Here is a 72,089-nt window from a genome sequence, read left to right as displayed (position 1 = left end):
TCTGACTTACCAAAAAGAGAATTTAGCTCTTCTAGATGGCCAAAAGGTGACTCAGACTTTTTGCTACTTGCTGGAATAGAACTGTAATAGTAACATGAAATGTCCTCAGGACACTCGACTAATGACCTGGCATAACATAAATTTTCTGTTTTCTTTGATAGACCAAAGTTCCACTTTGTGATTTAGACAAAGAAGGATGACTAGATGAGTGAGGTATCCCAGAAGAGATAATAAATAGTAGCTGGGTGGGCTGAATTTTAAAATCTCTCAAAAAGAAATTTTCTCTCTTAATACCCTCTAAGACAAATTTTATAAACAACACATAACTGATTTTGTGCCAAATGATTGTTTATACAAATATGGTTTACACACACTCACACACACACACACACAAATGCGTGTATATGTGTGTGATTGTGTATAGCTCATTATCAAATATAATTGCCTTTGTGATAGTAAGAAAAATAGTCCCATATATCTGAAGCATAATAAGAGTGAAATAAAATTAATGAGTGTTTTGAGGTATAGGTCTGGATCACTTGATAAATACAAATGCAAACCTGAGTTTCTAGTAGACTTTAGAATACATGCTCTGTGAAATTCCATAAAAGACCAGCTTACAGATATAAGATCTCCAATATTAGAATTTCTATATAAATATTTCCGGTAAATTAACAGCTCTGTCATGGTAATATTTTCTAGGGCATCATGGACTACAGCCTGTAGTTTTGCATTTAACTAAACCTCTCCCACGAATCATACAACAGGTTCCCAGCAACATGTTTTTAAATGTGTCTCCTAAGATACAGTGGAAAATGTGACTTTTATTTACAACTTAATAAATAACTCAATGATGTGAAGTGTTTTAAGTACAGCAATGTGCTACTTTAAACAAAGTAGTGAAAATATATAACTGAATGTGTCTCGTTGTTTTCACTTCTTTTAAGGTTTAGATTTCCTTTGCCCGCCTGTCTGAATTAACTTAAAAAAAAAATTATGGAAAGTGGGAACCTTGGCTACTTCAAAGTTAACCAAGATCAAAGTCAAATGAGGTCCACGGAATAAGGAATAAGCCTGCCTGCAAAATGTGTCACGTTGATATTGGCTTGAAGTCTCTTAGTTTATGGCTTGTACCAAAGACCTGTCCTTGGATTTGTCAGGTATGTAAGCGCTGGGAGTTCTTATGGAAAAGAATGGTTTGCTTAGTTTTTCCGGGAGACCGATTCAGACACCAATTCATCTGCGTGACCAGGTAACTCATTTCTCTCTTGGTAATTGAAACACTGAAAATATGGGAGTCTTCTCACCGATTGCATCCTTGTCTACCATATACAACTCCTGACAAGCATATACCTTCCACATGCTGCATCTTGTTTAATTACAGAAACCTCATCTTTTAATACGAATTCTGCCTTCCTCAAATGGAAGCGTGCTGAGAACATTAAAATTGGTTTGTACATCTTCCTTTCTCTGCTCAGTGAAGCCTTCGGAGTGAGACAGTTTCCTTGAGTGTTTGCAGGATTCCAATGTAGTTTTTGAACCTTCCCTGCCTCTCTGTAATTTTAGGGTCTGGGGATTTGGGTTTAGGTTGAATTCAAAAAATGCAGGATCATTACCATGTGAAAAGGTAGTGTGGTCTGTTATTCAAAAGATGCCATGGGTGTTCTTGAATGTTCTGCTTCATTGAAGCCCTCCTACACCACACATGTTACCAGTAAAGGCGCAACGTTTTTTCCTTGAAATGGTCCATGGTGTTTCATCTGAAACGGTGTATGCCTGCTACTGGGCGTTCTGTGGTTCTGTCTCAACAACGTGGCTCAGAACTCACATTCAGCAGGTTATCAGCCAAGAGGCCCTTTCGTATCAGAGGAGGAAATAAATCACATTCTCTAGAAACACCCATCTGTTTTGAATAGTCCCATAGATAGATGGCTGTCTGTTTCAGGGAATATTTAATGTTAGAAAAAAACTAGTCCAAACAGTTTACTCTCCTTAAGTCTAAGTAGCAAGAGGTCTTCCAGTAAATGCTTCAAAACTGCCTAACAGGAGAGGCCAGAAACATCCCTCTGCGACTCAAAATGAAAACGGAAAAAAAAAAAAAAAAAAAAGACTACTAATCTTTATGACTTTGGTGACCTCTAGTGATCAAAACAGAGAACAAATTTACCAGTTTTATTTTCCTTTTAGAAAAGAGGGATCTTCCAAAGTCAGGAAATGTATATTTGTTTTGCAACTTTTCTACTCATTCTTTAAGTAAAATAACTGATTTTTAGTAGCAAACAGCAATGTATTCTCACGGTAGACTATTTAATAAGCAAAAGGAGGGGGAAAATCTCTTTACTTGAGGGTATATTCTTTTCAGTTTTGTTTCTATACATTTACAAACAGGCTCCCAGCAACACACAAAAGTAGGTAATTTTCCACAAAGTGTTCACACAGGACAATTATTTGCAATTTGTATTTTTTACAACATACTAATCTGGTAATATACTATTTCACAACTCATATTTTTTAACAGTATATTGTGAATATCTTTCCATGTCTGTAAATATCCCTCTACACATGATTTTTACTGATCACAATATTTCATTATATTTTGTTTAAGCATTTCCCTATTACTGGCTATTTAGGTTGTTTTCAATTTTTTTTCTATTATCCCTGGAGCTAATTCTCTGATCTCTTCCAGCATTAAGATAAAGTCTTAGACATGAAATTTCTGGTTTACAAATGTTCAAAACAGAATGGTTTTCAATACTTAGTATCCAATTACCAGACAATTCTAAGAAATGGTCACGTAAACACTACAGTAGTGCTGTCCAAGGGAGCATGTGGTGAGCTGGGAACTCCTTGGCAGGAGGTCTGTGTATAGACCAGCCACCCAGGCATTCTTTGAAGGGCCTTCCGCCAAAGAAGGAACCAAGAATAACCCAAAACGCTATGTGTGAGCTAATAGCGCATGTCCACTGGTGCAAGGTTATGCCACTTGGAAAAAAGGAATAAGTAGAGAGTTATCAGGTTCTGAGGAGCTCTGTTTGGTAAACACATATAAACATATGGTTCCCACATCAGCAAAAACCTCAACTTTTACACAAGGTATCTGTTCACCAGTTATCAGCTGAAGGTCATATTTGGAAAGTGTTTGCTGAGGGCTTAATTTGTTTTAATGGTTTTTGCATTCCCAGGGTAAATACAAAGTTCTCTTTTTCTTCTCTGTATAAGATAAATAAGGTTGGGTAGATTTTGTAGAAGAAAGGTAAGTGGGGAGAACAGAATTTCTGAACATCTTTTTTGCAATGATCAGAGTAAGGGGAGCACCTTGTGAAATACTTTCTAAATGTATAAATTACATTTCCTGGCTATACTGCTTGAGTTTACACTGTCAAAGACCTGTACTATATTCATACCCTCTCTCTCCTAGGAGAATGTATTAGGCTATCAGGGGGCTGTGTCGTTTTTAATAAAATATATTCATGTGCCCTTTGTTTCTTAATACGAATTACAGAAAGTAAAAATCAATCAGTCTTCTGGGTTGATTAAAACTAAGAAAAGAGGGACTTCCTTGGTGGCGCAGTTGTTAAGAATCCGCCTGCCAATGCTGGGAACACGGGTTGGAGCCCTGGTCCGGGAAGATCCCACATGCCACAGAGCAACTAAGCCCATGTGTCACAACTACTGAGCCTGTGCTCTAGAGCCCGTGAGCCACAACTACTGAGACCGTGTGCCACAACTACTGAAGCCCACGCGCTAGAGCCTGTGCTCCACAACAAGAGAAGCCACCGCAATGAGAAGCCTGCGCACTGCAACAAAGGGTAGTCCCTGCTCGCTGCAACTAGAGAAAGCCCGCACACAGCAACGAAGACCCAATGCAGCCATAAATAAATAAATAAATAAATATTTTTAAAAACTGAGAAACGATGGAAGGGATGGGTAGCATGAGCTAAAAAAATCGAGAGGCATTTCTTCAGAGCAATGTATGTGTACCAGGTCCTTGCAGTAGAAGCATCACTTGGTGAAGTTGAAGGATGTGTTACAAGGTCCAGCCAATTTGCTCTTGCTCTCAAGCCACGCTCTCCAGGCACTGCTGGCCTCCCACTACCTACAAATAGCCACTCTGGCTTTTCCCCAAGATTAAGTAACAACAGCTGAAGCCCAACATCCACAGAGAGAGGGGCTTCTCAGGCTGGGTCCTTGGCCTTCTCCCAGCATGAAGATACAGATGCCACGAAGCTACTGATGCCTCGATTAGAAGATCCAGGCTGAATCTGTGCATCCTGGGTCCCAGGTGTGGCATTGCCTCAGATTCCGAATTTCAGGCTACTTCTCTCTGATGGTGTGTGCCTTCTTCTATTCTGTTAGAGTTATATGATTTCAAGCAAAATAAATCAATGCTGGCTAATGTATCATTCAGTAAAGAAAAATGTAAAAAACAAAAATGAAAAAAATAAAAACAAAAGGAGTAGCTCTGTAGATCCAGAAAAAAGGTACTAAATATAGTCTCTTCTGAGCCTGGCTAGAAAGAACCAGCTTAAAACACGTTCTGTGTTTGAGTCTCTCTACTCAAAATACCATGAGGGATATACCCTAGGTATCTTAACCCTGCTCACCCAAGGCAAAGACTCTATATAGAGCCAGTTATTTTTCTTTACTGAATGATACATATTATCAAAATGAGACATTTATTTTGTACTTTAACGTCTCCCCATACAAGTAATGGTGTCAATTAGGTGTCTCATTGGTAGGCTTGTGTCTTTTTTTTGTTGTTGACATATAGTTGATTTACAATGTTTCAGGTGTACAGCAAAGTGATTCAGTTATACATACATACATATATATATATATATATATATATATATATACACACACATATATATAAATGTATTCTTTTTCAGTTTCTTTTCCATTATAGGTTATTACAAGATATTGAATATAGTTTCCTGTGCTATACAGTAGGTCCTTGTTGTTTATCTCTTTTATATATAGTAATGTGTATCTGTTAATCCCAAATTCCTAATTTATCCCTCCCCCACCCCCTTTCCCGTTTAGTAACCGTAAGTTTGTTATCTATGTCTGTGAGTCTAATTCTGTTCTGTAAATAAGTTCATTTGTATCATTTTTTTAAAAGTCTCATGTCTTTTTAAGGAACACGTTTTAGGTTATTTCTGGGTTCTAATTTTTTACTAGCTATGGCATTTTGCAGAATTATTATAATCTACCAGATCTAAACAGCTAAATCCCTAAATCGCTATTGAAGCTATTGAAGTATTACACGACTGAAACCTTGTTTTCTTTCTTACAACATAACATTTTCTTGTACGTTCTTTTAAACTCCATTAGTGCCAGTTACAGTTTTCATATTGAAGGCAGTGCATAAGAAGTATTCCCATATGACTCATTGGTTAAATCATACACACTGATAAGACATGAGGCTAGTAACAGAAATTAACAGAGTATTTTTTAGTCTATAATAATTTTATTTATATTATAAATAGAAATATGAAACTTAACAGAGTATTTAAAAATGGCTTCTTCCCTCAGTTTTTATTCTGAGGGGTTTTTTTGGTCCTGTAAAGATAGACATCAAAATTTTCCAGTAATTTCTTCTTTTTCCCTACTCTGTCCAGGATCTGAGTAGAAAACCCAAATAGAAAAAGATGTTGGCCTTCTGTACGGCCACATTCTATGAGGGAAAAAAAAAAAACCAACCCTGGCGATTTGGCTGTACCACATAAATGAGAAACAGATCTGTGCAATACAAGCTTGCTCCAAGCCACAGAAGGCCAATGCCATCCTTTGGCATATTTTTAAGACTAAAGGGTAACTGAATCCCTTCTGCACTAGACAGATAGTAAAAAAAAAAATAAAAATAAAAAGTCAGCAGAGTTTGTCTGGAATCTGGAAGAGACAGTGCAGGCTCACATCTCACTTATGGGAGTGTCATGGCAGGACTAAGGGGCATATTTGGATTGTGCTAAACATCCCCACATGATCAGCCATGCACAAAAGGGCCCTTTAGTCCTCTGCAGCCCAGCAATCTGTAAGACCTTCCAGGAGTGCGATCACTGCTGTCTTCCCACCCATCATGGAGACTTGCAAAGCTGCCTGTCTTGGTCCCCGGCCAGCTCAGCTCAGCATCAGCCTTTGCTTTATTCTGTTAATGATTCCCTAATTAGACACATCAAGGCCTGTCCTAATTAAGACTCTTGGTTACAAGTATCCCAAACCCGCTTCAAAATAGCTTCATAGAATGAGAGAATTTCTTGGAAGAATTTTGGGCTACCTCACAGACTCCAGACATCACAAAGGGTGGGAACACATGCGGTTCAGTGGAGCTCAGGAAATTCTGGTCGCTATTCACCCGAGAATTCCATCGCTAATAGAGCTTAATTTCTAACTTCCAGTCTTCTGTGTTTTTCAAGAAAATATTCTCCGGTGGGGAATCAGATGGGCTCAAGTGGTATCACTTGTCCCTGTATGAGCTCATCAGCCATGGTCAAAATTAATCATCACATAATAAAATATATGTCTACTGTGAGCCCACCTCTGAATTCTGGTCTAATGGTATCTTTTATAAGGCTCCAGCTGGATGCTACAGGAACACAGAACTTAGTTGAGACAATATGGCCAAGATCCCATCCATGTCTCTAGTTACCAAGGCGAGGCTTAGAGACGTTCTGGGAACTGTCCATCCAGCCTGAAGACATTATAAACTTTCCCTTGTCTTCTGTCCATCATTACCTCCATTCTCCCTGTTTACAAGCTGACAATAGAGGCACCTCTATCTCCAGTCCAGATTCCTCTTCCGAGTGCCAGATTCAGTCATCCATCTTCCTACTTGACCTCTCCACTAAGATCTTCCAGAGAAATCTCAGATTCAGTATTCCCAAATGAAACTCATGATCTTCCCTCATGAACCTGGTTTGCCTCCAGCATTTCCCATCCCCGTAAATAGGACCATGCTTTACCCAATCATGTAAGCTGAAAAGGTTGGAAGCAACCTTTAGCCTGCCTCTCTCATCCCCCTTATCCAATTCAACACAAGACCGTTCAACCTGAAGTTCTAAACAGTTGTTGAATCAGTTCAACTTACTCCATAACAGCTACCTTATTCAATCATTTGGCTTTACTCTCACATCATTGCCTGCTAAGTCCTTCTTCCTGTTCTCCTTGACAGCAGTATTACCTCCCAAAGATCTGTTCTCCATCCTGTGGACAGTATGGCATCACACTGCTGCACAGCTTTCAATGGTTTACCAGTTGTCCACAGGATAAAACCCCAAACCCTAACATAGTTTATGGTCTCACCAACCACAGTCTTTAGCCATATCTCTTGCCACCATCCTCACTGCTCACACTCTACTCCCCAGCCGTAATGAGTCAAGTTTACTCCTCTGAACAGTATGCACCTGTCTCAGAGCACAGAGTGGTCTCTACACAAAGGCTCTTCACCTACTCCTGTGTGCAACTAAGAAACGATGTCCTTATCTTAGTGTTTGCCCTGTCCCTGCCCCTCCAGACTGTGCTAACTGATTTTCACTATGTGATCAGGCATAGCAGGATGGAGTGTAGTATTGAATATAAACCTGGGACCTGGTGAGAGACTGCCTGGATTCAAATCCTGGCTCCACCACATGCTAGGGGAACGGTACTTACTGCACAGAATCATGATGAGGGTTAATACATTACCCACAAGAAGTAATTAGTACAGTAATTAGCCTGATAATTGGTTAGTATTCAATAACTTTTCATTAATATCATGGACTGGTCAGAAGCAAGAATAACAGAGCCAATGGAGTAACAATGTAGTAGGCATCCCATGGTATTATAACCTGAAAATATATCTATTGTTTTGGGTTCAGCTGGCTCTCAGGGCCTAGAGAAGCTCACCTATATTTGCTGCTACAGCAAACCACTCAGTTTCTGTCCTCTGACCCTAAGAGTGAGGCCAAGAAAGGGAAAATGGAAGAGATATTGGGATCTATAATCCCAGAATTTTATAAAATACCACCTGTTTCTGGGTTAGTTTTTAAGAAATCGGAAGTCTGTCACTAAAAGTGATCCTTCAAGTGTCAATGAGCTATTTGCTCATTGACACTTGAAACAACTACTCCTTCAAATTTGGCATATTGGGGAAAATGTGGGAATATCATCAGGAAGATTCTGTTAGAGGTATAATCAGGTGCAGATATGAGAGGTAATAAGAGGTCACATCATCACATAGAAGGAATCTTTTTTTCACTGAGGGAATTTACCTATTTGTTGATTTCTTCCACGGGGACATTAGGCTGTGGAAGGGGGAGAAAAAACTATCAGAGCATTTGGCAGTTAATCAGGTTGGTGTAACAGACTAAGAGCAAGAGGAGCCCCACTACAAGGCTTGTTTTCTCCCACAGGACACTTGCTGAGTTCTAGAATGGCACAGGAGTCTGGGGAGCTAAATTGGAAAAACAGAACAAAATCCTACCAGAGGGAAGGGGCTTGCAACAAACCATGATGAATCTCTTCCTCGAGACATCTCCATGGAAGCTGCATGGATGGGAAGCTTAAAAGTTAAGGTCAATGTCCTGCCCAAAAGAATAAAAATTATTAGGCATGAAAAGAGACAGGAAAATGTGGCAAATAATATTTAGAAAATAAGAGCTGATGATTGTAACAATGTGAATGCACCTACTTATGCCATTCAAATGTAGACTTAAAAATTACTAAAGTGATAACTTTTATGTTATGCATATTTTATCATAATGAAAATAAATAAATAAAATAAAAGTTGAACTACAGATGTCCAGATACTGCAGTCAACAAACAAGGACATTAGAATAACTATGATTATTATGTTCAAGGACTCAGAGAAAAAGGTACACAGAACAAATGAAAATAAGTAGAATTTCAACCATGAATTGGAACCTATAAAAAAGAATTGTGTGCATTCTGAATTTAAAATGTGAAAATAGCATCAAAGAACTCATGATATAGGACTATATCTAGGACTAAATTTAACAGCAGACTAGACATCGTAGATGAAGGATTTTTAAAGGTCATTAGATAGCATTCAAACTGAAGCACAGTAAGAAAAGAAGGTATGCGTTTAAAAAACCCCATATGTGTGAGTATTAGCTAATAAAAGTCTAATGTATGCATGATCAAAATCTCAGAAGGAAGAGAGAGCCAATATTTGAAAGGTAATGGTCAAGATTTTCCAAAACTGCTAAAAATACCAACTCATACATTTAAGAAGCTCAGATCCCAAAGAAAATTACACACAGACATTTCATAATCAAACTCCTGAAAATCTAAGACAAAGAGAAAACCTTAAAAGCAGTCAGAGGACAAATACACATACCACCCTCGATGAAGAAACCATACCTTGGGAAGAGATGGTCTTTTCAATAGACTGAATCAGTTGGACAACCACCGTACTATAAATGAAAGATCTACTTTTCCATGCAAAATCAACCTGAGTGAATCTCTCAGACTTTATGTTAAAGAGGGAAGAATCCAGACACAAAAGAGTTCTAACGTGTCATTCAATTTTTACGAAGTTCAGGAACAGATAAAACCAATCAACAGTGTTAGAAGACAGGGTCGTGGTTACCTCAATGCAGGATAGGTATTGACCGGAATGAACAAGAAAGAAAATAATGGGAGTGTTGAAAATGTTCTATATCTTGATCTGACTGGTGGTTACACACACACACACACACTCACCCTCACACTCACACACATGTGTGTATGTATGTATATGTGTGTGTGCATGTGTATCTATCACATTGCACCCTTAAAATTTGTGTGTTACATCTCAATAAAATATACATACAAGAAATTACTATAGATTTGTTCTTTATCTTTTGTTGATATGCTTCCCCCAGTATTTCTTCATGTAGAGAACCAGGGTCAAATTCATGTTTACATAGGTAAAGGGCAGAGTGGACTGACCTCCTAGACATTGAAAAGTGCAAATGTGCAAGTTTGTGTGTGTGTGTCCTTGGAATTTCAAACAGTTGTGCAAACTACTACAGTGCTGTCTCTCAACCCCAGACCATTACTTAATGCTATTTTCTCTGCCTGGAATGTGCCATCTTCTCCCTTGACCTGGTTATTCATTCTCTAGGTTTCCTTGCTTGCTCTGGAAAGCCTTTCCAGAACACTATGTTTGAGTGGGCCTCTCTTATGTGCTCCCAGAGTGCCCTTTGCTCACGATTATATATCCTGGGCACTCCATGATGCACTTGCCTCCTTACTTGTTTGTCCCCCAGGTAGGCTGTAAGTTCCTGGAGGGGAACTTGAATTACAGAAGGTTGTATCTCCAGCACTTGGTAGGAGCTCACTAATCATTTATGGGACAGTTATATGGATGTAGAACACAATGGACCTGTTAATCCTTAATGGAAAGATGATGCATAATACCTGATTCCAGGGGGATAACACAATGGGATTAGAGCAACCTGGAGCCATTGTTTACTGCCTACTAACCACGTAGTGATCAGAGTTTCTGACTTCTAGGGCGTGACTGAGCATACCTCCTAAACAGCACATTACATTAAAATTGTAAAGAAAGGAAACAGGGACCTGGTTAAATCTCATCTCTAGAAGACCTTGAAGAGGTCTCCTAACTATCTAAATTGATTTTGCAAACTTAAATGCAGACAGGAGCAAGAAAGAGAGTATAAATGAATGTGGTTGATTGTATTATTGTTCTGAACCATTCACTGCCCTCCATGTAAGTGTTTTCTATATCCTCACCATTGCCATACAACTTACAGGATTTTCCTTTGGAGGAAACGTACTTCTCTGCCCCGTTGCTATCAGCTTGGCCTGTGATTTGCCAATAGAATGTGAGCCAAAATGGCACATGCCACGTCTGAGGTAAAGCATTAAAAGCTATTGCCCGATTTGCCATTTTTCTTCTCCCTCTGCAACAAGAATTCCAAATGGGGGATGCTCCTTCAGTATGGATCCTGGAAGCTGGAATCAACACAGACAAACAGGACTGTGAGCAGGAAATGAAGCGATGTTGCTGTGAGATGCTGAGGTTTTGAGGTTTTATCAGAGGAGAACTCCGTCTAAGCTGACAGCGGCAAGCATCAGGTGGAAGGCTTGGCTAAGTCAAGAAAGCCTACCTGTCCCAAGGGGCAGCTCCAGTGGACCGCCACCATGTGGGACTGCAAGCTCACCCTTGACAGATCTTCCTGTGCTTTCAGAGGGACCAGATTTTTAATTAAATCCCCTACTGATGTTTAACTGAAATATACCTCCTTTTATTTTTTTTTAATATTTGTAAATATTTATACACCCAACATATGACCACCACAATACATAAGACAAATGCTAACAGCCATAAAAGGGGACATCGACAGTAACACAAGCATAGTAGGGGACTTTAACACCCTACTTTCACCAATGGACAGATCATCCAAAATGAAAATAAATAAGGAAACACAAGTTTTAAATGACACAGTAAACAAGATGGATTTAGATATTTATAAGATATTCCATCCAAAAAAACAAGAATACATTTTCTTCTCAAGTGCTCATGGAACATTCTCCAGGATAGATCATATCTTGGGTCACATATCAAGCCTTGGTAAACTTAGGAAAGTTGAAATCATATCAAGTATCTTTCCTGACCACAATGAGATGAGACTAGATATCAATTACAGGAAAACTTCTGTAAAAAATACAAACACATGGAGGCTAAACAATATGCTACTAAATAACCAAGAGATCACTGAAGAAATCAAAGAGGAAATCAAAAAATACCTAGAAACAAATGATAATGAAAACTCAATGACCCAAAACCTATGGGATGCAGCAAAAGCAGTTCTAAGAGGGAAGTTTATAGCAATACAATCCTATCTTAAGAAACAAGAAACATCTCAAATAAACAACCTAATCTTACATCTAAAGCAATTAGAGAAAGAAGAACAAAAAAACCCCAAGGTTAGCAGAAGGAAAGAAATCATAACGATCAGATCAGAAATAAATGAAAAAGAAATGAAGGAAATGATAGCAAAGATCAATAAAACTAAAAGCTGGCTCTTTGATAAGATAAAAGTTGATAAACCATTAGCCAGACTCATCAGGAAAAAAGGCAGAAGACTCAAATCAACAGAATTAGAAACTGAAAAGGAGAAGTAACAACTGACCCTGCGGGAATACAAAGAATCATCAGAGATTACTACAAGCAACTGTATGCCAATAAAGTGGACAACCTGGAAGAAAAGGACAAATTCTTAGAAAATCACAACCTCCCAAGACTGAAACTGAAACTGTGATTAAAAAGCTTCCAACAAACAAAAGCCCAAGACCAGATGGCTTCACAGGCGAATTCTATCAAACATTTAGAGAAGAGCTAACACCTATCCTTCTGAAACTCTTCCAAAATATAGCAGAGGGAGGAACACTCTCAAACTCATTCTACAAAGCTACCATCACCCTGATACCAAAACCAGACAAAGATGTCACAAAGAAAGAAAACTACAGGCCAATATCACTGATGAACATAGATGCAAAAATCCTCAACAAAATACTAGCAAACAGAATCCAACAGCACATAAAAGGATCATGCACTATGATCAAGTGGGGTTTATCCCAGGAATGCAAGGATTCTTCAATATATGCAAATCAATCAATGTGATACACCATATTAACAAACTGAAGGATAAAAACCATATGATCATCTCAATGGATGCAGAGAAAACTTTCAACAAAATTCAACACCCGTTTATGATAAAAAACCCTCCAGAAAGTAGGCATAGAAAGAACTTACCTCAACATACTGAAGGCCATATATGACAAACCCACAGCCAACATTGTTCTCAATGGTGAAAAAGTGAAACCATTTCCTCTACAATCAGCAACAAGACAAGGATGCTTACCCTCACCATTATTATTTAACGTAGTTTTGGAAGTTTTAGCCACAGCAATAAGAGAAGAAAAAGAGATAAAAGGAATCCAAATTGGAAGAGAAGAAGTAAAACTGTCACTGTTTGCAGATGACATGATACTGTACATAGAGAATTCTAAAGATGCTACCAGAAAACTACTAGAGCTAATCAATGAATTTGGTAAAGTTGCAGGATACAAAATTAATGCACAGAAATCTCTTGCATTCCTATACACTAATGATGAAAAATCTGAAAGAGAAATTAAGGAAACACTCTCATTTACCATTGCAAGAAAAAGAATAAAATACCTAGGAATAAACCTACCTACAGAGACAAAAGACCTATATGCAGAAAAGACACTATAAGACACTAATGAAAGAAATTAAAGATGATACAAACAGATGGAGAGATAGATCATGTTCTTGGATTGGAAGAATCAACATTGTGAAAATGACTATACTACCAAAAGCAATCTACAGATTCAGTGCAATCCCTATCAAACTACCAATGGCATTTTTCACAGAACTAGAACAAAAATTTCACAATTTTTATGGAAACACAAAAGACCCTGAATAGCCAAAGCAATCTTGAGAAACAAAAATGGAACTGGAGGAATCAGGCTCCCTGACTTCAGACTATACTACAAAGCTACAGTAATCAAGACAGTATGGTACTGCCGCAAAAACAGAAATATAGATCAATGGAACAGGATAGAAAGCCCAGAGTTAAACCCATGCACATATGGTCACCTTATGTTTGATAAAGGAGGCAAAAATATTCAATGGAGAAAAGACAGCCTCTTCAATAAGTGTTGCTGGGAAAACTGGACAGCTACATGTAAAAGAATGAAAGTAGAACACTTCCTAACACCATACATAAAAATAAACTCCAAATGGATTAAAGACCTAAATGTAAGACCAGCCACTATAAAACTCTTAGAGGCGAACATAGGCAGAACACTCTATGAAATAAATCACAGCAGGATTGTTTTTGACCCACCTACTAGAGAAATGGAAGTAAAAACAAAAATAAACAAATGGGACCTAATAAAACTTCAAAGCTTTTGCACAGCAAAGGAAACCATAAACAAGACAAAAAGACAACCCTCAGAATGGGAGAAAATATTTGCAAATGAAGCAATGACGAAGGATTAATCTCCAAAGTATACAAGCCGCTCATGCAGCTCAATATCAAAAAAACGTACAACCCCATCCAAAAATGGGCAGTAGACCTAAATAGACATTTCTCCAAAGAAGATATACAGTCTGCCAACAAACACATGAAAGGATGCTCAACATCACTCATCATTGGAGAAATGCAAATCAAAACTACAGTGAGGTATCACCACACAACAGTCAGAATGGCCATCAAAAAATCTACAAACAATAAATGTTGTAGAAGTTGTAGAGAAAAGGGAACCCTCTTGCACTGTTGGTGGGAGTGTAAATTGATGCAGTCAGTATGGAGAACAGTATGGAGGTTCCTTAAAAAACTAAAAATAGAACTACCATATGACCCAGCAATCCTACTACTCGGCACATACCCTGAGAAAACCATAATACAAAAGGAGTCATGTACCACAAAGTTCATTGCAGCTCCATTTACAATAGCCAGGACATGGAAGCAACCTAGGTGTCCATCAACACATGAATGGATAAAGAAGATTTGGCACATGTATACAATGGAATATTACTCAGCCATAAAAGAAATGAAATTGAATTATTTGTAGTGAGGTGGATGGACCTAGAGTCTGTCATACAGAGTGAAGTAAGTCAGAAAGAGAAACACAAGTACTGTATGCTAACACATATATATGGAATCTAAAAAAAAAGTGGTTCTGATGAACCTAGGGGCAGGACAGGAATAAATACGCAGATGTAGAGGATGGACTTGAGGACATGGGGAGGGGGAGGGGGAAGCTGGAACAAAGTGAGAGAGTGGCATGGACATATATACACTACCAAATGTAAAATAGATAGCTAGTGGGAAGCAGCCACATAGCACAGGGAGATAGGCTTAGTGTTTTGTGACCACCTAGAGGGCTGGGATAGGGAGGGTGGGAGGGAGATGCAAGAGGGAGGGGATATGGAGATATATATATATACATTGAGCTGATTCATTTTATTATACAGCAAAAACTAACACAACATTGTAAAGCAATTATACTCCAATAAAGATGTTAAAAATAAATAAATATATATTGGCAACTAAATCAATATGTTTTAAAAAACCCTTAGGGTCAAATCAAATCAAGGATACATTTGCAATTTCTTATCCACCCCTTAGTTTTCTGATGTGTAAGAGAAGAACGATAACATCTGTTCTGCCTCTGTAACAGGGTTATTTTGAGTGTCAGATTTGTCTAAATTTGTGTTTGTTTTATTTTAATTTTGAAATGATAAGAGAAAACAAGGTCGAGGAAAGAAGTTGAACAACGCTGGCAAAGCAGGCTGGAGATTCGTAAGGTGACAAGATACCAAGAGGCCAACAGTGCAAGCACCGTGTCTCAACTTTCCTCAGTCTCCATAAAAAGCCGACTTCTCCATAGGCAGATCAGACTAGCCTACAACCATCTTCAGGAATCATGTGATCCTGAAATAGGAGAAGTAATTGACAAAAAGTAACAGTTCCTTGTCATGAAACAAGTCTGAGCTAGCTTAATAGATCCAGTTTGACTTTCCTCATTTGCAACATTATAATTCATCTTTCTCCTTGACTAATGACAATACGAAAAAATAGCCCACAGACATAATGTACCTACAAATGGGATAAGGTTTCCATGTTTGAAGGTATAAACTCAAAATTCTCAAAAGATAGGTAGATTTCTCTGACACCTTTCCACGAAATATCTCACAGGTAGGATTTGTTGGTGATCCTGCACATGTGTCTCAGTAAGAATATAAAGAAAATTGGGGAAATGCCCGAAAGGGAAAAGCGTAAGGTGACGTCCTGTGTTTTTTTCTGTTTCATTTTCAGATTTCACATTTTTCCTTCCATTATGCGGATGCACCACTAGAGGGCACCATACAGTTCTGCTTCCACACACCCTGTGGTGTAATGCTGGGTCTGACCTCCAGTTACTTCACTGAAAGCCCCACAGCTTTTGTCTGTCTTTAATCAGATCACATAGGGTCAACGTGTCTGCCTGAAGGAAGCTGCAGACCCATCCTTGACCCAAGGTCATTTCTCACTCCTCATGTCATTAGGAGCTATCTAATCCTTTCAAGTGACCAAGAGCAAAGCATCCATTCCTGTCCTGTGGCCTCAGGTTCATGAAGGGGGCTACATATGTCATCCAGCTGCCAGTACTGAGGACCATTTCCTGACTGCCCCTCAGCCTCTGTAGGGTGTTCTGCCGAATGCTGGAACTAGAACAAAGATCACAGGACCTACAGATACAAGAAAAGGGGTCGTGCAGGATAACAAATGAACCAGTGTGTGTAAGTACTGCAGGAGCTTCAAGACTGATGAATGAAGTGATTTTCCAGGAAAGCACGAGGTCTCATGAAGAAAAGGAGGCCAATCAGTCCGGGCTGAAGACGGTAAGAAATTGGATTTTAGGCTGAGTTTCCTTTTCTCCTTCCTGTCTTATTAGGGACCTCCACACAGGGGGAAACCTGAAGCTAAGGTATGATATAGGGAATATCTATCTATCATCTATCTATCTTTTTATATATATGTATACATATGTATATATTTACGTGTACATATAGAGAGCAGCTTCTGCTCCCCAAGACTGCCTGAGAGAAGTTACTTTCTTCTGCACTGCAATATTCATTTGTCATTTATTGATTTGACAAGTATTTACTATCAACTGTGCCCCAAACACTCAGTGGTAGATAAGATAGCCACAGGCGGGGCATGCCTGCTTAGAATGTATAGTCCACTGGGGACACAAAAATGATTGCAACACAATATGGTAAGTCCTGTAAAAAGGGAGGAAGAGGGTACAGTATGAGTACAGAGCAGGGACGGACCCCTGACGCAGATGTTGGAAGTCAGGGAAGACTTCCCGGAAGAAGAACTATTGAATCGAGATCCTAAGCAGAATAGAAGTATGTCATGTGAGAAGCGCATAAGCATGTTCCAGGCAGAAGTAACACAGCACAGAGGAAAAAAGAATCAAACAGGATTTTATTTCTGCATATACAATTTCCGAGCTTGCTGTTTTCCACTTACCTATTTTATCCCAAGTCTCCATATCAAATATTTTTGAAAACATGATTTTAACGGCTGCCTAATAGTCCCTTGTGAGGATAGTAACTAATTTATTTACCGATTTTCAAAGAGACATAGCATTTTCAAGGCTCATGTTAATTGCTTTCCCCTTAAAAATATAAAGTCATGTGAAATAATCTTTATTGCTCATATTAATATCCAAAAAAACTCCTTTACTTGGCTCTCTGTTGAGAACAACTTCTGCAACCCAACCTGATATTCCCCCCCGCAGCAAATACTGAATTTAAGCCAGTCATTGGTTTGCTAAATATTGGTTACTATGAATTATTTGTAAATTTTGCTGCAATTGTCTTTCATTCATCGGTGGGGCCTTCAGAGGGGCTCCAGGATTCCAGGGCTTTCAGATTTTGCACTGTCCCTCCGAGTGCCACTCTGTGCCCCTCAGCCTCCTGCATGTCTGCATCTCAGCTCCCCTTCTATCCCTCAATCTCAGGGAGACTGAGATGTTAACAGATATTTATCTCCACCTTTTCCCCAGTAAATATTTTTCTCGGTGGCTCAGTTTCCTGAAGCTGCAAATATCAGTTTCATAAATATTGTTTTAAAACCATCTTTGGGTAAAAATAGAATCTATTTAACAAGTTGCTGACTTAGCAAATTGATTTTCTGGGCCAAGCAGGAAAGATATGCACGGACTCTTAGAGGAAGTGAGGTGTTTGAGGTAGAGTACCTAAACACCTTCTGAGCTGTTTCAGATCTAATTCCACCTCCCTTTAAAACTGACCTTCCTCGGATGGCCATACTTCACATTTCTTGTCTCGTCATCCATTTATGCTTCCTTAGTGAGATGTGTTTGGAGGGAAACTCACCTCGCTGGTTCTGTGTGGGCCCTAGCTCTTCCATTCAAACTCTATTTTGAATTAAAGACTTCTTGCATCGCATGTATTCTTACATTGCTGTATGACTCGCATGGGTTGGAGAGTTTTTTCAAACCTCAGAGCACTCCAGTGGTAATTCCAGTTCTCCAATACATTTATTTTGTGTAAGAAGTCATTTTCTCCCTGGCCCACAAGAAACTCCACATTAAAAATGAGAATGTTCCTAGCTCTATTATAGTGACCTCAGCCTGGCTCAGACCCTAGTCTCAGGCCTTCACAGTCTAATTCTTGTTTGTCCAATTGGGTGGCTCCTGACTGCTACTACCTTACCAAGCCCACTGAATTTATGCAAAGTAAAGTTAACATGTAGCTGCCAGTTCCCTAAAGTGAAGATTTGACTGAACACTTTAATAATCCTGGTTAAGCAGATAACCACGTATCTTTACGGATAGACGGTTCACAACTTTGCATCATTTAAAAATGCCACCCGGCCTATCACCCAATGCCTGGAGAAGGTGGGCCTGAAAGATAACAGAGTTCAGGCTGAGGCCACAGATGTCACACCAGTCTTCCTTGGCGGATTTCTTGCACTGACCTTGGCAAGCGAGCTCATGATCTCAGGATGTACGGAAAAATGATCTTTGTGCTACTATTGTCAGGTAAGTGGAATTTATTTTTCGCAGGGTGCTGTTATATGGGATATAGGATTATACATGCAAAGATAAACTATCCCATTTTAGTCCTATCTGACTTAAACGAATACCTAAACAGGTAGTACCTCAGATCCCAGTCTGGAGGATGGATTCTTATTGGGACTCCATGGAAGAAATGGCTCCAGGGGGCCCAGTAACTGTGACTGGATCACAGCACAGTTCCAGGATGCGAAGCATGCTTCAATCCTATGCCTAGCCAGAATTAAAAGAATTTTACCAAATACACTGAGAAACATCTCTGTGTGAAAGAATGTGTTGCTTTACTGGCGTTTTCACAAGTTTAACTTCTAAGTTAGAAAGTCATTTGTGAAGGTGGTAGTGGATATACGGTCTTCAGTTTTCAAAAAAGTCTTCCAAAAAATTATGATTTCGTCCTTCTCCTGCCAAAAATGTACAAGCCACAAGCATGAACCCTGAATCCATGGGGGAGTTATTTCTCACATTGTGGTCCATTACTGAGGTGTAAGGTGGAAAAAACAAAAAAAGAAAGAACTCTTATTGGCTAAGGGGTTATGTGGTTTGGGGAGAAATCGAAATCCATTCATTAAAAACAGAAATAACATAGGCATATTATGAAGTGGTATCAAATCAAATTATCATTACTTTTGGCCTCTTCCCGAGAGTGTTAATGGTTAACGTCTTCTCAAATGGAGTGTTTATGTGTCAGAAATACTGGTGCCCGGCACATAGATAAGGAGCAGGCAATGACTTGAAATGTGTTTAGCCCCTCAAACGTGGTTGTAACTCGAGTTACAGCAAGCATCAAGGATCTACCAGGCGCTCTAGGAGATGGGGAAGGGATCCAGCATTTTCTAAGATACATCAGGGGATAGAGTAGTGTCATGGTTAAAGCACGGGCATGAAAGACAGAACTAGGTTCAAACCTGGCTTCACATCTGAAAGCTGGGGAAATTAAGCAAATTACTTTCCCTCTCTTGGCCTCAGCATCCATGTCTGTAAAATGCAGACAATGTTGGTACCTGCCTCCTAGTAAGCACCTAAGGACTAAACAAACTAATTACTGTAATGTCCTTACTCCAGTGCCTGGCACACAGTAAAGGAGTAAATAAGTATTTAGCTATGATAATAGTTATAAACTAGGAAACAAACCTGGGTATGGGATGGGGATTTCTGAGAAGTGATGGAGAATGGGAAAATTCCAGGAAAACAGAAGATTAACAAAGTTGCTCTAGTTTTTTTTAAGTGGCAAGGAATGAAAACATTTAGCTTGAAGAAAAGAAAACACGTGGAAGGAATGTGGCAGAATATTTAAATATATTCAGACATTTGTAGAGCTCTTACACAGAAGAGACAAGTGGTATTCATTGCGTGGTTCCAGAGGGCAAAGTGGGGTTACTCAATCGAATTAGACACATTACCCATTTGGGGGAGGGGTGGGGCGGAATATGTGGAAAGGATTCCTGGAAAAGTAAGAAATTCATTTCACCAGTGCTCAAGCAGGTAGTGCAGTAAGGCCTTAAATGAGGCTTCAGGAGGTCAGCAAGTTCAAGTGACTCCAAAGGCTGCCTTGGTCTCCAGGGCCAAGACTGTCATCATCTTTGCATCTTCTGGAACCCTCCAAAGCAGGGATCCCCAACCAGCCTGTTAGGAACCGGACCGCACAGCAGGAGGTGAGCGGCGGGCAAGGGAGTGAAGCTTCATCTGTATTTATAGCCACTCCCCATGGCTCGCATTACCGCCTGAACCATCCCTCCCAACACCCATCCCCTGGTCCATGGAAAAATGGTCTTCCATGAAACCGGTCCCTGGTGCCAAAAAGGTTGGGGACCGCTGCTCCAAAGAAACTCTCTTGATGTGACGACTTTATAGAATAATAGAAAGACACTGGAAAAAATTTCCCCCTCTTATTCATTAGTTGAAGAGGAGAATGTGAAAAGTGTGAGGAAATGAGGAAAAAAAAACTTATTTGCTTCTCCAGTAATCTTAAGGGTAAAGTCAAAACTTCTAATTCTAAGAGTATCAGATGTCATCCTCCTAATACAGAGTAAGTTTTTTTGAAATTATTTTATTCCCAATCCCTGAATTCATTCACTCATTTGTTCATTCAGTAATTACGTGTCAGATGACAAACACCGAGGCCACAGCAGTGAGATAAATGAGCTCCCAGAGTTGGAGTCCAGGGCGGGTGGGGGCAGATGGGGAGGGGGATACAGACATTCAGCAGAACAAGTAAATTATTAAAAGAAGAAAAGACAGTGAAAAATAGCACACAGAGAATTAAACCAGGGAAGGTGATGAACACAGTGCAGAAGGCTGATGTAGAGACGAGAAGCAGGAAATATTTCTCTGAGTTCGTAACATTTCTGATGAGAGCTGAACAATGAGAAGAGGCCAACCTTGCAAAATCTGGGGAAGGGCACTGGAGGTGGAGGAGACACGAAGGGCGAAAGTTCTAAGGCAGGGGAAGACATAGTGTGTTCAAGGAAAAGCCAAAGCTTTGATTTGAAAATCGGGTCCTGATGCTAAGAAGCCTTTGGAGAGAGCTCTGTGTCCCTGGACCATGATTAGCCATGTGCACCTTACCACACATGCCTGCAGACACACCATTAGAATGACTAAGCAAAGAAACAAGGCTTCTCCTTTTTCTTCAGTGATCCAAGAGGAGACCCTTTCTCTCCATTTAATTGTTATGGGAATGAGTCCCGAACTGGGTTTCAGGGACAACAGCACTCTAAATTTCTTAAAAGTCAAACCTGTGCTTCCTTTATGCATCCTCCACACTGCTAGGCACATAGTAGGCACTCAATTAATAATAGTTGCAGAAATGACAAATGACCAGAATTTTGCTGCAGGTTAGTTTAACTGTGGAGAATCAATTGACCCCCATGGGCCTCAGTTTTCTCCTGCCTCTTAAATAAAACACAGACTAGATGGCATCTAAAATCCCTTTCATCTCCACACTTCAATGATACCTCAAAGGTCAGCCTGAGATGATCTGTTAGGCTAGCTACCAAATCTATAAATCTCTAGTTTGATGCGAAATTTTTAGAAAGAAATGAACACTCTCACTATGAACTCCTGGAGAAGGATTTCTAAGAGGGGGAAGAAAAGACAGTATCTCAAAATTGACTTACACTGATTTTAAGTTGGAAAGTTGAATTTAACATTCTTGTGATGAATTTCTTTTTACTTTGGTCTCTAGAGGATGACCGATAACATCTATGAACCTATTGGGGAAGCACATTTTAAATAATTTTCTCAAATGTCTTTATAGGTTATATTTTTACTAAAGCTGTCGCCATAACTACTCCAGAAATAGGTGTTACAAATACAACATCAGGTAAGTTACCAACAAAAGCAGACGGGCAATAGATTTCCAGCCATTATTATCATATCTATATATTTAATAAGTAACTTTCTGTGTAGTTTTCTGTGATAAATGAACTAAATTAAAACTAAAGCAACAATACTGAAAAGAAATATTCCAGGGTTATCTCTGGGTGTTGGGATTGGAGGTCATTTTTTTCTGCTTTTTCATACCTTCTAAATTCTCTGTGAAAAGAATCATCAAATATAATTAGGAAAAGTTTTAAAAAACTTTTAAAATTAAACTGAACACACACAATCTTTGCTTTCTAAGATGTCTCTATCATTAAGCAATGCTGACAAACATTAACAGAGGAAAACCTAGACACCAGCATATTCATTTCATCGTGCTTATTACTACTGAAATAAACTTGGTTGTGATGTATACTGAAATTGATTTCAGGGATCTGACAGACAAAAGAGAAAGAATTGACAGTAAACGTATGAGATAACCCATGGTTACTATTTTCCCACTTTCTGTTTTTTTTTTTAAATTGAAATATAGTTGATTTACAGTATTATATTAGTTTCAAGTGTGCAACGTAGTGATTCAATATTTTTATAGATTATACTCCATTTAAATCTATTATAAAATATTGACTATATTCCCTGTGCTGTACAATATATTCTTGTAGCTTATTTATTTTATACATAGTAGTTTGTACCTCTTAATCCCCTACCTCTATTTTGCCCCTACCCCATTCCCTCTCCCCACTGGTAACCACTAGTTTGTTCTCTATATCTGTGACTCTATTTCTGTTTTGTTATAGTCATTCATTTGTTTTATTTTTTAGATTCCACATTATAAGTGATAACATATAATATTTGTCCTTCTCTGATTTATTTCACAAGTATAATACCTTTTAGGTCCATCCATGTTGTTGCTAATGGCAGAGTTTCATTCTTTTTTATGACTGAGTAATATTCCTGTGTGTGTGTGTGTGTGTGTGTGTGTGTGTGTGTGTGTGTGTGTGTGTACTGCATCTTCTTTACCCATTCATCTCTTGATGGACACTTAGGTTGCCTCTGTATCTTGGCTATTGTAAATAGTGCTGCTATGAACATTGGAGTTCATATATTTTTTGAAATTAGTGTTTTCATTTTCTTTCTATATATACCCAGGAGTGGAATTGCCGGATCATATGGTGGTTCTATTTTTAGTTTTTGGAGGAATCTCCGTACTGTTTTCCATAATGGCTGCACCAATTTACATTCCCACCAGCAGTGTACAAGGGTTCCTTTTTCTCCACATCCTTGCCAACATTTTGTTATTTGTAGATTTTTTGATGATAGCCATTCTGACAGGTGTGAGGTGATATTTCATTGTGGTTTTGATTTGCATTTCTCTGATGTTTAGCAATGTTGAGCATCTTTTCATGTGCCTGTTGTCCATATGTATGTCTTCTTTGGAAAAGGTCCATTTTCTGTTTTTTACAGGGCTTGTTTCTGTTATGATACAATAACTCATCTCCAAGCCCCCAGCTGCCACACTTTATTAGCTAAGAGTATCTGGAAAGTGGCAGTATATAGAACCTTGGGATGCTTTATTCACTGAGAGACTCCTACCACATCTTGGGAGTCAGGCAGTGTTCTGACTCATGTCTGTTTCAGTAAAGTAAATGACTCCAAAAACACTGCAAGCCCCAAGTCACAAAACATTGTACATTCTTCCTTCAGTCCCCAAGCACCATACCAACCCCCAGTATAAAATGCAGGAGTAGAGTTCTGGCCTCAGCTTGTCTACAGCCTTATCTCCCTTGATATTTTAGATCTTTCCCCTTTTAATGGTCTTGCTGAAAATCAATTATCACAGATATATGAGTTTATTTCTAGACTCTCGATTCTATTCCATTGATCCTTAGAGCAGCGCCACACTGTTTTGATTACTGTTGCTTTGTAGTAAGTTTTGAAATTGTGAAATGTAAGTCATCCATCTTTGTATTTTTTCAAGATGATTTTGGCTATTTGGTGTCCCTAGCAATTCCATATGAATTTTAAGATCAGTTTTTCTGTTGTTGTAAACATTTATATAAATATATATGTATATATTTAACTCATTTATCTTAGTCAATAACTCCATATGATAGACAATTATTATCCCCATTTCATAAATTATGAAACAAAGGTACAGAGTGATTAAATCAGCTGCCCAAGGTCTCAGCCAGTAGTTAGTGAAATTAGTTTGAACCCAGGCATTCAGGCTCTAGAGTCTGTGCATTTAATCCAAATATGATATTGCCTTATTTGTCATACACATTGATGTTCCGAGCTTGGCCCTTCCTTACTCTTGCGGCATTGTCACTCAGTGTTCTGCTCGTGCTCTCACTAAAATGAAGCCTATAGTGAAGGCTGGTAGTCTGTCTTCTCCTTTTGGTGCAGCTAATGAACCCTAACTTTATGACTATGATGTTAACCTTCTGCTCCTTTTTATCTGGACTAGATAACTTTTTATCTAGGGCTCTCCCTTTGATATCGCCACTTATTTCTCTGTCATGATGATATTTAAAAATTGAAAGGAAAGGAAATAAACCCAAAGCACAAAATGTGAACATAGTGCATCTGTTGAAGGCAACTGGGAAGATGGATCGCGGCAATGACATTGCGTCTTACCAGGAGAAACACGGCACAAATTTGCCTCTTGGTACCCTCCCTGTTCTGTCAGGTACAGATCTCAAAATATCTTGTCAAGCAATTCAGCAATGTACCATTTTAATGGTACAGCACACATAGAAACTCTAACTGCTTTTATAGACCTTATATAAGCCGGATAAGGCTGTTGGAGTATGAAGCTAACTGGCCAATAGCTTGTGGGTGCCTTAAGTGGATTTCAATTGTGACAAGGGCTATTGACTCCCTTAGCCCCTCTGGAGGCCAGGTATTCAGATAGGGTATAGCCAGGTGTATCTATCAACAAGACATATTCAAGGACGATTAACACATAGTGAATGTACATTGCAACTCATTGTACACAGAGACAAACACATAAACATATATATGTATGAAAGAAACTTTCACAAAATCGTAACTGTCCTTACAATGTGTGATGTACTTTCACGTACTGTCTTCTATTTTATACAATTTAATTTTTTTAATGCCAGTGACAACTGAGTAAACTGATTTCATGGCCCCTTATAGCAGGAATTCACTCTCTTGACTACATGTTGGAATCATTTGAGGGACTCTAAAAAGTACTGATGACTGAGTTCCACATCCAGAGATTCCAAATACACTAATGCCGGGGCCAACAAACTATAGCCCATGAGCCAAATCCAACCCACTACCTGCTTTTGTATAGCCTGAAAATTAAGAATGATTTTTACATTCTTAAGTGCTTAAAAAAACCAAAAGAATATTTTGTGACATGTGGATATTATATGAAATTTTAATCTGAGTGTCCATAAATAATTACTGGAACACAGCTGTACTCACTCATTTATACATTGGCTGATATATTGTCAGTGGCTGCTTTTGCCCTGTAACAACAGAACTATAGAGCTGTAACAGAGACTGACCTGCAAAGCCTAAAATGTTTTTTCTTTACCCCTTTACAGAAGAATGTTTACCAACTCTTCTTACACTAAGGGATCCCAACCTAAAATTTAAAAACTCAGTTTTAGACTGAGGATTTTCCAGCTGAGTGCCTGCGGAGTTCCTTGGGGAAGCTCCCAGGTGGCTGTGGACATGGGGTATGAGGCTCCAGGCCTGGAACCCAGGTTTCCACCAGAGCCATTCCACTTTGTCTGTTTCACACACTGAGGAACTTACCCTTGGGAAGTGCATTACAGTGAAATCAAATGTCGGGGAGATGGGGTTTCCTAACACAAAAGCCCAAGAAATACCATCATTTAATATGGAAAAGTGTGAATGGTATTCTTTCTCAAGCAAATCAGGTTAATATCCAATCATTTTATGAATCTGTGCAACACAAGGTAAGGGTGACATAAGAACCTTTGAAAATGTAAGAAAAGATCTTAAAGATTAAGAAAATGAAGTTTCTACATGTTTATGTAGACTGGGACAATGGTTCTTGCTGCAGGCAACACATTAGACTCCAATGTTTGGGTACCACAGATGATTCTAACGTGCAGTCAAGAGTGAGTATGCTGATCTAATCTCTACTGTTCCTACTCATGGTTGTCCAGCCAGTGACAGGAAGTCTCGGTGGTGTGAGAACTTTGGGGTAAAGTTTTCATTTTTAATTAGAATTTTTCTCATCCAGTCTAACTTCCTTTAACCCCTAACCTAATACGTATAGGGAGTTTAGCTACAGAAATGCCAATATCTTAAAATAAAGCTGACACCTCTAAAGTATGTGAAATCTCCTTTAGTTCTGAGGATTTATGATAAGCAAAGAGTAACTGGACTGGAAGATGCTTCACTGGAAAAAGTGAGATTTCGGTTAACAAATTGCTACCAACCAGAAACATCTGGCCTTCCGTAACCTGGATCTGACACTACAAGTCACTCTGTCACTGTATGTTAGAGGAATAACCCTCCTACCCTCAGCTTCTGCACAAGGTGAATTATTATTTTTGCATCTTTTCAGTTAGCCCTGATTTGCTGCAAGGGAAGGCTTGCTTGAGAGTTAGTTGCCTAATTTGGTGAGAATTTCATCTTCTCTTAATGAAATTTATTTGGTGTCCTCATTCTTTATATTTTGCATAGATTATGGTAGACCTTGGCAGACAGTTCTGCAGTCAAGTAGATGGGAATTCAAACTCCAGCTCCACCATCTATCAGCTGCGTGATCTTAGGCAAATTAGGCCATGTTTCTGATCTTTGTTTTTCTCCTCTACACATGATGATTAATATATAATAATATGCTCTCAGGTAATTGTTTTGAAGAGAAAATGTCTATTATGTAGTAAATATACGTGTTGATTATGAATATTACCATCTCAGACATATGAATGTCTATGATTTTGGAATAATGAAGCACCTTAAAGGACATCTGTTCCTTCACTCTCATATTAGAAACGAGACACTGAGGCCCAAAAAAGTTCAGTGACTTACTCAGATCCCCAACCAATTAGTGGCAAAGCCAGGACCAGAATCCTGATCTCCTTTTGCCCTGGGATGATGAACAGAAATATCCCTTGCTTTCTATCTATCCAGGCTGAAGAATGCACAATGGCTGGGATTATAGGCTGGTTTTTCTCTCTCTTACTCTCTGGCTCAGCAATAGTTTGGAGCAATGAGGGTGACTAGAAGCTGGGCAGGACAGAACCAGGCTATAAAGTTCAGAGTTCCATGAGGGAAACCACTGTCCTAAGCCATAGCAGCTCCAAGGCAGACTCAGGGAGGAGCTGTTCTCTACTAAGTTAAGGAAGGCAGAGGTGCGACCCATTGGCTGCTGGGAACTGCCAAAGCAAGCCACTCTGCAGGTGAGCAGAAACTGGGTCATTGTGTTTGACATCTGGCCCACTAATTGCACCAGTGGACATGCTGTGTCCTTCTTTAAGAGCTATTAACCAGAGAGTGCACAAAATTTTGAGGGCTATTCAAAACACTAAGCTCAAATGTTATCCCATCAACAACTTTATCCTTTAGAAAGTTCAATTTTTCTAAATTGTAACTGGCTGCTTTGGCTTACTAAAACCTTTCCAAAAAACAGAAATGAATAACAAGAGACAAGAGGGACATCTAACTATATTATCACAAGTTGACCCAAATTGAGTTTGTCAATCCTTTGGTTCAAGGGCAAAACTGAGTATTTCTTTTAAAGTATTGCTTCGTGGCAATAGCCTTCTCCAAACATCTTTTGGAATAGGCAAGAGCTCCGTTTGTACGTTCGTTCTGTAGAAAACAAAGAAGCCTGGCAGAAGGACATTGAGTTGGAAGCCAGCAGATGTGTTTTTTTCCCAGTTTTACCACAAATGAGCTGGGCAGAACTTCCACAAATACATTATCTATCAGTTTTCATGGTCATCACAATGCCAGAAAACTGTAGCACTTAGGAAATTTCCTTTTCTGACTTGGAAACTATTGAAAGCATTTCATAGGTGGGGTGTATCCTTATAAGAGTTGGCTTTTGTGAGATAAGACTTCTATCAACTGCAAGTCAGGAGGGAACCAAACTAAAACCAACAGCTGCGTAAAATGACTTTATCACATCCTGACAGGAGCTCGGTGGCTGGAAGTTTAGGCAGAGAGCAAAACTGTAGGGTGTTTGTCCAACGTTGCATTTTACCTTCTTTCTGATGACATTCCATGTGAGCAAGGTCAGCTGTTTGGGAGAGCTGTGTGGTTTAGTGGCTGGAAGCCAGAGAAGTGTGCCGGGAGACAGGACCTCCGTTCCCAACTGTGTCCCTAACCCCCAAGTCACCCCACCTCCTCCACACACTGGGAACAGTGTCAGGGGCCCTGTCATGTCCCTCCTGCAACACCCAGACACGGTTTTCATGACCAACCGTGAGGTCAGAGCAGTGAGGATAAGAGACAAAAGGGGTGAATGTTCTGGAACAATTCCGACGTCAGGCAAATATGAGATGACACCACCGTGCAAATTTGGAATGTTTAATATTCTGGGTGGTATATTCATTCATTCACTCCTTCCTTCCCAAATCTAAAATGAAGTGATTCAGTTCCAGTCCCTAATACGTACTTTGTGCAAAGTACCAAAGCAAACGCCATCTCACTACTTGGAGAATGAAAAAAATGTTTTTAACTAGGAGATGGAGGCCCTGCTAAACCTACCCTTCTATTCCATTTTGCGCTAATTCGCCACTTGAACATTAAACTCTTGTAGGTCTGAGAGGTTTGCCAACCTTGGCCTGCCAGCTGCCCCCGAGCCTCCACAGAAATGCACCTTGTACTCTTTCTTTCTCCATATTTTAGCCCACGTTATTTCTTTACCTTAATTCCTCCTCCTCCACATTTCTACCGAATACTCCACCCATCCTTCAAGCTTCAGCCAGTGATTCATTGCAAGTAGGCACGGGGCAAGAACTTCAGAGTAAGTTTTGAGAGCCCAGTGCAGCTAAGGAAATGTGCAGTGATGGCCCAAGACCCATCTGTTCCTGGGTGGCCAGATGCTGGAATGTCTTCAATGATACCACAAGGTAAATATGCTTCTCTTGGGGAGAGAGGGGGAATTTTTCAGGTATAGTCTGGATGTGTTCCTGCAACAGAAGTAAAGGGATTAAGGAAAAGACTCTCAGGTCAGTATTGCTAGAGCAGAAAACAGTTTTTCTTAGTGGCTATAGCAAGAGGACACTGAGAGCTAAGAGATATAATGGAAGTAGTACAATATATTGGTGTGAAAAAATCATCAAGATGAAGACTACGTGATTATTATAACAATTCTGGCCCTTAGGATGTCTGGGAATCTCAAGGACTTTAGTTGCCTTTTTTTGTGTGTACAATGCACCCCAATGTTCACCAGCTAATATGCTAAAACATCAAAAATCTTGCTGACAAGATCTCAACCAGGCAGAGATCTGGAAAGTGGGAATATTATAGGAAAGCAGCAGAATTTGTTCTCTGTTTTGTTCCTTACCTGCTGTGTTAAACTGAGCTCATCATTTAATTTTCAAATTTCTTTTCTATAAAGTAAGTTGGATTAAATAATCCAAAAGTCTTTGTAAGGTAAAATGTAAAAGTACATTCTGAATTAATTAGGACAATATTGAAATTGACCTTTATTCAGCGAACAAGGCAGACAGATTGAAAGCTGATTTAGCAACAGAAAAGGAGGGACCTAGAGCACAAGAGAAAAAGAAGCAGGAGAGAAACCCTTCCTGTTATCCAGCCTCTATGAGGTTCAGGCAAACCGTGTCTGTTGCTTAATGGCTACACAGGAGAGAAACCCTTCCTGTAATCCAGCCTCTATGAGGTTCAGGCAAACCGTGTCTGTTGCTTAATGGCTACACATTTCCTTGGAATCTTTCTACCTAGTTGGCCCAACTGAAGACTATGTTGTAAAAAGCCCTGTTTAAAATCTGCTTATTCGTAGAAAGTTTGCAACTTCGCATGACTAAATATATCCCCGTTTGCCTATTAGCCAATTAGGGCCTTAGGAACCTGGGAGAGTAAAATAAATGTGAGCTCTATTGCTATCGATGTAGCACTAGGACATTCTTGGTGGTTGTTGGAGATATGTTTTGTGGGATCTGGGGTTCCTTCTCATGAATTGTGAAAGGAGCTCAAGTATCTGAGGATGTATAAAGAGATCTTCCTTTTGTTTCTCCTAAGCGACATTTTCCAATTAGGGGCTGGTTTATTTAATTTGAGGTGATGGATAAAATTCCTTAAATTGTTCCATATGAATTTATGTTAGAATAAAATTTAATTAAAAGTTTGTCTGTGTGATCAGAGCCCGTGTTCTTTCAAGCTGACACTGATTGTGAACTCTGGACTTTGAGGTCTCTGAGCCCTTTTCATACCACTAACCAAGCATGGGTATTCGTATCAAAACACTTATAAGGTTATCTATTTTTTTCAGAAAATGGAAGAATAACTATGACAAAGGTCATTTCACAGATCAGCTACAGAAATTAGATTGTTAAGCCAATGATGTTAAAAAACATTTTTTATCAAGTTCTTCTTAGGTCATTTATTTACTGACTGCAAGTTAGTATTTATTTATTTACTGTGCTGGTGGTTTTAGGTGACTTTAGTAAGAAATTGTATCAGAGAAACTAAACCTGGAGAATTAAAGCAGGTATTTCTAAGAACATACATGGAAAATTTCAGCCTCAAATCCATTTGGCCACCAATCAGTTTTTATAGCACGTGACACTCACCAATGGAACTTGGATAAAGCATGTGCAATTTTTGGAAATTGCCTCAAGGACATTGTTCCTCTCAACAACTTGTTGCCTTCAATGTTAGATATTCCTGAGTTCTGACTACAATTTAGAGGCTTGGGACTCCAGCCTCTGCTTCTTCAGAACAAAATTTCCACCAAATGGTCCTTTCCCTTGAGGAGTAGCTGGTAGAGAAGAAAGAAGTCTATCTCTTTCCTAGAGGGTTAAAATTGTTTTGCTAAAGTTCAAAACTAATTTTAATGATCTCTCTCTCCTTAAGCATTTTCTCATTTTGATAGCAAAAATGTTACAGACTTTGATTATCCCTAGCAAATTGTTTTCCCCTTCTCTCACTTTGTTTAAAATTATTCATATTCTTTTTTTGCTGTAATTTTCTGTCCCTTTAAGCCCTTAATCTATAGAGGCCTTCTCCACCAAAGGCAATGCTGACAAGTGATAAGGACCCTCTGTAAGGAGGAGTGTCCTGTTTTCAAAAGGACTGCATATCTTGACCACTATTGAACACAAGATGGGATCCTCTTCTAAAGAGTTCTGGGCATGGTTTTTTTGTTTGTTTTTCCCACATCATCCTTCATGCCATGGACGGTGATCCTCCCCAAATGAAAGTCTGGTTCAAACCCTTCATCGTCTTTCCAACTGCCTTGGCCCATGGAAATTCCATGCCATGGCCCACAACAAATGGAACTTCACTGCCTTCACTGCTTCTCACACCATATGCTGTAGCCACACAGATTCTTGTAGTTCCTCCAAACTGCCAGGATGTCTCAAGGGCCAGGACATCGCTGACCCTGCTGACTCTGTACCTAAATGTCCACATGGTTGGCCGGGTGAAACCCTAGACTTCCTTCAAGGTGGGTTCAGAAAACCCCTCCATGAGGTCTTTCCACCTCCTCCTTTTTCAGACAGAACTGACCACTGTCTCCTGTGCCTTCACTTCACCATCCCCTAAAATACTTCATTACACTTAGATTAAATTTTTACCTCTTGACTAAGCTGGAATTTCCTTGATGGAAAGACCATGAATTATTTATTAATTCATTGTATTTCCTAGTACAAAAGAGACATGCCTACACACTCTTGTAAATAAACGAACAAGAGAATAAATACCCAAGGTGCCTAGGAACCATTGTCGGCTGAAAAAAATGCACAACCTAAAAGCTGAGAATTATGTTTTATTCGGTGGAATTTCTGAGGACTTAAGCCCAGAAGACAGCCTTTCAGGTCGCTCTGAGGGACTGCTCCGAAGAGGTAAGGGAAGAGCCAAGATATGTAGGAGTTTTACAGTAAAAACCAAGTAGTCAGAATATCAAAAGATTACTGTTAATTAAAGAAAACCAGACACCTCAAGTTAATAAATTTAGTGCTTCTCCATGTGTGGGAAGATGCAAGAGTCAGGGCCCATTGAAATCATTCCTTTGATCTGTACCTTAACTGTCTAGGGCCAGTAGTCCGCTTTCCTCCATCCTGAATCCCCTCAGGGTGCACAGTCTGGGGCAGCTGCAGTGGCTGACAGCTTGATGCTGCAATATCCTTTGTTTACTGATATGGCAGAAACTTTTTTCATCCACACCATCAAGGCCTATGGAACACATCTGGATTCTAACAGTCTATCGTAAGATTTCATTGAGCTTTACCACACCATGCCAAGCACTGGGAACTTTGCGGAGTTTTTAGTCTAAATCTAAGTAGGGGAGATCAGAGAAGATCTCCCAATATTATGCAACAACCTAAATGGGAAAACAGTTTGAAAAAGAATAGATATATGTATATGTATAACTGAATCACTTTGCTGTACACGTGAAACTACCACAACATTGTTAATCAACTATACTCCAATATAAAATTAAAAGTTTAAAAAAAAGAGAAAGAAAGAAAATGGCCTTGAACTGGGACCTGAAAAGCAGATAACTAGGCAAGTTAGGGCCACGAGAGGATATTTCAGGCAAAGGGAAGAATAGGCACACAAGGTCTGGGCATGGAGAAGAGTACGGCTCATTTGAGGAACCAAGAGATGACAGCATGGCTGGACCACAAGAGGAAATTGGAGTGGCAAGCAATGAGGCTGGGGAGACGGGGGGCTGGGTCACGCAGGGTCTTGAGGGTGTTCGCAAACAGGAGGGGGCACTGTCCCATAGACAGAACACACCTCCCTAACTAACCCCTGCAAATCCTGACTCAGACAGTCAGGAAGCCTGGAGGAGGGCCATCTTTGCACTCAATCAAAACTCCTAGGGCTTCCCTGGTGGCACAGTGGTTGAGAGTCTGCCTGCTGATGCAGGGGATGCGGGTTCGTGCCCCGGTCCGGGAAGATCCCACATGCCGCGCGGAGCGGCTGGGCCCGTGAGCCATGGCCACTGAGCCTGCGCGTCCAGAGCCTGTGCTCCGCAACAGGAGAGGCCACAACAGTGAGAGGCCCACGTACCACAAAAAACAAACAAACAAACAAAACTCCTAGATGGCTTCAGTTAAACTTTTAACTTTTTAACTCATTTACCACTTAAAAACTTTAAATTTGGTATGGTTTTGTTTTTTCACTTCGGGATTTCTTTTCTTCTAGTTGTAAAATTGTGTGTGATCGAAATCTCAAAAATATTTTGTTGGTCTTCTGTAGATGCAGGTTTCCACTATCCTTACACTCATTCTGTGCATGCCACTTTGTCATGTGACTTGTTTAATTCATTGTTATGTTCATTTTAGATGCAATCTGGAAACTCACTTATGTGTTTCTGTATAAGAAATTGGCCAAACAATACATTGCTGTATGTCAATTATATCTCAATAAAACTGGAAGAAAAATTTTTAAACCAGAAAAGAAACTGGCCAAACATTTACAACTGTTAGTATTTCACTGAATACCTATTATGTACAGAGCCCTGTTCTAGTGCTGAGGAATTCAAAATGTGCCAGCCCTGGGATCTAGGAGCCCAGGACACTTGTTTCAGAAAAGCTCATTGGTATCCACAAGGGGTTATAAACGTGTGCCCTAAATGTGAATGAATGACACTGAACTGAAAGATGTAAAGAAGATGTAACACTAACTAAGAGAAATAGATGATTTTTGTTCATTACGTATCCTTTTTCATAATTTTTACATACTTTCATTGATTCCTAATGAAAATATTTCTTTCCATAATTTTAATCTGGGTATTTGATGAAACCTCAAAATTCCTGTCATCTGGTTATTGTTTAAAAACACTTGTTCTTAACAGTTACACACTACTATATACAAAATAGATGAACAACAAGGACCTACTGTATAGCACAGGGAGCTATACTCAATATCTTGTAATAACCTATAACAGAAAAGAATCTGAAAAAGAATAGATGGATATATGTGTAACTGAATTCCTTTGCTGGATACTTAAAACATTTAAAATCAAGTATACAACAATTTAAAAAACACTCTTCTTCTTATATTATCTTTTACACCACCATCCCTGAATGTTGAAGGATAACTTAGAGATACAAGTTATTTGTCACACCATTTGCCTAATTTGTGTGGCAACTGTTTACATTACAAGTAATGAATCAAGCAGTATGACAAGTCAAGGAACAAGGTGAAAATAGGATTTATAGGAGAGGAGAAAATATTTCAGACAGTGTGGGTTCTTGCCTGAACAATTTGAAGGTGAACTGAGTAGCTGGCAGCTGGTAGAAAGAGGCAGGCCTTGGAAATCTGTCTTTCAGTAAACTGAGCAGAAGTGCCAAAGGCATTTTCAGTTCTTTGTGGATTCTCCAGGAAATCTTGAGCACTTAGCTGAGAAGCTAGGGTGATGCTGTCCTGAGAAGTGTCTGCAGGGGTCCTTCCACCCCCATACCATCATACTTGGGTACCAGTTCCTTCACTAAAGTGTCTCAAAAGAATGAGCAGAGATACCTCTGCAGAGTTTAGTGCACTGATGTTTGTCTCAGAATGGTATTAACTCTCATAAGAGTAAAAATAATACGAATGTTCAAAGTCAGAGATTCATAAATAAACTACAGTATTCATACAATGGAATACTATGCAGTCATTAAAAATCTTGTAATAGAAGAGTATTCAAAATATAGGGTATATGTTCATGGTATATATGTTTTAAATGCTATTTACATATTTAAACACAATTATTCCATATTTAGATGCAATAGCTAAAAGTTCAGATGATTATATACCAAGATGTTTAAAGTATCTGTCTCTGGGTGGTGGAATGATAGATGAATTTTGTATTTTTCTTTGCCCTTTCTTGTATTTTCCAAGTTTAATTTATTCAATCTATTGCTTTTACAATAAAAATCTTCTTTAATTTATAAAACTTCATAAAAGAATTTATAAATTTATAAAACTTATTTTAAAATAAATGGATAATTGCTTAATTATAAAAACCAATTTATTATGTATTCAATGAGATCTTAAACGATACATGAGAATACATGTTCTGTATTTGTATTTGTGTGCATATATGTTTGGGGTAAAGAATAACCATGACCTAGAATTCATTACATCACTTGGTTATCTGGATCCTTAGCCAGTAATCTTAGATCAGAGCCAGCATTTCCTACAATTCTATTAGAGCTCGGAAATTCTACTTTTGAAAGAGAGAATGGATGGAGAACCTTAGAACTGACTCATCCTCTATCAAGCTAGAAGAAAACTAAATTTAATAGTGTCTTTGTTTTAGTTTTTACTGGGGAAATAGGATCGTACTGGGGAGGTGGAGGCATGGGGCAGAACTTCAGTCTTTGTATAACTGCTGAGAGTCTCCGTCTTTCTTTAACATGGACAGTTTTCCAAAGTTATGTAAAATGGTATGCAGACGCAGCTTCAAGTCGCCCCCCTTATAAGATCAATAATAATAGCCAAGCTGAATGTAACGTCCATTACATGCCAAATACTGTACTAACTGATGAGTGTGTGAATACACACACATATATATATTTAACTAACTTAGTCCTCACAATGTCATTTTGAGGCAGGTATTATCATTTTACAGATGAAGAAATCAAGGCTCACTTTCCTCCTCTGTAAGGCCCTGTGATGTACAAATTCTGGAGCTGCCATTGGGAGAGATGTGGGATAAATTTGTCTTTTGTGACACGCTCTCTGGTCCACTCATCGCCTCATTCTTGATTCCTTTCTCAATTTCTCTCTTGTACAGCTTCGCTTTTCACCAACGGCTCAATATCAACCACTCCTAGTGGTCCAAAGAAAACCCCTCCTAGTACGCCTGTACCTACTACAGAAAAGGAAGAAGGTTTGTTCATATTTTAAAGCAGTTGCTCTGGAGTCACTGTTATGGTGCAACTCTATTTAATGGGACCTACCACTGTGGGGAAACTGTGACAAAGACTGAGAAATGGAAGCAAAGTAGACACAGTCCCTCCCACAGAGGAATTCTCACTTCTGGACTGCCACACTGAAAAAATACTGTGGGTTAAAACAATTAAAACAATCTAGCAAAACACATAAACAACGAATGTGACCATGAAATAGTGGGCCAGATAAAAGGGATCCAGTAGTGCAGTGGTGGTGGTGGTGGGGGGGGGGGCTTGTGGTTAAACCCAGCTGGACTCAGCGAAGGGCTTGGCCCTGTCCCAGGTGCTGACCCTGAGTGAGTTGAACCCTGAGTTCCCCAAAGGGCCTCTGTCCTCTTAATTTTAAAATGGGACTCATTATACTTATCTCACAGTGTTCTCTAAGGATTAAATAAGAAAATGTGTGTAAAATTGCTTGGCTCAGAGCCTGGCACATCATAAGCGCCCAGTAAACTATAAGCCATCTGGGTGCTGAGATAAGAACGGTCAGGTGGCATTCACTCTCCCTCTGGTTATTTTTCTAGGGAGAAGAAGATGACTTTACAAGAGCAGGTTGAAACTAGAAGGGGAGAGGGTCTTTTGTAGGTGGGGTTTAGGAAGGGTCCTCTGGATTTAAAATAATGCCTCAAAGAAGACTTAGCGTGGCTACCAGATCATCAGCTAATAGAATCATTGAAAAAATACACTGAGATAAATGGAAGCAATGGATTTTCAGAAGGACAGAGAGCAAGAGAGGAAAATTAGGCTGAGTGCTTGGAACTAATTATTAGGTTTCTGGGTCCAGTTAAACAATCTAATTTTCAAAGTGATTGCAGTGTGAAGCCAACATGTTAGTGTCAAACCAGAAAGCATTGATGGGTCAACTCCAGACACACACGGTGCTACATGCCTTGAATCCTATGAATAAAGAATGGCATGGTGGGTGGGGCATTGTACTAAGTGTTTTCATGCATTAGCTGGTCTTATCCTCATAGGAACTCAAAGAGATGGGTATTATAATCTTCATTTGCCAAGAGAATACTGAAACACAGAGAAACTAAGTAACTCAGCAAGGCCACACAATGAGTAAGAGGCATACAGATGACTGAAACCCTATCTGTTTTATTCCAGAGCTCATACACCAGCCACCACTATCAACTGCCACAAAGATAGAGAAGACAAGCCCAGTTAACCTTTATGCATAAGTGCTAAAGAATGACCAAATATAACCAAGTCCTTGATTTGTATGTCATACAACATAGTGTGATATGTTATTCATAATATTTAAATTCAAGAAAATTGTGTGGCTACAGTAGTAAGGCAGCTTCTTGACATGAAATGGCATTTGGAGACAGCAGAAAAAGAAATATTAGCTGTGGACTGATAAGGGGGAGGTTAACTCCAGCGGAGCCTTAAAGCAACCGTATTAGAAACTTCTACAGAAAGGGAATCCAGTGGGACTGCTGGCAAAAACTTAGCTGAGACACAGTAAGGGTTTGGATCCTCATGGTGGCTGTGGCATAAATCTGGAAAATTGATAGCAACATGGCCTCTTTTGGGGTTGGACTGATGTCCATGCAGGATGATGGCTCAATATGTCTCCTTTCTGATCACCGTTTTTACATTTTTTAAAAATGCACTGCTTCTTGTGGAAGTCCACGGATGGTTCTTCCAATACTTTTTCACACCCTTCCCTTTAGTTCATGAGATGGTTTACTAATTTCTGATTCATGAAAACTTGTTGGGTAGTTGAAAGTAAATGTTGGAATTACTAATGTTAAGACTGACATTACCTCATACATTTTACTAGCTCACTGCTGAAAGTTGAACATTAGCTCTCTAAGCACAGTTAAGAAAAAGAAATCCACTAGACAGTCTGATTCCAAAATGGTATTTTTAAAACATGCCTTATGCTTTCTAACTTTATTTTGAAACGCTATCCTTTTAGCCGCAAGACAAAGATATCCACACAATTTCTCACAACCAGGTATGGTAATATTTGACGTGGAATGATGATCATTCCATTTAAAATTTTGTTTTGCTAGTTTTAAATGCCTATGAAAATAGAAATGTCAATTTTATTTTCTATGTTTATTTTCTTTCTTTTTTTGCTGTTTTTTTAATTGAAGTATAATTGCTGTACGATATTATATAAGTTACAGATGTACTATATAGTGATTCACAATTTTTAAAAGTCATACTCCATTTATAGTTATTGTAAAATATTGGCTATATTCCCTGTGCTGTACAATATATCCTGGTAGCTTATTTTATACATGATAGTTTGTACCTCTTACTCTCCTACCCCAATATTGACTGTCCTCCTTCCCTCTCCCCACTGGTAACCACTAGTTTATTTTAAAAACCAAGAGAGTATATGTTATTGACTTTAGTCACACAAAATTATAAAGGCAAACAAAATATGCTCTTTTCAAAATTAAAATAGGCATCTATAATTTCCTTAAACATTTTGGAAACAGCAATACATAATTTGATCATCATTTTTCTTTTAAGTTAGGTATTTTTTTAGCTTTCTAAGTAACTATGGGTACTTGAGAAGTCTAGAGCTTACAAAACACTGGAACTTCTCCCCTCCCTACTATAAAGAAAGCAAGGGGCTTAAAAATCACCTACTTAATTGGCACCAATCCAGAATAAATACAGACCATTCGTGTCTCCATCCGGATTTGTTCTGGGCCCTGTGCTACCAATTTGGAGCTATCTTCCCAATCCTCTCTAACTGGGGACTGTCGCTTCCCCACTTAGGTGCTGCTGTCGCTTTGGCTCTGGTTCATTTATGTGCTTATTTACTACTCTGCATCTCTAGGCCTCCCTTCCCACTTGGCCTGTGTCCATACTCACACCAGAAAAATGGATTGTATAACTGAGTCATTATCCCATAAATTAAAGCTAAGTGGAGAAGAAGGCTGGACAATACCAGTGATAGGAAAAGCCACTTTTACTTTTTTACCAGTAATAAGGCTTTTAAATATAAACTAGCCAAATAAATATGCTCTTTTCCCTGTATGCCTTGCCCTCAGTTCTATATACTTCATTTGGAAGCACTGCAAATATGCCGTGAATATGTGAGAGTACCTCTAACTTAAATTCTGTTTCACTCCCAACGTGTAAAAGATTTGAAAAAGATTTTTAGTGATTTTATTATAGACTACACATAAGGATACTGTAGAGGGAACAGAGGCTTAGAATATAGGTGAGCTGGATAGTAGTTACCAGTCTACTTCTAACTAGTTATCTCACCTAGTGTAACTTGAACTCATTAGACTTCTTTTCCTTTTATAACGTGATTATACCAGGTTCCTTCCAAATTTTTGATTCTATGATCTGTCCAATACTCTTTTATACATCAAGACATTATTTTCTCCCATATCACTGAAACTATGAAAGAGTCTGTGGTTTCTCCCTTATTGGGTAGAAGGTCCACATAGCTCTTATCCGTAATTAAACCTCTGGGGTCCTATAAACTCCACCGGACTTGGAGTTGAAACCCCTGGGTCTTGGTACTGTCGTTAGTTGTGTGACCTTGGACAAAAGATTTTACCACTTAAAGTCCCAGTTTCCCACGTGGTTACTGTGAAAAACCTAATTTTTGAAAAACTAAAATATACATAAAAGTTTATTAATGTACTTTCTATAAAAAAGACAAAGTGATATTACCCTGATTTTACCTGCTTTACTTTTCAATTGCTACGTCATTTACTTCACACTTTTGTAATTTGCTGCTTTATTTTTCTCTCACAGTAATAACAGTCATTATTTATTCTGTGATGGCTGTTATCATTGGAATTATCCTCATAAGTGCTCAGCTTATTGGCCTGCTGATAAAGGTGAGGACTCAGTTTTTAATTTTGCTGTAAATGCTGGTGTAAATAGCTCTAGGAGGGTTTAGTCCTCTGCGTTCAACTAAACTCAAAGAGAAACAAAACTGCGTAAAACTCATCTTTTTCAACTGGACACATAGAAGTCACTGCATTACTCTAACAGAATTTTTTTTTTTCGCACTTGCCCCATAAAGAAACCCTCAATATAAATCTATCCCCATTTTCCAATGAAAGATCCTCCAAACTTTTTGTCTAACTTGATTTAATATATTTTGATGGATATGGATGAAATAGTCAAATTTCTAATTATAGTATCTAGTTTAATTTGTGTATGAAAAATATTTAAAATAACATGATATATTTATGCATGTTTAAAACGTTTGCTTTTTTTAATTCTCATATTTCCTGAGACAGATTTTTCAAATTCCACCTATGACTCCTCCAGCATGAGTGATTTTTTTTCACCCCTAAAATTAATTTTGAGTCTGTATGACAGAGTCCAACGCACACAACCTTTACTGTAACTTTCTTTATAAGACAGTTCGGACACACATTGGTGTGTGTGATTATAATGCTAGTAATTGGAACTATAATCATAGATCATTAAGTCCCTAGTCACAAAAGAGTGGTACAATTGAGTTCTTATTCACACTATTTTTTACCTCTCTTTGTGATCTCCATACTATAAACACTATATATTCTTTTAAAAAGGCTTGTTTAGATAGATAACAATATTGCAATGGCAGGGCTATAACAAGATTGACAGTAAATCTACATAAAGTTCCTTTGCCCTTTTCTTTTTTAACTGTTTTTATTAGGTGATTTTGATAATCATACAAATGTATGATTGATTAGCATGACTCCATGTCATCGTATCTTCTCTAAATAATATTTTCTTAATAAAAGTAAAGCAATTGAGAGTATCTACTCTGATATGAAAGATTTTGTAATGACTTGAATGGAAGATGACCCCTCGTTTGCAGTTTAAATGTTGGGGGAAAAGTAATCTCCTTGGGTTTGGGCATAGATGGCGAACTTAAATTTAGTTGTCTTCTCTCTTGGTTGATGATCTAAAATCTGAAAAAGTCAATGACATACTTAGTTGAGAAAATTCAGAGAAAATCTTCTATATGGATATAGAAGAATTGGGTCATGGTTAATATGACTAAAAGAACTTATCTCTTTTTTAAAAATTTCCATTTCGTCTTTTCATTACAGCAGGGAAATATGACAGAGTGAAGGTTTGGGGTAATAATTTACCTACAGAAATAACAAATACTATTTAGAAATACAAGTTTAAATCAAAGTTTGTAAATATCTACAAAATAATGACTTCTCCCACAAAAGAACTCTGCAAAGTGAAGTTTAATCAAAAGAAAACAAACTTTAGCCAAAACATACATATTTTTAATCTGAGGTATTTTTCTTTATTGTGTCTAAGTTTATAAAACTGTGGTATTAACATTATTCTGGTTTTTATTCATAGAGAAATCCAACTCTTGGAACAAGCGATCCTTTAACTTCTGTAAAAATAGGAGAAACAGGTTGGTGCTAATATTTTTATTGCCTTTTGTGTTTTTGAAAGGGAAGTAAATTAATGACTTACTTCTTTCTGAGTTAGGAAGGGTGCACCCAATTAGGATTCATTTATATTCTATTTTATCAATGCCTCCTCTGTAAGAATTTTTTTTGTGAATGTTTATCTGCAGCATAATGCAATTCTCCCTTAGGCATAATGTATCTTTAAAAAAGAAAAAAGTAAAACAAATATGATAAGTAAAGTAAAAACCAAGTTATTTGTGTACTTCTTATTTTCCAAACTGCAAAGTTGTGTATAGGAGACCCTCCAGTGGGTATAGTTTAATAGTCCCGTATCTGGAGCCAGACCTGGATTTGAATACATACTCCAACACTTATCAGCTGTGTAATAGCTATCAGCTGAGCCAGCTATTCATGTGGAGATGATGACAGTGAATGTGGAGATAATTTAACATGGACATGATGATGGCCTTCATCTCACAGAGTTTCATGAGGATTAAATGAACCAGCACAAGTAAAGCACCTAGAACAGTGCTTGGCCATAGTAAGTACCTATGGCCTGTTTATATTATAAATAGTGCAGGCTTCATTTCCAAATGACTTTTGCACAAATGGCCAGTCACTTGGCTCTGTTCTCATTTCCACTCCCAGGCGCAAAGGGGGACACGAACACAGGGAAAATAGCGGGTGTATCTTGCTCACCCAGAATAGTATCGACTCACCCAATACTCTTTCCAAAAAGAGCACTCATGCCAACCTTAAAAAGTGTGAGATTTTTACATTTAAAAACATCCAGATATTAGTACTCTCTTGCAGAAAAGAAAAAAAGTAAACTCTAACAATGCTGGAGCATCCATACCAGCATGAGAGCAATTCATAAGAGCTGTGTAGTAGTTGCTGCCTCTACTATGTGTTTAAATACCCAGTCAATTTTATTAAATATAGCCTGTTGTATAATCTCACTAATTGAGTATATAGTTCTATTAAAATTTGCCTCAGACATAAATGCAAGTGACATCTATTTAGGGATATGTCCACCAAGAACAAGTCTCTGTGGAATGGGCTTTTTTTTTTTTTTTTTTTTTGCGGTAGGCGGGCCTCTTACTGTTGTGGCCTCTCCCGTTGCGGAGCACAGGCTCCGGATGCGCCGGCTCAGCGGCTATGGCTCACGGGCCCAGCCGCTCCGCGGCATGTGGGATCTTCCCAGACCGGGGTACGAACCTGTGTCCCCTGCATCGGCAGGCAGACTCTCAACCACTGCGCCACCAGGGAAGCCCTGGAATGGGCTTTAAATGCTCAAGCAAAAGGGAACTGATTCTGCCTTCTACAAAATCGATTGAAGTTTTTCCCATAATTAACAAGGGCTATAAATTTCTAGATTCCAGTTTTAACCCTATACATAACACCTATCTTCAAAGGACTTGCTACGACTTTGGGGTCACAAAAAATAGAGAGTTTTAAACTTCTACCCCCAACCACACAACCTGTATTTAGAACTAGCCTCATCACATTATCTTATAGGTTCTTAAAGCTTAACGATGATCATTACATAATTGTTTAGTCCTAGGAAATTCATGCTCCGTAGGCTGAATGGCCTACCTGTAATTCTCAGCTAACAGGATTAATAAAACCCAATCTGCATATACTTAAAACAACAAAAGTTTTGAGTCATGTAACAGGTTCACTTCATTTACTAAGGTTACTTCCTTATAGGACTTGCAGCTAGAACAAATATGCGTTAAGTATTTATTTTATCTACATTATGCATTGTTTAAAAAAAAATGTTTTGAAGCTGCTTTTAAAATGGAGAATTTGCCAGTCAAAACCTTTTTGTTGTTGTTGTTACCTAAATTTCTATATGCTTTTAACTACTGATTTATTTTGATGACAAATTTAGTGTTTAGTGTTTTGTCTGCTTTTTTTTTTTTTCTTTTTTTTTTCCATACAATCTTGAGCCTCTCTGTGGAATAGCCCACAAAAGTTTGGGACAATTTAATCCATCAAAGTGCATTAATATATCCTTGTTAGTATTTACCACATGCTTACTGTGGCCTGGGCACCACACTCGCATTAGATATACCAATAGGAATCTCTGTCCTCTAGACGCTGAGAATCTAGTTGGGGAAACAGACTGTGGTCATTGTAGGGAACAAGTTTTAAGGTAGCAGAGGCGTTAGCATCTAAAAAAGACCGGGGCAGGTAGCAAAAGCTTCTGGAAATGAAATCACCAGAGGGCAGTCTTAGGGGACAGAGAAACATTTCTGGGGAAAGTCAGTTCTAAGCAAAAGGGGAGCTTGAGCAAAAGCATAAAAGAAGACAGGATATGGTGTAGTCAAGGAATTGGGTGCATTTCCACATTAGCAAGATTAATGCCTCAGTTCGCCATTCATTTCTCAAATATTTGTAAAGGCAATGGGAAGTCAGATGAATCAGATTTTAGGCTCAATTCATTTCCCCATATTTATGCAAATGAAGTTATTAAATGTGTCTTAGTAAGTTAATGAAATTGTTACTGGAGAGTAGGTTCTTGTCTCATCGCAGAAAGAATTCAGATACGAGACACGGAGGTCAAGAAAATAAAGTGAGGATTTATTAAGCGATAGTGTGCTATCAAGGGGAGAGCGGGCAGACTCAGGTGAGTAGCTGCCCTGAATTCCTTTAGCAATCCGGTTATATGGGGTACAAAAATGAATAGGCAGAATATTCACTGGGGAGGGAAAAGTTTGGGGTTGTATTCCCTGATTTTCATCCCAGCTCCACCCTTCCAAGGAGAGGAGAGATTTTTGTCCTTATTTAGCCTTGATCAAAAGTGTCACAGCATCGGTGCATGATGGCAACATTTTATCTGCAAGGCTAATTTTATTATAATGAGGGCATAATGAGCAAAAGGTTACATTTGGACACTGGAGATTCCTGACTTTTCCCACCTTTCTTTGTCTGCCTCCTGGACACTTGTTACCCCAAAATGTGTGGTTTCCTGTCAGTCCTGGGTTTTTTTGTCTGCCCAAAGACCCCCTTGTTTACAAGCTGTATGGTTTCCTGCCGTTTGGCCTGTGCTTCCCTTTCTCTTCTCTTATCTAGCTATCTGTCTGCTCTAACAAAATAGGTTATAAAATCTAATCCCCACACCTCACAGGAAATTTTGGGAAACACATAAGATTCCAAAAAACTGTTTTAGCCCTACTTTTGTAGAATACTGCTCTAAAGTAACTTACAAGTCAAAGGCAATAAGAGATTACAGTGATCGTACCATCTCAATGAGAACTAGAAATGGTAGGGTATAAAGAATGAATTGCTTTAACCTCCTTGAACTTGCACACGATTAATGGTTGGTGGGAAATGAGAATAAGTGAATCTGAGTTAGCTGCCCACAGTGGCGGCCACATGTGACCCCTGCCAGCCCATTTTTTATGGGAGAATTTTGAGCTGCACAGTTCCTATAATTCCCCAACAGAAGGAAACTGTGAAGAATGCTCTGCTTCCATAACAGCAAAAGTTCATCCCATCCCTTTCGCACAGTCTGCGGAAGTAACATAAATCCAACCTACCAGCCAAGAAAGTTGGAACGTCAGATTCGGTGCAGGAGATCAGCCCTTCTTTCACATGCTAGAATCAGAGAGGAATCTAGCAGTGAGTTTCTGTACAGACCTGCCCTTGCTTATGTCTAAGAAAAAAAAAAGTATTCCTAAAAGAGATTACAGACTACTTGTCTTAAATTCAAACACACATCTGTAATTCAACTCACTTATCATTTACGGCCTTCCCACTATATTCTACCCCTACACAAGTTCTCTCTTAGTTGCTCATCTCTGCAGAAACTAGAAACAGAGTGATTATGTTTGTTCCTTACCTCAGGTTTTTACAATAGATTTCCTAAGAAATTTTTTTTCATTACACATAACTCTAATAGAGCTAATATGAAAAGAAATTCCTTTCATTCCTTAACAATTGTATTCCAGGACAACTCTGATAGAATATAGAATCCTGAAATTTTTTTATGCATTAATTTCCTGTTGTATTTAAATATAACTATGTTTTATACTACTGTTTTGTTTTGTTTTTCTCTATAATCCTTCTACAGTATAGTAACCGATGAGAATCTGTTCACCAAGCCAAGTTTTGGAAGAACTCAAAGACAAGACTTCAGTCAAGTGAAAAATAAACATGTAAATTTTGGTCAAGTGAAAAATGAGCATGTAAAAAAAACCCAATAAATTGTATACCTTCCAAAGTTGTACAATTTCAGGATGAAAATCTCATTGTAATGAGTCCAGTGACAAATATTTTCTTTCATGCTTGTTTTTGTGTGTTAGCATAATTTTTGTAATTAAGTAACTTGGAATTCTTATCCAAAACTTTAGTTGGCTTCGTCCACAATTCTTTAAGACTGACATTCTATTCTTTTGTATTTTAATGATTGTGCTGTCAAATGAAAGGCTTGTAACATCTAGATAAAATCTAAGTTCTCTTCTCATTCTAAACTTCCAAGTCTATTTTCATTGTTTTGAATAAATTAAGAGGACAGTGAAATGCTATTATTTCCTTCATTGCTGAACAGGCAGGGTATGTATTACACTAATGATGATGATGTTTTAGTCACACTAATAAAGCTTGTGCTTGGAAATGCCTTGCATCATACATACATACATACACATATACATACATACACATATGTACATACACATAAAGATATGGACATAGATATAGATGTATAAAATGACACCTACTTTCATCCTATAATGCATAAATCAACACAAAAGATTTTTCCCATTAAAAAAGTGAGGTGTTACACATGTGTAAATGGCTCATTTAAAATAACTGTCTGATAGTCTAGAGCATTAACTCGTTCAGGGCACTGACTGATGCATTGTGTTCGACTGGGAGAGTTAGTTGTGTCAGTGGGCAGAGTATCCTGAGAAAGAATTAATGACTTTTTCTTCCTAATAACTCTGTAAATGCAACAAAATGTGCAAATTTAACATGCAGGTAAATATATTAAAAGGGTACTCTGTATTGTCAATTAAATTCTTTAATCTGTCCAGTCCTGGTTTTTCTTATTAGTAAAGTTTTGGAAACTGGTTTAAATAATCTAAAAGAAATTTCTGGATACAAGAGACTAAGGCTTTGTGACTACACAGTTATCACTCATTTACAGTAAAACTTGAAAAGCAATGTAAAAACAAAGTACCTTCTTGTGATGTCCTATTTCCAAATGAACAAAAATCCATATAGTTTTTCATTGTTGTGTAATAATTAAGTAAATAATATTATGTACATATTTGAGCCTGGGAATGTAGATTTACTTTTTAATAAGTTAAAAAAAATCTAAATCTTAACCTACTTGTATGTTCAGAGAGTATTCTTGTACTAAATTGATTATATAAAAATAAAGAATAAGAACAACATATTTCTGTTGGTATATGTATTTAAAAGTAGTTTTAACAGTATTATTGGGTTAAATTAATCAAAAGAATGACCCAAGCATCAAGCCAACTTTAAATGTATTTAAAAAAAAAAAAAAAAATGTTGAACCAAGAGAGAACATGAGACTAACCTTGTCTCTAAAGTAATTTACGACTCAAAGGCAATAAGCGATCAGAGTGACTGTGCCATCTCTACCAGGGCAAGAGGGTCCAGAGAATAACTGAAATAGGAATTGCTTTAACCTCCTTCAACTTTTCCTCAATTTCTCTGTACTCCTATCAAAGGATTTTTCACATTTAAATTTAATATTTGTGGGGGAAAAAAATGACCTTTACTCTTCATATTTTTATAATTAAATCATCATAAGATTATAGAAAAGAAATCTTACCTATGAGGTCATCATGCCCCTATGAATGGTTCACTTAGAATTTTTTAAACTTTGGGACTGGAGTGGGGGTGGGAGGGAAGCTGATTAGAAAACGTCATCCTTCAGGCCTGGGTGTTTGTTTGCCTAAGTGTGAGCAAAGGATCTACAGTAGGGAGAAAATGAATGGAGAAAAGCGAGAGATGCTTGAAGGCAGAACATGGGGAGGCGAGGAATGACGTGGTTAAAGGGTTATTGTAATGATACCCATAATAGTAATTGAGGGAGAGCCTTCCGATTTATTCTAAGCATTATCAAATTTTGCAAATTTCATACAAGAAACTCCTAAGAGCCAAATGTCACTTAAACAAAAATCAGTACAAAATTCTGCCCAGTATCATGCATAAGCCCCTTATTATGTCAACATAGTTCTAATGAATCTGTGCCCTCAGCTCTATTTAGCTGGACTATGTCTACTGGCAACTGATAAAAGATTTTCAGCCTCTAGCTTTAAACAAGTGCTCTGAATTCTCATGTGTTGCTTGTACTATTATTTGGGTTCCATCCCCTACTTAACTGGGTGTCATTGAAAGCAGGGACTTTTCATTCGTTTTTGTAATTCCTGTGAGGCTTGATAAAACTCGCTGCTTATTTCATGACGCTTTTCTTAATATTTAAAATGCCATTATACATAGTGATATCTTGAAAGTTTCACATGGCATGATATGGAAAGAGAATCGATCTTAGAGCCAGAGTTTGAACCCTTGCTTATTTATTCACATAATTTCTGTTTCCTTATCTGTAATGTGAGGATGAGAATAACCACCTTGCAAAAATGTCTTGAGATTTACTCAAAATGAAGTGCAAAGGGTGGTCAGCACCAAGGGAGTGCTTGTGTCCTCTGAACACTACGGAAGTCTGACTCTCACTTGGGAATCTAAACAATAGATGCCCCAGTCCTGCTCCGACAGTGCAGCCAGGACAGGTAGTGATGCTGGGGACGACAAGCATTCCTAAATTTGGTGGGGAGGGGCCAACGGGAAAAAGACTTTCCTATGGGCTTTCTATGGGTTCTGGGTTGTGCGGGACTGTTGGGCATATCAGACATGAATTCCTAGAGGAGGGACTAGCTTTAAATAGAAAGTAGAAGTGCTGCCAGATACCTTAGGACTGAAGAAGATGGAGACAACCAACTGAGACAAAGATGGATTTACAGAAGCCAAGAGAATAGTAGGTGAGCGGTCCCCAGTGATGGGAACGTTTTGCAGAACCCACAAAAGCACCTACAAAAGAAAGATTTGAATGGAAATCTCTGCCAAGAGTAGAAAGCTGGGCCGCTGTGAAGATATTGGTCTAGTCAGAACTTTCCTACCCCCTTACCCAATTTTTCCCTTACTGTGTTCGTATGAGAGAGGGGTCAGAAACTTTGGGTAGCAAGATGCAGGAAGAGGAGTGAAAGCTCTAGGTGGGGTGAGGGAAGGAATTTGACCATCTCTTTCCTGATCTTAGGTGGGAGAAGGAGTAAAAATATTAATTTAAAATCAGAATGGAAATTTTGATTATTGCATTGGTATAAATTTAAAAAAATTTTTTTTAGTTTTTGTACAATTTTTAAAGGTTACCCTCCATTTACAGTTGTTAGAAAATACTGGCTGTACTCCTCATGCTGTACAATATATCCCTGTAGCCTATCTTACACCCAATAGTTAGTATCTCCCACTCCCCCACCCTTATATTGCCCCTCCCCCACACTGATAACCACTATTTTCTTCTCTCTGTGAGTCTGCTTCTCTTTTTTTGGTGTATTCACTAGTCTGTTGTATTTTTTAGATTCCACATATAAGTGATATCATATAGTATCTGTCTTTCTCTGTCCAACTTATTTCCAAGGCCATCCATGTTGCTGCAAATGGCAAAATTTTGTTCTTTCTTATGGCTGAATAGTGTTCCATTGTATATATACACCACATCTTCTTTATCCATTCATCTACTGATGGACACTTAGTTCACTTCCATATCTTAGTGATTGTAAATAATGTTGCTATGAACACTGGGGTGCATATATCTTTTTGAATTAGTGTTTCTGGTTTTTTCGGATATATACCTAGTAGCGGAATTGCTGGGTCATATGGTATAGATATCTTAATTACTAACTGGAGGACTATTTGTATTACTTAATAGTGACCAGAATAGTAATGGAGTCTACCCAGGTTTTGACAGAAGAACAGTGGAAGAACCAGTTCCACAGAATACATTTTAAATGACACAGGAGACATAACTAAAGTTATTTTTAATTTTCTTCTGTGAGTCTTATTCATTCAATTTAACCATTATACTGATAGAATTATTAACATAGGAAAACCATTTGTTGATGAAAATAGATAAGGCATAAGGATAAGAACACATACATTATCAGTATAACTCTCTAAATTGACTCAGAAACAGTAGAAAAATGTATCCCCAAATTTACAAATTTGCCCATACATTTTGGCTCAGTATTTCCATTTTGAAGAAGGTACTCCAGTAAAAAATAGAAGAGCAATTTGTAATTTATTATCTTGTAAATTATTACAAAATAACATATACTCATAGCAATGGCTAATAACATGAATAAAGAAAATAGCACAAATGTCCAACAACTCAGTACTGTCTGTATGTCAGTCATATTTTTCTTGTTAGTATCTTAACAAAATAGACTGTTCCATAGCCATGAAAAGTTACAAGTATGTTGACTCTGTTTCCATGTGAAAATGTGTGTATAAATTACTTTTTAAGTGAAAAGGTAGAAAACATAGCCTGTTTACTCTGAACAAATCAGAAGTACAGGTGCATAAATGAACAAGTTCAGAAAAAAATGGGCAACAATATTCAATAGTTTCTTTCTTCCTGTTGTTGTTTAAGAACTAGTGCCACTAGTTTAAAAGTAAAATGCTACCAGTGTTTGTGGGTTCTTGCTGAATATCTTTAAGCGAGAGCTCTATTTCAAAACTGAACACCAGAGACATTTTGGTATACCATTACCCGTATCTCATGAAACATGTTTTTGGGTGTGATTGAAATGTGTGGTGAGTCTGCAAAAATAGTTCTTAAAGTTGAAAGAGAAATATTTCAAAAAAGGGTGAAACAGAAAGATTTTGTTTCCTAGTTCATCAATAAGATAACTTAGTCTGTACACCTTAGGAGGAATGTGATCCTATTTTTTTAATGTGCTGTAGTCTTAAAAACTATTTTTTTCATATTAAGATGTATATCTGTTTGTTGTAATGTTAGCAGCCAGTGTGTATATGATATTTCAACAACTTAACAAATTTTACCTCATTCAAATCCTAGTTTAAAAGAATCAAATGAAATAATGTCATTTGCAGCAACATGGATAGACCTAGAGATTATTATACTAGGTGAAGTAAGTCAGAAAGAGAAAGACAAATATCACTTATATGTGGAATCTAAAATATGATACAAATCAACATATCTATGAAACAGAAACAGACTCACAGATATAGAGAATAGACTTGTGGTTGCCAAGGGGAAGGGTCTAGGGGAGGGAAGGATGGGAGTTTGGGATTAGCAGAGGCAAAATATTATATATAAGATGGATAAATAACAAGGTCTTACTGATATATTCGATATCTTGTGACAAATCATAATGGATAAGAACATGAAAAAGAATATACATGTATGTATAACTGAGTCACTTTGCTGTACAGCAGTAATTAACACAACACTATAAATCAACTATACTTCAATAAATGTTTTAAAAATTAAAAAAAAGAGAAGAATCAGGCTACTTTTTCCTCTTAGAAATCCAAAGAAACAACAGCAATGTCACTCCAGCAACAGAAGGCAGAAAACTGTGTCTGTTTCCCCTTCCAACAAGTCAACTCCAGAACAGTGTTTATTTCTAGTTATCTAATGGCCACCTCACATAGCAGTAACCATGGTTCCCACAGAGGCTTACAAAGAAAACACAAAAGGAAAGCAAATGAACCCCTCATCTCTCTCACTGGGATCATGCGACCAAAAGATATAGGAGTTTGTGTTCCCCATTGCTCCTGACATGTAATAGTTCTTGTTCACTTCTAAAGCTAAACACAATCCTCTAAGAAATGATAACCTGTAATAATTTCAAAACCCTTTAATAATTTGTTTTGATTTACTTACCGCGAGGTTTTCACAAAACTTCCAGTATATTGGAGGTAAAAGTTCCCAGCGTTCTTCCTCATTCCTATTTAATACAGCTACACAGCATGAACTTCTAGCATCATGTGATTTGCCTATTCTTTCTTCCATGAGAGTCTCAAGGCAACGACAGAGCATCTTCCCATCCTAACTTCTTCACTGTTCCTAGAGCAGAGCCCACCAAAATGGTACATTATTACATAGATGACTCGTAACTCTTTTTGAAATCGCAACTAAGACAGACCAGGAGTTCATGTACTTTTTTCTCAAATATTCTATAGGTAGATAGGGAAATACAACTAGTACTGTGTTTCCTTGTAGTTTAAAAAATTTCTTAAAGCAAAGTGATTGATACTTTATTCATATTCTTTTCCATTCTGGTCTAGTACAAGATATTGAATATAGTTCCCTTTTCTACACAATAGGACCTTGTTCTGTACCTATTTTACATATAGTGCTGTGTATATGTTAATCTCAAACTCCTAATTTATCCCTCCCCACCTTTCCCCTTTGGTAACTGTAAGTTCGTCTTCTATGACTGTGAGTCTATTTCTGTTTTGTAAGTCTGTTTTCATTTGTATCATATTTTAGATTCCACATAAAAGTGATATCATATGATATTTGTCCTTCTCTGTCTGACTTACTTCAAAAAGTGGTCAATATTGATTTAAAAAATGGTTTATGAAATCCTGGCTTGGGGTCTCTTCCCTCTGCTGTCACTGAACTTCCCCAGAGCCCGAGGGGAGGGCGGCCTCACTGAGGCTGCCGGCTCTGGAGGTGTCCCAGCAGCCAAAGCCATGACACTCCTGGGGACAGCGGGCCGGTTGTTTCAACAAGTAACTTAAAGACAAAATGGAAAAACAAGGAGGTTTGTGCCTGAGATCATGTTGATGTGAACCCAGGGATGGCCACCTTGTGCCAGACGTCAGGGCTGTGCCTCTGAGGTGAGAGAGCCAAGTTCAGGACACTGGTCCACCAGAGACCTCCCAGCACCACGTAATATCAAATGGCAAAAATCTCCCAGAGATCTCCATCTCAACACCAAGACCCAGCTTCACTCAACGACCAGCAAGCTACAGTGCTGGACACCCTATGCCAAACAACTAGCAAGACAGGAATACAACCCCACCCATTAGCAGAGAGGCTGCATAAAATCATAATAAGGTCACAGACACTGCAAAACACACCACCAGATGTGGACCTGCCCACCAGAATGACAAGATCCAGCCTCATCCATCATAACACAGGCACTAGTCCCCTCAACCAGGAAGCCCACACAACCCACTGAATCAAACTTAGCCACTGGGGACAAACACCAAAAACAACGGGAACTACGAACAGGCAGCCTGCAAAAAGGAGACCCCAAACACAGTAAGATAAGCAAAATGAGAAGACAAAGAAACACACAGCAGATGAAGGAGCAAGGTAAAAACCCACCAGACCTAACAAATGAAGAGGAAATAGGCAGTCTACCTGAAAAAGAATTCAGAATAATGATAGTAAAGATGATCCAAAATCTTGGAAATAGAAGAGAGAAAATGCAAGAAACACTTAACAAGGACCTAGAAGAACTAAAGAGCAAACAAACAATCATGAACAACACAATAAATGAAATTAAAAATTCTCTAGAAGGGATCAATAGCAGAATAACTGAGGCAGAAGGACAGATAAGTGACCTGGAAGATAAAATAGTGGAAATAACTACTGCAGAACAGAAAAAAGAAAAAAGAATGAAAAGAATTGAAGACAGTCTCAGAGACCTCTGGGACAATATTAAATGGACCAACATTCTAATTATAGGGGTTCCAGAAGAAGAAGAGAAAAAGAAAGGGACTGAGAAGTTATTTGAAGAGATTATAGTTGAAAACTTCCCTAATATGGGAAAGGAAACAGTTAATCAAGTCCAGGAAGCACAGAGAGTCTCATACAGGATAAATCCAAGGAGAAACACACCAAGACACATATTAATCAAACTATCAAAAATTAAATACAAAGAAAACATATTAAAAGCAGCAAGGGAAAAACAACAAATAACATAGAAGGGAATCCCATTATGGTTAACAGCTGATCTTTCAGCAGAACTCTGCAAGCCAGAAGGGACTGGCAGGACATATTTAAAGTGATGAAAGGGAAAAACCTACAGCAAAGATTACTCTACACAGCAAAGATTTCATTCAGATTACATGAAGAAATTGAAACCTTTACAGACAAGCAAAAGCTAAGAGAATTCAGCACCACCAAACCAGCTTTACAACAAATGCCAAAGGAACTTCTCTAGGCAGGAAACACAAGAGAAGGAAAAGACCTACAATAACAAACCCAAAACAGTTTAGAAAATGGTAATAGAAACATACATATTGATAATTACCTTAAATGTAAATGGATTAAATGCTCCAACCAAAAGACATAGACTGGCTGAATGGATGCAAACACAAGACCGTATATATGCTGTCTATAAGAGACCCACTTCAGACCTAGGGACACATACAGACTGAAAGTGAGGGGATGGAAATGGAAATTCCATTTCCATGCAAATGGAAATCAAAAGAAAGCTGGAGTAGCAATTCTCATATCAGACAAAATAGACTTTAAAACAAAGAATATTACAAGAGACAAAGAAGGACACTACATAGTGATCAAGGGATCAACCCAAGAAGAAGATATAACAATTGTAAATATTTATGCACTCAACATAGGAGCACCTCAATACATAAGGCAAATGCTAACAGCCATAAAAGGGGAAATCGACAGTAACACAAGCATAGTAGCGGGCTTTAACACCCCACTTTCACCAATGGACCAATCATCCAAAATGAAAATAAATAGGGAAACACAAGCTTTAAATGATACATTAAACAAGATGGACTTAATTGATATTTATATGACATTTCATCCAGAAACAACAGAATACATTTTCTTCTCAAGTGCTCATGGAACATTCTCCAGGATAGATCATATCTTGGGTCACAAATCAACCCTTGTTAAAGTTAAGAATATTGAAATTGTATAAGTATCTTTTCTTACAACAATGCTATGAGACTAGATATCAATTAGAGGGAACAACCTGTAAAAAATACAAACACATGGAGGCTAAACAATACATTACTTAATAACCAAGAGATCACTGAAGAAATCAAAGAGGAATACAAAAAATACCTAGAGACAAATGACAATGAAAACACGATGACCCAAAACCTATGTGATGCAGCAAAAGCAGTTCTAAGAGGGAAGTTTATAGCAATACAATCCTACCTTAAGAAACAAGAAACATCTCAAATAAACACCCTAACTTACACCTAAAGCAACTAGAGAAAGAAGAACCAAAAAACCCCAAAGGTAGCAGAAGGAAAGAAATCATAAAGATCAGATCAGAAATAAATGAAAAAGAAATGAAGGAAATGATAGCAAAGATCAATAAAGCTAAAAGATGGTTCTTTGAGCAGATAAACAAAATTGATAAACCATTAGCCAGACTCATCAAGAAAAAAAAGGGAGAAGACTCAAATAAATAGAATTAGAAATGAAAAAGGGGAAGTAACAACTGACACTACAGAAATACAAAGGATTATGAGAGATTACTACAAGCAACTATACACCAATAAAATGGATAACCTGGAGAAGTGGACAAATTCTTAGAAATGCACAACCTTCCAACACTGAACCAGGAAGAAATAGAAAATATGAACAGACCAATTACAAGCACTGCAATTGAAACTATGATTAAAAATCTTCCAACAAACAAAAGACCAGGACCACATGGCTTCACAGGCGAATTCTATCAAACATTTAGAGAAGAGCTAACACCTATCCTTCTCAAAGTCTTCCAAAATATAGCAGAGAGAGGGACACTCCCAAACTCATTCTACGAGGCCACCATCACCCTGATACCAAAACCAGACAAAGATGTCACAAAAAAAGAAAACTACAGACCAATATCACTGATAAACATCATAGATGCAAAAATCCTCAACAAAATACTAGCAAACAGAATCCAACAGCACACTAAAACAATCATACACTATGATCAAGTGGGGTTTATCCCAGGAATGCAAGGATTCCTCAATATATGCAAATCAATCAATGTGATACACCATATTAACAAACTGAAGGAGAAAAACCATATGATCATCTCAATAGATGCAGAAAAAGCTTTTGACAAAATTCAACACCCATTTATGATAAAAACCCTCCAGAAAGTAGGCATAGAAGGAACTTAGCTCAAAATAATAAAGGCCATATATGACAAACCCACAGCCAACATCATCCTCAATGGTGAAAAACTGAAACCATTTCCACTAAGATCAGGAACAAGACAAGGTTGCCTACTCTCAACACTATTATTCAACATAATTTTGGAAGTTTTAGCCACAGCATTCAGAGAATAAAAAGAAGTAAAAGGAATCCAAATGGGAAAAGAAGAATTAAAGCTGTTACTGCAGATGACAAGATACTATATGTAGAGAATCCTAAAGATGCTACCAGAAAACTGCTAGACCTAATCAATGAATTTGGTAAAGTAGCAGGATACAATATTAATGCACAGAACTCTCTCGCATTCCTATACACTAATGATGAAAAATCTGAAAGTGAAATTAAGAAAACACTCCCATTTACCATTGCAACAGAAAGAATAAAATACCTAGGAATAAACCTACCCAAGGAGACAAAAGACCTGTATGCAGAAAAGTATATGACATTGATGAAAGAAATTAAAGAGGATACAAATAGATGGAGAGATATACAAGAGTGTTCTTGGATTGGAAGAATGAACATAGTGAAAATGACTATACTACCCAAAGCAATCTACAGATTCAATGTAATCCCTATCAAACTACCAGTGGCATTTTTCACAGAACTAGAACAAAAATTTTCACAATTTGTATGGAAAAACAAAAACCCCCGAATATCTAAAGAAATCTTGAGAAAGAAAAAAGGAGCTGGAGGAATCAGGCTCCTGGACTTCAGACTATACTACAAAGCTACAGTAATCAAGACAGTATGGTACAGGTGCAAAAATAGAAATATAGATAAATGGAACAGGATAGAAAGCCCAGAGATAAACCCATGCACATATGGTCACCTTATCTTTGATAAAGGAGGCAAGAATTTACAATGGAGAAAAGACAGTTCTTCAATAAGTGGTGGTGGGAAAATTGGAGAGCTACATGTAAAAGAATGAAATTGGAACACTCCCTAACACCATACACAAAAATAAGCTCAAAATGGATTAAAGACCTAAATGTAAGGCCAGACACTATCAAACTCTTAGAGGAAAACATAGGCAGAACACTCTATGACATAAATCACAGCATGATCCTTTGTGACCCACCTCCTAGAGAAAAGGAAATAAAAACAAAAATAAACAAATGGGACCTAATGAAACTTCAAAGCTTTTGCACAGCAAAGGAAACCATAAACAAGACGAAAAGACAACCCTCAGAATGGGAGAAAATATTTGCAAATGAAGCAACTGACAAAGGATTACTCTCCAAAATTTACAAGTAGCTCATGCAGCTCAATAACAAAAAAACAAACTACCCAATCCAAAAATGGGCAGAAGACCTTAATAGACATTTCTCCAAAGAAGATATACAGATTGCCAACAAACACATGAAAGAATGCTCAACATCATTAATCATTAGAGAAATGCAATTCAAATCTCACACCAGTCAGAATGGCCATCATCAAAAAATATACAAACAATAAGTGCTGGAGAGGGTGTGGAGAAAAGTGAACCCTCATACACTGTTGGTGGGAATGTAAATTGATACAGTCACTATGGAGAACAGTATGGAGGTTCCTTAAAAACTATAAACAGAACTACCATATGACCCAGCAATCTCACTACTGGGTATATACCCTGAGAAAACCATAATTCAAAAAGAGGCATGTACCACAATGTTCGTTGCAGCTCTATTTACAATAGCCAGGACAAGGAAGCAACCTAAGTGTCCATTGGCAGATGAATGGATAAAGAAGAGGTGGCACATATATACAATGAATACTACTCAGCCATAGAAAGAAACAAAATTGAGTTATTTGTAGTGAGGTGGATGGACCTAGTCTGTCATACAGAGTGAAGTCAGAAAGAGAAAAACAAATACCATATGCTAACATGTATATACAGAATCTAAAAAAGAAAAAATAAGGTCATGAAGCACCTAGGGGCACGACGGGAATAAAGACGCAGACCTACTAGAGAATGGACTTGAGGACATGGGGAGGGGGAAGCGTAGCTCGGACAAAGTGAGAGAGTGGTAGAGTATATATGGACATATATACACTACCAAATGTAAAATAGACAGCTAGTGGGAAGCAGTCGCATAGCACAGGGAGATCAGCTCAGTTCTTTGTGACCAGCTAGAAGGGTGGGATAGGGAGGGTTGGAGGGAGGGAGACACAAGAGGGAAGAGATATGGGGATATATGTACATGTATAACTGATTCACTTTGTTATAAAGTAGAAACCAACACACCACTGTAAAGCAATTATACTCTAATGAAAATGTTAAGGAAAAAAAAAGGCTTATCCCATAATTCCTCTACCAGGTTTGGAAAATGAACTTCAATCCTAACTCTTTTGTCTGGTTTCTGACCACTTGGATAGCCCTCGTCTTGTGAGTAGATATTTCTCTGTATCCTCAGGCCCTGATGACATTGTGGGCCCAAACCTACTTAGTCTGTTTGCTGTCACCCATTTGAGTTGGTGTATTTTCACTGCTTGAGATTACTGCTAAAATATCCCATGGACTTGATTGTATATGGTATTAATTAGGGCAGCTTAAAACCCAACTTATAACGGTGCTAACACAAAAGTTGATTTCTTGCTCAGGTAATGGTACAGAAATATTCCAGGTCAGCAGGGAATAGAGATTATCTTTCATGTAGCCATTCATGCATCTAAGCCAATGGCACCTCTGCCATCTTCAACACATGGTTTCCAAAGTTACCCTGGGCATCATTATTCCAGTCAAGAGGGAAATAGTAAGAAGGAATACACATGGGAGGCTTAATCACTAAGAACTAAAAGGGAGTGGAGGGGGAAGTGGGGGAGAGGATATATCATCTTCACTCACATTCTGTTGATTAGTACTCAGTCTCATTCTTCACTTAACTGCAATGGAGTCTGGGAAAAATCAAGCCCTATGCCCAGTACTAAGGGTAGAATGGATTTTAGTGGACAGTTGACAGTCCCTGCCATGACCTCATGCTTCTGGTCATGAGATACTCGTGTACTTCTCTATTCTCACACAAAAATCACACTCTCCTCCTCTCCCCTCTAGCACTGCATGTAGCTGAAAGCCTAGGATCTCTTGGTGGTGAACGGTTTTCTCATGAGGTTAAAATGTAGTTCCTCATGGTCAAACAATCAAGAAACTAAGAAGACAAGCTATCTGTCCCTGCCACCCCCCATACACAATGGTGGAGCTGGGCTAGGATGTTAGCAGTAAAAATTTCCATGCAAAAAAAGAGATGAATGTGAAACACACGTCAGTCATTGGTGCAGAGCAATGAGAGAATCTTATGGACAAGAACTGTGAAGCCCAGGATGGAGAAGATGTGTCTATTGTTCTCCACAGCACTTGGCTTTGCACTTTGAAAGGCTCTTCCTGGTGATTAAATATCACAGTCACATTGAAGTGAGTTTTGAGCAGGGGGCCCTCCTTGAAAACTGTACACATTTTGCAACACATTTTCTAATGGTGCCAGGGTTGTTTTAGATAAGAAATAGGCAAAGGCCTTTTCAAGCCAGGCTCAGGGTTACTTTGGTAACACAAATCCCTTAGAAACTTAAGTGACTTCTAGTCAATTTGCTTTCAATCAGCTCCATCTGCCTGTAACTACACCCAAAGTTAGTTCTGAGACACAATTCCAAATCTCTTAACTTCTCTGTGTACTTGCATTAATCCTTGCCTCTAACTTAATGATAGCTCCTTCGAGACATCTTAAATAATGGGCTAAGATGAAAAGCAATATTCTTGATATAATCTTAGCCATAGGGATGGATTCTTTTGGTTAATGAGAAGCACTGATACATCTTTTTCCTCTAAGTTTTTTTCAGTCTTATCTTCTACTGTTTTAGGTCCAGAAGCGTTTGGTTTCTCCAGCATTCTGAGATCCTTCATTTCTTCTTAAAAATAAAAGCCAATTCTTTCCTGAACTAATTATTTTCTTAAAATATATTGCTAAAGGCAATGTTTAAGGAAGGAGGGAATGAAAAGTGTCCACCAAGCTAAGAAGACATCTTGAGACCAAAACATGAGGCAGGCAGCTCCATATAATCAATAGATCAATTTATTATTGGGCAACTAACTCACAGGGTGGGATTGGGCAGACAATGATCCAGAAGCATTCGCAGCTGCACTCTGCACCAGTGAGGGGCCATAGGGACAATTTTACAGTTAACCGAGGTATGGGGTAGGTGCTTGGAAACAGGACAAGTATTCCTAAGTCAAGATTCATGAAAGGGTAACTAGTCTCATGGGATCCTGGAATACATCAGCAAAGGTTTTCATCATCATTTGGGGACTAACAGAGCATAGAGGCCACCTGATTCTGATTATTGTTAAACAATATCTATTAACTACAAAGCCCTTGATGACAGAGAAGTGATTTACTGCACAGTACAGTTCTGGGTAGAGTCAACGGAAGAAAAGGAAAAACTGTAAGTGCCCAAGATAGTGTCAGTTATGATAACAGCCATACAAGCAGTAAAAATTAACAAACACCAAAATTTGGGCTCTCTCTAACCACTCTCCTAAACTACAGATGCAGAAGGCACATTCCTTCTAAGTTATTGTAGATAACACTCACCAAATAATAATATCTAATTCTTTGTCTCCTGACACCAAAATACTAACCCAATGCCATATATTTCAGGGGGTCGCTATGGTAGCATCCCTATTTCTGTATTAGATAGGTTAAATGCTATAACAAAGAGGCCCCAACTTTAAGGGCTCAGCACAATTAAAGTTGGTAATTTTGCTCATATAAGTGTGCAGTGTGAATCTGGGTGGGGAGGAGAGAGATTTCTGCTCCACACAGTCATTCAGGGATCTAGGCTTAGTGCCTCTTCAATCTGCAAAGTTACCTAGCCAGGAGAAAGAATGGAGAAATGCTCAGATGAAGTTTTCTGGGCCAGACTGGCAAATGGAACAAGTGGTAACCTTCACTCACATGCAATTGGCCAGACTTAGATGCACAACCACAACTAAATGCCATGGAGGCTAAGACAGGTTGTTTTAGCCACTATGTCCAGTAATACATTATATAATGGCAGTGACAGTTGGCATCCTTCTTGCTCCTTTTCTTAAAGGGAGTATGTCTGAACTAAAGTTTCTTCATTAAGAATGATGTTTCCTAAAAGTTTTCAGTCTATAACCATTATTGTTTAAGAAGCTCATTCCTAGTTGTTAGGGGATTTTTTTTTTTCATTGTAAGTAGTTATTAAACCCTACCAAGTGCTTTTTTTCCCACAGCTCTTGAGAACTTGTGAATTTACATCTTCCTTTGTCTTGTAATTATTATTTGAACACAACTGCACCTGGTTTCAAGCCCAGGTTTCTTCCACTCCAAAAGCATCTGCCAACTACTCAAAAGAAGCTTCTGTGCAATGTAGAAAGGAAATTATGAATAGGCATGATTATAATAAAGAGAAAACATGATGCACATCACTAGTGAAGTACCACAAGTGTTCCAGGAATTGAGATGGGGGAGAAAGATTATCTTCATCTGTGGGTTATACAATAAAAGTCATTAATGTTTTCAAAGTTAAAAAAAAAAATCATGACAAGACAGGTGCTAGAGCACATTTCCCTAATGGATAGACTGCATTAATCTGCATGGGGTTTTACTTATAACTGATAAAAACGGTCATCCAAATCTATGAGTTCTTTAACTCTGTTGCATGTCTAATATGTTTCAGAGACTGTTTAGCTGTGTCTTACTGAGAACTTAAGAGTAAGTTTAAATTAGACACAAGAATTTCATTTCCACAGTGGAGATCCAAAAAGTTCTTCAGTACAGATGGGTTTGGGAATAGAACTTGAGATGATGAACATCTGTTGAGTGGTTCCTATTTTCTTGAGTTTGGCCTTGAACTTATCTGCCCCTTAGAGTCATTCTTAGAATTGATCTCATGGCCAGGTCAATCATTTCACAATGAACAATATACAATTTCTCAAACTTCCCTTTTTCCAAGTTCTACCACTAGACTTCAACCTGAGTTCACATTATCAGTTAAAGAACATCACTCAGTGGAGCTTGTTAACTAGGGTTGTTGTCTCAGTTTGGGTCTCTTCCAAATGTTTTTGCCAGATGCTATCAGTGCATCATATATTAGAAGAATGTGTTATTTCAGCCTCTATTTAAGTTAGTCATAGGATGCCCTTGACCCGTCTCATGGCTCTTTTCTCTTGTGGGTGGTATTATTTGTAATAAGATGTGCTCTGAGGAAAGCTAATAAAGTAATTTTTAGACCTTCTGTTTTAACTGGAGTTGAGTAATTATTTCAAATATTGCCAACTATATGAAAATTATTTCCATTCTCAGTTGAAAGGTATCATCTTTAAATCGAAAGCAATCAGTTTAATGTAAGTCTTACTTAACCTAAATCAATGAACTTCATTCTAGGCCCACTCAAGCATAAAAGTGCTGAATATTTTAATTTCCTCTGGTCAAAGTACCCCATCCCTAGGTATTTTGAAATTAAGAAAAGGGAGGGCACTGAAAAGTGACGAATATCATTTATTCCTACTAAAAAGAATAGGTGAGATTATCTGTATCAGCCCCACGTTTTGTCTTCCAGCCTCTACTCATGTTTCTTACACTCTCTCTGTCACAAAGCAATGAGAGTAATTTTTCTAGAATGTAAGTTAGATCATGTACTTCCCCTACTTAAAATGTTTAGTGGGCTTCCCATTACACCAGAGTAAACCCCACTCCTTAGCGTGCTCTTCAAGGATCTGACCAGCCTTATCTTCCCTGCCCCATCCCTCTCCAACCCTCTCCTTGTTCACTGGTCTCCAGCCAAACCCTTTCCCTGAAACGCCAACACAGTTCACTTGCTCCTTTCTCAGGAACTGTATTCTTTTTTTTTCTCCTTTTTACCTCATACCTTTGCTGGGCTGCCTCCTTCACATCATTCCTGCCTCACACCTTCAAAGAAGATTGTTGATTTTATTTTTTTGTCTACTTTGCTTACTACTATACCCCCAAACCTGGGAACAGTGAATGGAATACAGAAAAATTCAATAAAATGTTGTCGAATGAACTAGGTCTCCCCAGCCATGCCAAGGCAAAGCAGCTTCTCTCCTCTTTCCATTCAATTCTACCTCTTTTCTTTCCTTTATTTTCTTCATAGCACTCAGTCCCTAGGACTATTCTCTTTATTTGTAAACTGGTTATTGAGAAGTCTCATTTCTTTAGAGTAAAAAAATTCAATCTTTTATTCACTTAGGCTACATGGAATATACCTTTCTTATTCCTTAGAGACATCTTAGAGAGTTAATAAACTTTCCAGTCCATTTTGTTATTAAAATGATTCCAATTTCAAAATGCTAATCTCGTACCTAATTCAAAGCTCCATGGCTACCCTCTTCCTTCTAGGCTTTAGCTCCCCTCAGTTGGAAGCAGAGAACGGACATCTTTTTATTTAACTGTATGTGGTTGTGGTCATTTGCTTAATGGTTGTAGCTGCTGACCTGGCTTACACAATCCAGCCACCGGTGGACTCTGTGAGTCAAAGTTCAGTGCTGGATTATTAAAGAACATATATGAAACAAAAAATAAAATAAGATTAAAAAACAAATTTTGTTTGTTGGAAAGTTTAAAAAAAAGGTCAGGGACTTCCCTGGTGGTCCAGTGGTAAAGAATCCACCTTCCAATGCAGAGGACGGGGGTTTTGATCCCTGGTTGGGATCAAACATAAGATCCCACATGCCTCAGGGCAACTAAGTCCACGTGTCACAACTACTGAGATCGCACGCCTCAATGAGAGAGCCCACATACCACAAACTACAGAGCCCACATGTCCTGGAACCTGCACAGCACAACTATAGAGAGAAAACCCGCACACCACAACTAGAGAGAAGCCCACGTGCCACAACGAAGAGCCCGCATACCGCAACAAAAAAAGATCCCGCATGCCACAACTAAGACCTGACACAGCCAAAAAAATAAAGAAAATTTTAAAATAAATATTAAAAAAAAATTTCAATGCTGGATTTCTCGAAGTCATAGAGGTAATCTTAGGTAATCCTATTGCTACTCATGTAGCAATAGGAGCATCCTGGCAAAATGCTGCCCAAACAGCCTTCCAATATTAAACAGAATGTTAGTCTTGCCCACCTCTTCTGCAAGCATCACCAGTCTTTATCAGCTTTTCTTTCAGAGCTTCCTTCTGCCTTTTCCCACTTAGATTCTGGGAGTGGGGTGGAGTGGGCCTCACCCTTTACCACACCAAGTCACTGACAGTGAAGCCCCAGTGAATCTCTTCTGTCTACTTTCCTCTTATATAGACTAGCCCAGTAGAAGGTCTGGTTCTATAAACTTTAAGAAAGCCCTGTGAGGAGGTCTGGCACCAGCAGTGAGACCATCTCAGTGCTTCCCTTTAGAAAGGGGTGGTTTTCAGTCATTCTTGTTTTCAGTTATGGATCTTAGTGGGCAATTCCAAGAGAATAGAATAGTCTCACAACATCCTGTAGCATTGGTTTCCCCACTTATTATATGGCACCTACATCCCTACAGACACCAGCATGTAAGTTTCTCAAGGGCAATGACTGGGGGGACCTCTCTGTGCCTAGAATAGTGAGTAGAAAAGAGATATCATTACAAAAATTATTTGTGGAATCACTGATGGACTGACTAGAAAGTTTCAGACACTTCGGACAGGTAAAATTTGCTAGAGCAATTATCACATCTTATGAAAATATTTAACACTTCAATGTTGTTTTTCAAAACATCTAACTTGTTCCAAACTCATTCTACCTTCTGACCAATAACCTTTTATTCAACTTTTTAGGCACACATATTTCAAAATTGCATTAATTTATTTTCAGCCTCACTAATGTTTTAAAATGCAAATTAAAACAATAGGAAACTGCTTGATTATCTATGAAACTGAAAGTGTTATTTTTAATATAATACCACATATGCTGAGGCTCTCATTGTTATAGTAAAGTAATTTGGAGCAATCTTTTAGAAAAATGTTTAGAAATATCTTCCAGCATCTCCAAAATACCCATTAATTTTCCCCCTTTATAAACTCTGTTAAGTATTAGAACTTTATAGGGCAGACATATGCTGTTGTATACTGATTACTTTTTCCTGTCTCACACCCTACACACACACCCATATGAAGTTTTTCATATAAGATTGATACATTTCCTCTATTTTTATACTAGTAGCTACAAGAGAACTGCCAACAAGCTGGAAATGAATTTACACATACAAAAGCAAGGAAAACATTTGGATAGGTCGATGGTAAATAAAAGAAAATAAATGCTGCTGTAACTATAAAGAAAAATTACTAAGAGCAAAATGACTAAGAGATGAGTAGCAAGACCTCAGCTTCTGCCTGTATCAAAGCAATGTATGGGAGATGGAGATGGAGTTACAGGGCAAATAGAGGGGACTGCATGGTGCATACACTGGCCCCAGGCAGGAAAACATCATCCCAACATATCTATCCTCCTCAGATAACACAAAATGTTTAGTGATTTATTCTACCATCTTCAAGTATGAAAAAAAAAAGGCAATTAGTGTGTTTATATATCAGGTACATGGGGCTGCTTGCAAGAGGCAACCACAACTCTTTTTTTAAAAAGGGCTACTTCTATGTCTCTGTTTCTATCTTGTAAATAAATTCATTTGTAGTATTTTTTAGATTTCACATATAAGTGATATCATATAATATTTGTCTTTGTCTGACCTATTTCACTTAGTATGATGTTGTCTATGTCCATCCATGTTGCTGCAAATGGACTATATAAAATAAACAACAAAGATTTAATGTATAGCACAGGTCACTATATTCAATATCTTGTAATAACCTATAATGGAAAAGAATCTGAAAATATATGTATATAACTGAATCACTATGTTGTACACCTGAAACTAACACAATGTTATAAATCAACTGCACTTCAATTTTTTTAAAAAAAAGCTTTTTGCAGTTTAGTGTAAGGAGGGGAATAACAATTTTTATACCATTTTAGTTGTTTGTGGTAAATACTAAGGCAAGTGCCATGAGCTTGTAAGAAGCCAAAATAATTGCACAAAAGGTAAAAATCACAGTCCATTTTTGTACTAGTTCCCATTGACTTCCAACAAAACAGTTGTTTCCAATCCCAAATTCACTATTAACATCACCCCCTAATGAAAAAGGATAAAATAACAAATCATTTGGAAACCCCAAACATTAGCAGACTAATTAAAAACAGATGAAGAAAAGGAAAAATTTTAAGTAGTTCTGTAAAAAGCTGAACATGTCTAGAGAAGTTAGCAGTTTAAGAAAACACTCACAAAGTCCTTCTATTTGAAATGTGCTTGAATGAACCAAAAGAATAAAGAAAACTGTAGAATAAAAACGAATATTGTTCAAAATTAGGAAATAACCCCAACTTCATACTAGAAGCTCTGTAGACTATTTGCCTTGGACCAAACAGAGAGAGGGCACTGGCGTTGGCATAACATTTCTACCTGAGGGCACAGAGCAGAGCTTCAAGAAATAAACAGAGGAAATTGGAAGGACCCTACTTCTATTTTTCATTTATGTGTGCTGATTAAGAAAGAAGCACGACCCTATGAAAAAAGCTGTGAAACTACTGAGGAAGCTAGAAGAGAACTAGAATAATGGAAAGGCCATGTTTGGTTCTTTGAAAGGAGGTTGCAATGTCCCAAAGAGATCACTTCTGCCCCCAGATCAATTAATCCCCCAAATCAATGCAATTAAAATATCAATGATATATGATATCATGTATATGTAGAATCTAAATTATGATACAAACGAACTTAAATTTAGAAAACAGAAAAGACTTACGGACATAGAAAACAACCTTACGGTTACCAAAGGGGGGAGGAGGGGAGGGATAAATTAGAATATACATACTACTATATTTAAAATAGACAAATAACAAGGTCCTACTGTATAGCACAGGGAACAATATTCAGTATCTTGTAATAACCTATAATGGAAAATAATCTGAAAAAGAATTATATATAATATATAATGTATATATATTTCATATTATAATGTATATATAAAATATATATGCATTATATATATATAAAACAATCACTTTGCTGTACACCAGAAACTAACACAACGCTGTAAGTCAACTATACTTCAATTAAAAAAATAAGATTACAAGAAAACCATAGCTAAAAAAATAAATAAAATAAAATATCAAAGATATATTTTGGAAAGTGAAAAACTGTAAGTTGATGTTTATTGAAAACTTACGACATTCCAGGCACTATATTCTGTGCATTTTATAAAAACAACTCAATTAATTCTCACTATAACCTGTCAGGTATATTAATTCCCATTTTACAGATGACAAAACCGAGACACACAGAGCCTGAGTAATTTTCCAAGAGTGTGAGTATGTAGCAGAGTCAGGGTTCAAGCCCAGGCAGCCTGACTCCACAGCCTGCACAGATAACCACTGTGTTCTGCTGTTCCTCTGACAAAATTATTACTAAGTTTAGTAGGCGGTGGTTCTCATACAGGCCAACTTCCCCCCTGGAGACATTTGGCAATGTCTGGAGACATTCTTGGCTGTCCCAACTGGTGGGGTGGGCTACTGGCATCTAGTGGGTAAAGGTCAGGGATGCCATGAAACATCTACAATGCACAGGTCAGACACCCACAACAAAGAATCATCCAGCCCAAAATGTCAATAATGCTGAGGGTGAGAAATCCTGACCTAGAAGAATTAAAGTGTGCTAATAGCCAGGAAAATCCTGACACTAAAGAACAATGAATGGGAAATTCTCCAGGTGTGTATTATAACATAACATAAAGCTATGTTCATTAAATGTCAACTAAAAGAACATAGTGTAGGTAAAGAAATAGATATTCTGATAAATAGAATGTAACAGAGACTATAGCTCATGTATAGACACAAATGTACATAATAATTTAATGTGAAAGGAAAGTTGTTTTCAGATCAATAAAAAAGGTAGATTGTTCTTTGTATTAAGAAAACTTGTTAGAATCCTCAAGAAGAAAAAAAATGGATGTCTATTAATTATTCTTTACCACATTATACATTTAGCACGATTAAGTTGAAGATGCAAAAATAAAACCAGAAAAATACTAAAAGAAAATACGGATTGAGTCTTTTAGCATAAGCAGTTAAGGATACCCTTTTGCAGACACACAGAAATTCTCAATAAGTATTACAAACCTACTTTTACTCATGGGGGAGACCAGGGATGAAGGATGTTGCTGATATCTAGTGGCTTAGATTTTAACGTAATTTTATACAAATAAATAAATACATTTTATTGGTTGAATATAAATATCTATTTACTACAGTTTTGGGAAAAGTCACACATTGTTTAAAAGAAAAATCTTTCAAACTAACGACACAGAGGGGTTGAAAGTAAAGGGAATGAAAAAGATGTACACAGAAAATATCAACTGAAAAAAATGCTGGTGACTCTCTGGGATGCTTAGAAAAGTTCTCTCTCTTGATCCACGTGGTGTGTACATGGCTGTGTACTTAAGAAAAATTTCATCGAGCTCAACCCTTAAGATTAGCGCCCTCCATGCTCTTTGCTGTATGTGTATTAAATCTCAATAAGAACGTAAAGAAACTATAAAAATATAGAAAGCTGGTGCAGCTATATCAACATCAGATAAAATAGACTTATGGATAAAGCATTTTCAGAGATAAATAGGACCATCACATGATGAGAAAAAAATAATTTTCTAGTAAGTCATAACAATTATTAAATAGCTTACCAAAATATAAAGCAAAAAATAGGAAAACATTAAGCATTTTAAACCATTCAATACATCATTTAGAAAGACTAAAAGTTAACTAAATATGTTAACATATTTAGAAAAAGAACAACAGAATAACCAAAAGAAAGGAGAGGGAAGGAAATAATAAAGAGCAGAAGTTAATAAAACAGAAGGTGAACTGCCTGGATCAAACAGCTGGAGGGAAGACGGAGAAACAGGGGCGAGATTTATTCTCCTGCGTGAAACAATGATACTAAATAAACAAGCTAACAAACAAAATATATGAAACAATGATTTTCAGACACTGGACATCAGGCAGCAGCAGGACAGTGACTCCCAAGAGAGGGGAAACAAACTCTTACAGCCTTACAGATGCATCTCCCAAGAGAGGGGAAACAAACTCTTACAGCCTTACAGATGCATTTCCAGAACCCCTGCTGGGACTCCACAAGATGAGGAGACAGCTGAGTCCAGGAAAAGCTGAAGCAGCTGCAGTTCACAGGGCAGGGGATCCCAGAGGAAAATCCTGCACAGAGAGCTCTAGAAATGTGCAGAGGTTCCCCTGAAGTCTTCAGTTGAGCACTGAATAGCACAAGCATTTGAGAACACTATGCATATGTTTCAAAACTTTTCTGACATCACAATGACCAATTGAAAAGTCTAGAGCCTCCTCTGGGTCTTAATTTTCTCATTTAGAATATACGGTAAGGGTGGAGTGACTGTCAGCACTAAAATGCTATGACCTTCCTGTAAGCTATTTCTTTAAATGGATTCCTTTTTGTTCTTTTGGGGGCATACACATTAATATTTTTTGCTCCTAATTCAGGTGAAAGAAAAACTCAGCCTCTCCCAAGATGCCTTTCAGTGTAACCCTACAGCTTTTCTACCTTTCATGTGTAATTCTGGATACAATCAAATTCTTCCAATCGTGAGAGAAAAGTGAGCCTCAGAGCATTAGCAAAGCTTTGTCCCTCCTGGAAACAAGTGTTTAAAGTCAAGAGCAGAAGGCATAAATGAAAGGGCATAGTAAATACAGACACCATTTTCAATGACTTAATAACTGTCTTTTACCCTGTTTTTCACTCAGTTCAATAAACCCAGAGGTCAAAACGCAGATGTTTTCTAAGTATTATTCTCCAGAAATGTTAGAAACTACAGGAACAAAGGAGAAATTTTAGAGGATACTAAGTCATTTTGTCCTTAATTAATTTGGTCACTGTCATTGGTAACAAAAGTGAGACTCTCAAGAATACATAAGAATGTGGATGAATGAAAACTCAGAGTTTCATTTCATTTTTCTGCCTCTGATTTCCAGCCTGTTCTAGAAGTGACCCTATCAAAGGAAAGGAAAAGTTGTACATGGAGATACAGATTTTTATAGATTAAAATTCAAAAAATTGCTGTGAAGATGGAAAACAAATGAAATTTTAGAGATATCTCTTGAGCAAGCTGACTTTTTGAGCGCACTATTACATTTTTTAAATTTTAAGTACCACCTCTGAGTCAAGGAATGCAAATGGAAACAGGGAAAGCCGGTGGAATTTCAATTTTCCTGCCCACACTGACATTGCTATTTATAGCTGTGTGTTCTTGGAGCAGTGTCAGCAGATCTGGATTTAACTCCACCCAAAGGAGTTGAAAATTTATATCCACACAAAAACCTGCACTTGGATTTTCATAGCAGCTTCATTCTTAATCGCCAAAACTTGGAAACGACCAAGATGTTCCTCAGTAGGTGAATGGATAGATAAACCAAGGTACATCCAGACAATGGAATATTATTCAGCGCAAACAAGAAATGAGCTATCAAGCCATAAAAAGACACTGAGAAACCTTAAATGCATATTACTAAGTGAAAGAATCCTTCTGAAAAGGCTACGTACCATACAATTCCAACTACATGACATTCTGGAAAAGGCAAAACTATGGAGACAGTGAAAAGATCAGTGGTTATCAAGGGTTGACGGGGGGAAGAATAGGTGGATCACACGGGATTTTAGGGCAATGAAAATAATCTGTATGAAATTATAATGATGAATACATGTCATTATACATTTTTGCAAACCTACAGAAATGTATAACATCAGGAGTAAAATCTAGGGTAAACCCTGAACTTTAGGTGATTATGATGTGTCAATGTAGGTTCATCAGTTGTAACAAATGTACCACTCTGTTAGGGGATATTGATAGTGGGCAAGATTATGCATGCGTGGAGACAGGAGAAATCTTTATACTTGCCTTCTGCTTTTGCTGTGAACCTAAAGATGCTCTAAAAAATTGTCTAAAAAATTAATTAATTTTAATTAAAATTAATTTTATAAATAAATTTTATTATAATTTTATAATAACATTAATCAATTTTACATTTTGACTTTTTTTGCACACCTGATTTTTGCTTACCAGTGTACTAACTGAGCATACAAGAGAACATCCAAGCATCTACACCTTATGAGGGCTTGTCTTAGTCTGCTCAGGCTGCTGTAAGAAAATACCACAGACTGCATGGCTTCAACAACAGAAATTTATGTTCTCTGGAAACATAAAGGCTGGAAAGTCCATGCTCAAGGTGCAACACAGTTCACTTCTTGGCTTGTATATGGCTGCCTTGTTGTTATGTCCTCATACGGTGGAGAGAGAGAGAGACAGAGCAAGCTCTCTGGTGTCTGTTCTTATAAGGACACTGATCCTATTGGATCAGGGTCCTACCCTTATAACCTCATTTAACCTTAATTACTTCCGTGAAGGCCCTATCTCCAAATAGTCACATTGGGAATTAGGTCTTCACATATGAATTTTGGAAGAACACAAACATTCAGTCCATAACATAGCCCAAGCCTGAAAAAAAAGAATGCATCTAAATATTGAATAATATGCTCTCGAGGAAGGATCTTGGGGGTAACTGAATATACAGCATTCAGTACCCCAAATTCACTCCAGGCGAGGCATGCCACTATCCAGATAGCAGCTAAGGTGTTACACAAGTCCACACATCACAGTAAACTTAGCTGATGTTAGTTAATAAGTCATTTTATCTAAGCCTTGATTTCCTTATCTGAAAAATAGGAATATTATTTACCTCAATATTAATCCTGTAAGGATTAAACAAAATTAGAATATGAATACTAACTAAAGAGCTTGCACATAAACTTGATAAATATTAGTAGAAAGGAAGGAATGACAACTGTGTCAGATCACCTCAAAGAATATCCAGTTGCTTCTGTATCTGCTAAGATTTATTAAGGTGTCCTCCAGAGTTCCCACCAAGAACCAAGGAAAGAGCTAGATTTACTCCCCTATGACCATATACTGAACACTTGCTTACTCCACCCCAGGATCTGTACTAGGTGCCAGGTTCACTAAAGCATATTAGCTTAGGTAGAAACGATCAGATTTAAGGTGGTTAATTACAGCTAAAATAGAGTTAGGCATGCACACTGAAGGGCAGTGTCTACTGGTTACAGTCTTTTAGGGCCTTGGAGCTGCAAGTCACTTGTTCTAAGAAGTGAGTCACTCTTTTTAGTGGTTAGTAAACCCAACAACAGTGACCACACATCCTGAGTGCGTCTCAGTTCTAGAGCTCATTCGCTTTTAGATGCCTCTGGTTAGTTGCTCATACCCGAGAAGGGGAGCTTCAGTAGCTATAAGACTGGAAATACCCCTTTATGACACCATCAGCAACATCATGAAAATTGTAGCTTTCCATTGAGCAATTCCCAAGTAACAGACTCTGAGCTAGGTTCCCTGCTTATG

General features: G+C 38.0%; 1 protein-coding gene across 1 annotated transcript; it reads left to right on the top strand.

The window, feature by feature from the left end:
- The first annotated feature begins 18,521 nt into the window (after positions 1 to 18,521).
- Positions 18,522 to 45,598, top strand: GYPA (glycophorin A (MNS blood group)). The gene is made up of 7 exons (XM_060011634.1): positions 18,522 to 18,597; positions 21,887 to 21,952; positions 35,882 to 35,977; positions 37,966 to 38,004; positions 39,780 to 39,865; positions 41,346 to 41,403; positions 45,480 to 45,598. Exons 1-7 carry the CDS (start codon positions 18,561 to 18,563, stop codon positions 45,482 to 45,484), a joined length of 387 nt encoding a protein of 128 aa, XP_059867617.1. The 5' UTR covers positions 18,522 to 18,560; the 3' UTR covers positions 45,485 to 45,598.
- Positions 45,599 to 72,089: the final 26,491 nt, after the last annotated feature.

This window comes from Delphinus delphis, chromosome 5, assembly GCF_949987515.2.
Source record: "Delphinus delphis chromosome 5, mDelDel1.2, whole genome shotgun sequence".
Lineage (NCBI taxonomy): Eukaryota > Metazoa > Chordata > Mammalia > Artiodactyla > Delphinidae > Delphinus > Delphinus delphis.
The sequence above is the reverse complement of the archived record's forward strand: the minus strand, read 5'-3'. Positions and strand labels throughout refer to the sequence as shown.

Excerpts from the sequence above, each read along its gene's own strand:
- GYPA (XM_060011634.1), top strand. The coding sequence starts at position 18,561 with ATGTACGGAAAAATGATCTTTGTGCTACTATTGTCAG. Across the intron at positions 35,978-37,965 it reads TACTACAGAAAAGGAAGAAG|CCGCAAGACAAAGATATCCA; the intron begins GTTTGTTCATAT and ends CTATCCTTTTAG. Across the intron at positions 38,005-39,779 it reads ACACAATTTCTCACAACCAG|TAATAACAGTCATTATTTAT; the intron begins GTATGGTAATAT and ends TTTCTCTCACAG.